Source organism: Gorilla gorilla, chromosome 11 (assembly GCF_029281585.2).
Source record: "Gorilla gorilla gorilla isolate KB3781 chromosome 11, NHGRI_mGorGor1-v2.1_pri, whole genome shotgun sequence".
Taxonomy (NCBI): domain Eukaryota; kingdom Metazoa; phylum Chordata; class Mammalia; order Primates; family Hominidae; genus Gorilla; species Gorilla gorilla.
The window spans coordinates 78617241-78687262 of record NC_073235.2 but is presented as its reverse complement, the minus strand read 5'-3'; the positions used below and the strand labels follow the sequence as shown (position 1 = coordinate 78687262).

Below are 70022 nucleotides of genomic sequence, written 5' to 3'. Positions count from 1 at the left end.
TTTGATTGGTGTACCTGAAAGTGATGAGGAGAATGGAAACAAGTTGGAAAACACTCTTCAGGATATTATCCAGGAGAACTTCCCCAACCTAGCAAGGTAGGCCAACATTCAAATTCAGGAAATACAGAGAACACCACAAAGATACTCCTCAACAAGAGCAACCCCAACACACATAATTGTCAGATTCACCAAGGTTGAAATGAAGGAAAAGATGTTAAGGGCAGCCAGAGAGAAAGGTCCAGTTACCCATAAAGGGAGGCCCATCAGACTAACAGCAGATCTCTCGGCAGAAACCCTACAAGCCAGAAGAGACTGGGGGCCAATATTCAACATTGTTAAAGAAAAAAATTTTCAACACAGAATTTCATATCCAGCCAAACTAAGCTTCATAAGTGAAGGAGAAATAAAATCCTTTACAGACAAGCAAATGTTGAGAGATTTTTGTCACCACCAGGCCTGCCTTACAAGATCCTGAAGGAAGCACTAAACATGGAAAGAAAACAATCGATACCAGCCACTGCAAAAACATGCCAAATTGTAAGGACCATTGATGTTATGAAGAAACTGCATCAATTAACAGGCAAAATAACCAGCTAATATCATAATGACAGGATCAAATTCACACATAACAATAGTAACCTTTAATGTAAATAGGCTAAATGCCCCAATTAAAAGACACAGACTGGCAAATTGGATAAAGAGTCAAGACCCATCAGTGTGCTGTATTCAGGAGACCCATCTCACATGCAAAGATGCACATAGGCTCAAAATAAAGGGATGGGGGAAGATCTACCAAGCAAATGGAATGCAAAAAAAAAAAGCAGGGGTTGCAATCCTGGTCTCTGATAAAACAGACTTTAAACCAACAAAGATCAAAAGAGACAAAGAAGGCCATTACATAATGGCAAAGGGATCAATTCAACAAGAAGAGCTAATGATCCTAAATATATATGCACCCAATACAGGAGCACCCAGAATCTTAAAGCAAGTCCTTAGAGACCTACAAAGAGATTTAGACTCCCACACAATAATAATGGGAGACTCTAACACCCCACTGTGAACATTAGACAGATCAACAAGACAGAAGATTAACAAGGATATTGAACTCAGCTCAGCACCAAGCAGACTTAATAGACATCTACAGAACTCTCCACTCCAAATCAACAGAATATACATTCTTCTCAGCACCACCTCGCACTGTCTATTAAGCTCTGCACCAAGCAGACTTAATAGACATCTATAGAACTGTGCACCCCAAGTCAACAGAATATATATTCTTCTCAGCACCACCTCGTACTTATTCTAAAATTGACCACATAATTGGAAGTAAAGCATTCCTCATCAAATGTAAAGGAACTGAAATCACAACAAACTGTCTCTCAGACCACAGTGCAATCAAATTAGAACTCAGGATTAAGAAACTCACTCAGAACTGCTCAGCTACACGGAAACTGAACAACTTGCTCCTGGATGACTACTGGGTAAATAATGAAATGAATGCAAAAATAAAGGTGTTCTTTGAAACCAATGAGAACAATAACACAACGTACCAGAATCTCTGGGACACATATAGAGCAGTGTGTAGAGGGAAATTTATAGCACTAAATGCCCACAAGAGAAAGCAGGAAATATCTAAAATCCACACCCTAACATCACAATTAAAAGAACTAGAGAAGCAGGAGCAAACACATTCAAAAGCTAGCAGAAGGCAAGAAATAACTAAGATCAGAGCAGAACTGAAGGAGATAGAGACACAAAAACCCTTCAAAAATCAATGAATCCAGGAGCTGGTTTTTTGAAAAGAGCAACAAAATTGATAGACCACTAGCAAGACTAATAAAGAAGAAAAGAGAGAAGAATCAAATAGATGCAATAAAAAGTGATAAAGGGGATATTACCACTGATCCCACAGAAATACAAACTACCATCAGAGAATACTATAAACACTGCTACGCAAATAAACTAGAAAATCTAGAAGAAATGGATAAATTCCTGGACACATACACCCTCCCAAGACTAAACCAGGAAGAAGTTGAATCTCTGAATAGACCAATAACAGGCTCTGAAATTGGGGCAATAATTAATAGCCTACCAACCAAAAAAGTCCAGGACCAGACGGATTCACAGCCGAATTCTACCAGAGGTACAAAGAGGAGCTGGTACCATTGCTTCTGAAATTATTCCAATCAATAGAAAAAGAGGGAATCCTCCCTAACTCATTTTATGGGGCCAGCATCATCCTGATACCAAAGCCTGGCAGAGACACAACAAAAAAAGAGAATTTTAGACCAATATGCCTGATAAACATTAATGCAAAAATCCTCAATAAAATACTGGTAAACCGAATCCAGCAGCACATCAAAAAGCTTATCCACCACGATCAAGTCGGCTTCATCCTTGGGATGCAAGGCTGGTTCAACACACGCAAATCAATAAACGTAATCCATCACATAAACAGAACCAATGACAAAAACCACATGATTATCTCAATAGATGCAGAAAAGGCCTTCAACGAAATTCAACAGTCCTTCATGCTAAAAAAAAAAACCTCAATAAACTAAGTATCGATGGAACGTATCTCCAAATAATAAGAGCTATTTATGACAAACCCACAGCCAATATCATACTGATTGGGCAAAAACTGGAAGCATTCCCTTTGAAAACCAGCACAAGACAAAGATGCCCTCTCTCACCACTCCTATTCAACAGAGTGTTGGAAGTTCTGGCCAGGGCAATCAGGCAGGAGAAATAAATAGAGGGTATTCAATTAGGAAAAGAGTAAGTCAAATTGACCCTGTTCGTAGATGACATGATTGTATATTTAGAAAACCACATTGTCTCAGCCCCAAATCTCCTTAAGCTGATAAGCAACTTCCACAAAGTCTCAGGATACAAAATCAATGTGCAAAAATCACAAGCATTCCTATACACCAATAACAGACAAACAGAGAGCCAAATCAAGAGTGAACTCCCATTGCTACAAAAAGAATAAATACCTAGGAATTCAACTTACAAGGGATGTGAAGGACCTCTTCAAGGAGAACTACAAACCACTGCTCAATGAAATAAAAGAGGACACAAACAAATGGAAGAACATTCCATGCTCATGGATAGGAAGAATCAATATCATGAAAATGGCCATAGTGCCCAAGGTAATTTATAGATTCAATGCTATCCCCATCAAGCTACCTGTATTCTGTAAAGAAAGTTTCTTCTTCACAGAATTGGAAAAAACTACTTTAAACTTCATATGGAACCAAAAAAGAGCCCACATTGCCAAGACAATCCTAAGCAAAAAGAACAAAGCTGGAGGCATCACGCTACCTGACTTCAAACTGTACTACAAGGCTACAGTAACAAAAACAGCATGGTACTGGTACCAAAATAGATATATAGACCAATGGAATAGAACAGAGGTCTCAGAAATAACACCACACATCTACAACCATCTGATCTTTGACAAAACTGACAAAAACAAGAAATGGGGAAAGGATTCCCTATTTAATAAATGGTGCTGGGAAAACTGGCTAGCCATATGTAGAAAATTGAAACTGGATTCCTTCCTTACACCTTATACAAAAATTAATTCAAGATGGATTAAAGACTGAAATGTTAGAACTAAAACCATAAAAAACCTGGAAGAAAACCTAGGCAATACCATTCAGGACGTAGGCATGGACAAGGACTTCATGACTAAAACACCAAAAGCATTGGCAACAAAAGCCAAAATAGACAAATGGGGTCTAATTAAACTAAAGAGCTTCTGCACACAAAAGAAACTATCATCAGAGTGAACAGGCAACCTACAGAATGGGAGAAAATTTTTGCAATCTACCCATCTGACAAAGAGCTAATATCCAGAATCTACAAAGAACTCAGACAAATTTACAAGAAAAAAACAAACAATCCCATCAAAAAGTGAGCAAAGGATATGAACAGACACTTCTCAAAAGAAGACATCTATGCAGCCAATAGACACGTGAAAAAATGCTCATGATCCCTGGTCATCAGAGAATTGCAAATCAAAACTGCAATGAGATATCTCACACCAGTTAGAATGGCAATCATTAAAAATTCAGGAAACAACAGATGCTGGAGAGGATGTGGAGAAATAGGAATGGTTTTACACTGTTGGTGGGAGTGTAAATTAGTTCAACCATTATGGAAGACAGTGTGGCAATCCCTCAAGGATCTAGAACTAGAAATACCATTTAACCCAGCAATCCCATTACTGGATATATACCCAAAGGATTATAAATCATGCTGCTATAAAGACACATGCACACATATGTTTATTGTGGCACTATTCACAATATCAAAGACTTGGAACCAACCCAAATGTCCATCAGTGATAGACTGGATTAAGAAAATGTGGCAAATATACACCATGGAATACTATGCAGCCATAAAAAAGGATGAGTTTGTGTCATTTGCAGGGACATAGATGAAGCTGGAAACCACCATTCTCAGCAAACTATCACAAGGACAGAAAACCAAACACCGCATGTTCTCACTCATAGGTGGGAATTGAACAATGAGCTCACTTGGACACAGGGCAGGGAACCATCACACACTGGGGCCTGTCAGGGCATGGGGGGCTGGGAGAGGGATAGCATCAGGAGAAATACCTAATGTAAATGACGAGTTGATGGATGCAGCAAACCAGCATGGCCTATGCATACCTATGTATCAAAACTGCATGTTGTGCACACGTACCCTAGAACTTAAAGTATAATAAAAATAAAATAAAATGAAATAAAAATAAATTTAAATAAATAAATAAAAATACAGAAATTGCTGGGCACAGTGGCTCAGGCCTGTAATCCCAGCACTTTGGGAGGCCAAGGTGGGCAAAGCACAGGATCAGGAGTTCAAGACCAGCCTGGCCAACATGGTGAAACCCCGTGTTGTCGCTACTAAAAATACAGAAATTAGCCGGGTGTGGTCGCACGTGCCTATAGTCCCAGCTACTTGGGAGGCTGAGGCAGGAGAATTGCTTGAACCCGGGAGGCGGAGGTTGCAGTGAGCCAGGATCGCACCACTGCACCCCAGCCTGGGTGACAGAGTGAGACTCCATCTCAAAAAACAAATAAATAAAATGAAATTCAAAAAATACAAATACAAATACAAAAATTAGCCAGGTGTGGTGGCGTGCACCTGTAGTCCCAGCTACTCGGGAGGCTGAGACAGAAGAATTGCTTGAACCCGGGAGGCAGAGGTTGCAGTGAGCCAAGATCGCGCCACTGCACTGCAGCCTGGGCGACAGAGCAAGACTTAATAAAAAAAAAAAAAAAAAAAAAGTGGAAGCAGAAGGTGGAAGATGAGTGTCTGAGTGATTTGATGTGAGAAGGACTTGCCCAGCTGTTGCTAGCTTTGAAGATGAAAGGGGACCATAAGCCAAGGAGTATGGTGCTTCTGGAAGTTGGGAAGAAAAGGAAAAAGATTCTTCCTAGAGCCTCTAGAAAGAAACATAGCCCTGCCAACACATTGATTTTAGCCCAGTGAGACCCAAATCAGACTTCTGACTTCCAGAATTATAAGGTAATAAATTTGGGTTGTTTTGAACTACTGAGTTTATGGTAATTTGCTAAGACAATCATAGAGAACTAATAGCAGCCACAAGCCAAATAAATTGCTAAAGTACAGCTTATTCAGTCTCAGATTGAATGGTTGTTGCATTGGGAAAAGTTGCACAGAAATGGATAAGGATTGGTTTCGGCCTGGTTTACAGGAATATTGTTTAAGCAGTCTAAGCTGCCATGGTGATCATTAGAAGTGGTCATAGAAACAGCAGTCTTAAATTTCTCATTGACTTTTCACACTGAATTGTGATAATAACTTTCATGCACTGTAGAAATTGATTTCAGTTAGTGGAGAAATTGGAAAATATAGACTTGCTTATTTCCTTGAAAAATGAATGGAAAAACAAAGACATTTAACTTTTACTAAAACTCTGAGAGCACAAAGCCTGCCCTCAGCTTTCTTTAAGTCCTGCAATTTAGAGACATTCTGGATTAGGCCAAAAAAAAAAAAAAAAAAAGAAGTGCTTTAATGCCCATGTATATCAGAGAGGCCTCTCTTTTTAAAATTTGTCCTTCATAAAATAAGTTAGATGAAATTCCATTATTTAGAAAGATAAAGAGCAAAATCCATTCTCCAGGGATGAGAACCTGTGATTCCAAACAGTTTAGCCATTTTAAAGCTAAAGCTATGGTGTGGTGAACTGGTAAGTATAAAGGACTTCTCTTGCTTAAAAAGCTTTGAAAATGCTATGAGATTTTCTTTCCTTTTCCACCGACCTTTAAGAGTCTGTAAAATGGAAGACTGACAGATGACTGTGGCTGTTAAGAGGTATACTCTTCCAGTGATGCATTTATGCAGCTTCCATTAACACTTAGGGGAATTACGTGCAACTATCAGTGGGAGAATATATCCCTAATACTCTATTTTAATTTTTTTTTTCAATTAACAGTTATGTTTAGTCAATCCCCAGCAGGGTTTGTTAGTGAGATTGCTGGATTCCTAATGCAAGTTTCTTTTTAGTTAGCCAAGCTAATGCTGATGACCTGTTATTACTTGATGATGCATTGTTAGATATATCCAATATCTACCTAAATGGATTTGTGAATTAAATCTTGTCTGGGAAGGTTTGCCCATTCAACCTAGGGATTAGAAATTATATTGACCCAAGAAGCAAGACTTGCTATATTTAGTCTGGATCAGTGCCAAAAATTCACAGCCAGCCCAAGGATTTAGCAGGCCCTGACATCACTTTTACTCCAGCATCTTATAAAACATAAAGATTAACAATTATGCTACATCATTTGAAAGATACAATTCTTAGGTTTCAATTATTTTAAATTTTGTTTGGAGCCTTATTTTCAAATCAATGCTATTCAGTGCTCAAAGGGAAAAGAAGAAACCAGAAGGGGAAACAATCAGCCTTTACCAAGGACCAACTGATATTTTTATTCCCATTCTGCGATGAGGAAACTAATACACAAACAAGCTAATTATGTAAATTAAAGAAAGGTACAATTGAGTTGGTAGCAGGATCAACATTCTGCCCATACCTATCTGAATCCAGGTCCCACATACTTGTCTTTTGATTATTAATCCTATCTTGATATGAGAGAAAAGGGCTATGTTTCACTTCAGTTGGAAAAGTAAAGAAGTGAGACAATTATAATAATGGAATAGGTTCAGAACCTCCCAAGGAAAGCCAAATAGCTTTTGACTCATGCTTCCATCCCTTTTTTAGACATTTTCGTCCTCTCCTCTCTTGCCTTTCCTTCCTAATAAAAGCGCTGTTGAAATTAAACATTAAAACTCCAGGAAGAAAAAATCTCCAGGAGGGCACAGATTGCCATTTATCTTTGTATCTCCAGTGCCTCGTACAATACCTGGCCCAGAATAGGTGCTTGTCACTGGCTCATCATAGGAAAGAAAGAATTAATAAACCAGTGAATCAATGAAGATTGTTCTATTTATAATGCTCTTTGGAACTGCTGTTTCACTTTCAAATATAAGAAAGTATTATGTTATTATTTTAAACCAGCTTCGAATATGTTAAATGTTTCAAATTTCTGACTTCTGTTAAGAAAGACATGAACATGGAATTATTTTTCTCTCTCACTATGCACAGATATAACCATACATATATATTTAGTCATATATTTTTATTACACCTCCAAAAATGATTTGAAACAGTTTAAATTCAGTAACATTCTCAGAAAGAGCCTTTAATAATTCCATTTATTTATTTATTTATTATTTTTTATTTTTTTGAGATGGAGTCTTGGTCTGTCACCCAGGCCGGAGTGCAATGGCATGATCTCAGCTCACTGCAACCTCAGCCTCCTGGCTTCAAGCAATTCTCCTGCCTCAGCCTCCCAAGCAGCTGGGAATACAAGTGCGTGACACCCTGCCCAGCTAATTTTGTACTTTTAGTACAGTTGGAGTTTCACCATGTCGGTCAGGCTGGTCTCAAACTCCTGACCTCAGGTGATCCACCCACTTCGGCCTCCCAAAGTGCTGGGATTACAGGCGTCAGCCACCATGCCTGTCCAAAATTCCACTAATTTAAAATAAGGAAGGCCAGACGTGGTGGCTTACGCCTGTAATCCCAGCACTTTAGAAGGCCAAGGTGGCCGGATCACACGAAGTCAGGAGTTAAAGACCATCGTGACCAACATGGCAAAACCCCATCCCTACTAAAAATACAAAAAAATTAGCCAGGTGTGGTGGTGGGCGCCTGTAAGCCTAGCTACTCAGGAGGCTGAGGCAGGAGAATTGCTTGAGACCGGGAGGCAGAGTTTGCAGTGAGCCGAGATCAGCCACTGCACTCCAGCCTGGGTAACAGAGCGAGACTCTGTCTCAAAAAATAAATAAAATAAAGACACCTTTAAAATGATAGTATTCATAGACCTCTCTAAAATGTAGGTGCCTCTCAGACAGGATTTATAAATTGCCCAACTGTAATAGAGAATAATTTCAAAACTTGGGTAAATGCGGATGATGTTACCATTAACAAGAATTTTTTTCTGTAGTTCATATTTTAAATCGGGCTGCATTTGAAGTAGTGGTTTTATCTGTATCCACACAACCCCAAAGAGCAGTCAAAAATTTCCAAAAGTAATACAGAGTGATGCTCTGAGAGTTCTTCTCAAAATGTACACCCAATATTTCCCATATTAGGCTTTTCTCTAGAAGAAAGTATGGTATCTTAAGTGTCTTTCTAGCAAAAAGAAGACAAATTTCAAATTTCTTCTTATATAACATTCCATGAAATGCCTTGTTTCCAGGTTAAAAAAAAGAATTCTAAGGAATTGTAATAAAATTTGTTTTGTTTCAGTAAAAAGACCATTCCTAGAACTTTATTTTTTATCAAGTATGTGACATTTTCTGTGAAAGACTTCAGTTCATATTCTTGAGAAACAGAGAATTTTTAAAAATAATACCACCTTTGTAGAATGTATTGGTATAATGAAAATGTCAATACACATAGGTCATACATGAGGTGTGCTTGGATTGATTATGTGTTCTAATAGCCTGAAATCTAAATGAAGAGGTTTTTTTAATAAGAAGCTAATAGGACTATAGAGATCTTTGTATGACATAAAATATACAGAGAGGTGTGTTGTAATGTGAATAAGACTAATTGATCATCTTATTGGAGAAACACTTATCTTGAGATGAAAAATGGCCACACTGTTGTTTGACATTTGGATTGTCGATGGCTTGACCACAAGAATTCTTGGTCAAACACTCCAGAGACAAGAATAGTTCAAGAGATCAGTTGCTTGCCAAAGGTCACTGATGGAATAATAGTTTTTTTCTTCACAGTCTTAAGAAAGTCATCTGACTCTACTTATATCCTAGTGAAGAGGAAATAAAATGATAGCCAAAAGTCATCCTTTTATTAAAAATAACATCATTCAATGTTACAACCCATATGACAGGACAAACCAAAATTTCCTCATAATAAAGTCCGTAAACAGCATACTTAGGCCTATAACCTATACATTGCTCATGTGATATATAGCAAAAGTAAAATATTGCATCATTTTTTAGCAAACATAAGCTAAGAAAACACCCAAGTTGAATCAGTATTTATCTAGCTTGAAAATGATCCAAATGAGTAGAATTCTCAAAATATGTTTAGAATCCATATTTGTTTTTAAATTTTCATAGAAAAAGAGAGCTTAGGTAGGCTTAAAAGGATTTTTAAAAAGAAACAAAGAAAGAGACTCAATCCTCTCCTCTCTACCACGGAGTTAAGGTTTTCGGATAGGAGAGTTGGTGAATGCTCTTAGTCATTTCACGCACCTTTACTAATTTTATAATTTTCTGTCCCCCTGAAGCGGCTCACATTAAGAACTGTAAATTAAAATAAAGAAGTGTCTAATTTAAAATAAACGAATATATAAAATGGTGATATTAATAAGTCTCTCTAAAATATAGGTTGTCTTGAACAGGACTTATAGATTGTCCAACTGTAATGAAACATAAATTCAAAAACTTCGGAAGATATAGATGATGTTACCATTAGGAAGAAATTCATTTTGAAAAACAGTAGTTCATATATAATTTTTAAACAATTGTTCATTTTTTAAAAATTGTCTGGGATTTTAATGCCACATTACCAAATACCTCACAACTGAATTATTTAACAAGGTGTTAGTAACAGTGCTAAGATGTGCTGGTGGACACGAGGCACTCCCAAACCTTGGACTTCTCACTTTGTGCCAAGGAAAGGTTTTCACAAAACCACCCATTCTAATTAGTGCATTGCCTCTCCAAAGTGTGCAACAACATCTAGGATCATCTCTGGGAAAGTTAAGATTTCTCTATTACCTCCCCACCCAGTAGGGAGACTTGAGAGCAAAAAGAAGTCAAAACAATGCAACAGGAAGCCTGCATTGTGTGCAGGGAAAGGGAGAGAGGCAGCTCCATTTCCCTTTACCTTGGTAAGAGTTGGCTGTACATGAGCTTCAGTGCCACCTTCTTAACTCAACCCTCCTCTCACACAACAGATATCCACTCCTTCCTTGGCCATCTTGGTCACTCTAGCAACAAAGGGCTCTCTAAGAACTATATCCCCAATTCACTCTACCCCCAGGGATTGTTCTGAGGATTATCTGCTGGTGTTTGGTGAGTAACAAAATTGACCACCAAACTTTTTTCTGCCCACAGCAATGTGAAATAAATTTTGGGTCTCTTAGGCGTGCACAACCTTATCTCCTTGATTAATGACTTATTTGTCAGTAAGCTCTGAAAAATACAGTACAGTTTGGATAAAGAAAGGTTGACCTAATAACTGAATTACTGTGAGATCCAGATTCTCACTAGTACTTTATCCGTGGTGTCTAGGCCATCTCTTACAACTTGGATTGCATGGAAGAACCTCAACAATATTTCACCTGTTCTTTTCAATCAGGAATCTGTATTTTTAAATCCCAGAGGAAAATGCATGGATCTCTAAAATACTCTTTTCCAAGTGGTTAGCAGTGCTATCAATTCAGTAAAATTAGCTTATTAATAAGATTATTTTACAGATCAAAGTGTTATTTGCAGCCAAATATTACCAAAATCCCATAGATTCTTATGATCCATACATAAAACATAGCTATTCCATTCCAGAAATACGCCCAAGCTGGACAAGCAATTACCTTTGGAGCTGAAAGATTACTTGAGACCAAAGTCTCATGAAGTACCAAGCTGAACTGCTGGTCTACAGTAAGATGGTAGCATCTAATCTTCTGTCTGAATTTGTTGATAGGTTATATCTTAACCAAATCACTCAAAGGTTTGAACAGTTTTATCATTATCACCTCTGAATCATAAACTTTAAGCTAAAATGGTGAACCAGAGCTCCCAGAAGGCACCCTGTTCACCAAGTGTTTCTGACTAATCTTAGAAAGAAGTCCATGTCAATAATTCTAAAACTCTTTCTCTATCTCCTTCTCTTGTCCTCTACTTTTTGGGGTTTATAATAGTCACACTACTTAATAATTAAGTTATCAACAATGGACATTTCACTAGGAATGAAGATGTGTTTAAATTTGTTTCATATCAGATTGTCGGGCAGCAGAATCAGCTGAACATTTTGAACCTATCATTTCCTAGTTATGTGATCCTGGGAAAATTATTTAACTTCTTTGTTGTTGTTGTTTGTTTGTTTTTTGTTTTTTTTCATTAATGCAATGTAACTAATAATCCCTGCCTCACCAGGTAGACTGTAAGGATTAAGTGACATATAAAGTAACTAGAATGTTATAGGCACATAAGAGATCTTAAATATTTTAAACAAATTTTGAGTTTATTTATTTAAAAAACTAGTTATGGATGTGTTTTTCTTTTGACAGAAATACATTTACTGTTAAATTATCTTTATGCACCATTTTAAAAGCAGAATAATCAAGCTTGTTTAAGATTTCCATTACTTAAAGTATCTATACAAATACAGTATTACCTTGTTTCTACTTTTGAGTTAACTTACTTTTTTTAATTTATATAATCACATAGTCTTTATCATATTCATTTTGTGCATTCAAAATTTTCATAGAGTGATGTATGATAATTATCTCTTTCCATTATTGGATATGTAATTTGTTTCCAATTCTTCAACACTATCATCAATAATATTGGATGGGAGGAGAAACTTTGTGCACAGGAGCTTTTTTTAACTTGTCAATTGTTAATTTCTTAGGATACAGTTCCAGAATTGAAATTACTAGATCAAAGGATGTGAAGACATTTTTATGGTTCTGATCTGTTTTGTTGACTTGAAGTGCATGGAAAGAAGAAACTACTGTAAGAAAGGATAGTCAGAGGTCTCAATTTGTGGACTTGGAAGGTTGGGAAAAGAATATTTCAAAAAGAAAAAAAAATCCTTAAAAAAATCAGAATCAGGCCGGGCACGGTGGCTCACGCCTGTAATCCCAGCATTTTGGGAGGCCGAGGTGGGTGAATCACGAGGTGAGGAATTCAAGACCAGCCTGGCCAAGACAGTGAAACCCTGTCTCTACTAAAAATACAAAAATTAGCCAGGCGTGGTGGCGCATGCCTTTAATCCCAGCTACTCGGGAGGCTGAGGCAGAAGAATCGCTTGAACTCGGGAGGTGGAGATTGCAGTGAGCTGAGATCCTGCCACTGCACTCCAGCCTGGGTGACAGAGCAAGACCCCACCTCAAAAAAAAAAACTAGAATCAAGTAAGAGTTCAATATGAATAAAAGGCAATGGAAAATTCACCTGGCTAAAGCTGGGTGCAGTGGCTCACACCTGAAATTCAGCAACATGGGAGGCCGAGGCAGCTTGAGCCCAGGAGTTTGAGACCAGCCTGGGCAACATAGCAAGACACCATCTCGACAAAGTGCTTTAAAAATTAGCCAATGTGGTGGCATGTGACTATAGTCCCAGCTACGAGGGAGGATCCCTGGAGCCCAGGAGTTGGAGGCTGTAGTGAGCTATGACCATGACTCTGCACTACAACCTGGGTGACACAGTGAGATTCCATCTTAAAAAATAACTTCACTTTGAAGTAAAAGATTTATTTTGGCAGTAGTGAGAAATCTGGCTAGACAGATTGAGAAGATTCTTACAAGAAGGGGCCCTTGAGAGTGAAATAAAATAAATTAAGCTTGCTATAGTATGCCTAGAGTCCAGGACAGTAGCAAAATTGGAGAAGAAGATGGCTTATGATGAATCACTGGCAGTGGGATTGAGGCTGAATTGGATGAGGACATGAAGTTGTGGAAAATAGCTATAATTAAAACTTCACATGTGATGTTAAAGAAGCGGAAAATGGAGGCCGGGCGTGGTGGCTCATGCCTGTAGTCCCAGCACTTTGGGAGGCCAAGGTGGGCGGATCACTTAAGGAAAGGAGTTTGAGACCAGCCTGGCCAACATAGTGAAACCCCATCTCTACTAAAAATCAAAAAATTAGCCGGGCATGGGCGTGCATGCCTGTAATCCCGGCTCTTCAGAAGGCTGAGGCAAGAGAATCCCTCGAACCTGGGAGGCGGAGGTTGCAGTGAGCCAAGATTGTGCCGTTGCAGTCCAGCCGTGTGACAGAGTGAGACTCCATCTCAAAAAACAAACAAAAAAGAAAATGAAGAGGAAAATGAAAAGCAAAAACAGACTGTTGAGAGAAAAATAAAAGAACTTAAAAAGAAGCAGTGTAAGAGAGTGAAGAAAAGTATAGTACCCCACAGTTCACACCTGAGTGACTAGAAGTGAGGAGAAATAGTTGTCACTCAAGTGACAGCAGTCGGGCAATTTTGGGAAGGGCACCAAGTTTATTGGAGGGGTGAAATGGGCAGGAGATACTGATTTTGAGTTGAGAGTAGGATATTCAGGTGAAAAGGCCAAATATAGCCTGTTGGAAGGCTTTACATTCTTCAGGACTTTAGTGGTTTAAGTTGGATACATGCAAAACAAGTTTATATTGCAGAACAGGGCATTTTTACTAGAAAATGGGGAAGATACAGTGGAGTTTCTGAGAAGACCTCATTAGCCAAGGCCTTGGACCAAAGTAGCAAGTGATCCTGGCTTATCAGCCATGGCCTCCCAGGATTGAGCTAGTGTCAGAATTTCATCAGAAATCATATCCCATTGCTATGATCTCAATGTTTGTGCCCCTGTCCTCCCCGCCACCAAATTCCTATGTTGAAACCTCATCTCCAATGTAAAAGTATTAAAAGGTAGGGCCACTGGGAGGCAATTAAACCGTGAGGGCAAGGCCCATGTGAATGGGATTAATCCCTTTTAAAAGAGGCCTGAGGAAACTTCTTTGCCACTTCCACCATGTGACGACATAGCTGGAAGGAAGGCACCACCTATGAGGAAGAGGACTCTTACCAGTCACCAGTCTGCCAGTTCCTTGATCTTGAACTTCCCAGGCTCCAGGACTGTGAGCAATAAGTTTCTGTTGTTTATAAGCCACCCAGTTTATGGCACTTTTGGTCTAGCAGCTGGAATGGACTAAGATACCCATTTGTAGTTCTACCATCATATATGGTCAAATATAATTTTGGTGGCCGCTCACACCTGTAATCCCAGCACTTTGGGAGGCTGAGGCGGGCGGATCACAAGGTCAGGAAATCGAGACCATCCTGGCTAACATGGTGAAACCCTGTCTGTATTAAAAATACAAAAATTAGCTGGGCATGGTGGCGGGCGCCTGTAATACCAGCTACTCGGGAGGCTGAGGCAGAAGAATCACTTGAATCTGGGAGGCGGAGGTTGCAGTGAGCCAAGATTGCACCACTGCACTCCAGCCTGGGCGACAGAGCAAGACTCTGTTTAAAAAAAAAAAAAAAAAAAAAAAGCATGAGGACAAGAAGAAATGAAATTTAGAATTATTTAAGGTAGATGCAAAACTAGCAATACTATTATAAGCTCAACTCATTTTATTTGGGGGCCAATGACATATAATTCATAAATAATTAATTTTTTTACTTTAGAAGGTACCTGTGTCGAAAGACTCCTCTAGGCCAGGCACAGTAGCTCACATCAGTAGTCCCAGCATTTTGGGAGGCCAAGGCAGGAGGATTGCTTGAGCCAAGGAGTTCAAGACCAGTCTAGACAACATAGTGAGACATCATCTCTATTAACTCGGGAGGCTGAGGCAAGAGAATTGCTTAAGCCTGGGAAGCAAAGGTTGCAGTGAACCAAGACTGCACCACTGCACTCCATCCTGGGTGACAGAGCGAGATTCCGTCTCCAAAAAAAAAAAAAAAAATTTAAAATTAGCCGTGCATGGTGGTGCAAACCTGTGGTCCCAGGTACTCAGGAGGCTGAGGTGGTAGGATCACATGAGCTCAGGAGTTTGAGACTTCAGTGAGTTATGAACACATCACTGCACTCCAACCTGGGTGACAGAGCAAGACCTTGTCTCTAAAAAATAAAAAATAAATAAAATATTTTAAAGACTCCTCTAAAATATATCTGAGAAACTCTGAAACTTGAAAAATCTTCTCCTTAAGAGGAGGATGAATAGATTTTAAGACACCACCCAATAATGAAAATTTGGCAGGCCTCCCACCTGCAAAAACTTACAGATAGACTCGTGTCCACACCAGACAGTCAGAATTCTGGATTCATCTTTTAACTATAGAAAATTCCACAAGAAGAATATAATAATCTCCTGGGTCACCTCAAACCACTGAACACATACCCAGTATTCTAAATATAATCCTTTGCATTTTTCCTTAGAGGAATACTAATGACATGTGTGGACCATATGTTGCAGTCTAATATCTCTGCAATCAGCAAGGAATTTCCTTGGATTTTTTATAGGATCCCTGAGGAACCAGAAGTAGACAGCAGGAAAATTCAGTTTGAAGTAACCCTCTTAGATTGAATTAAATATAGTTGTATCTGTAATGGTATCAGGATCTGCTAGAAATTTTGGAGTGTACAAAGTATTCCTGAATTTGTATGATTTATCTATTTTTAATTATTACTTGTAAATTCCTGGGAAAATATTTTATTAAAATAAGACAATTTACAAATCATAAATAAGACCATTGGTTTGAGTAAGGCCATAGTTAGTCACCTCAAAAAAGGCTCACACCACCTTAGAAATGAATAGAGAACACAACAGAATAACTCATAGACAGTGCAACTGCTCATGGCCCAAGGATCCCCTGGCACAATTAAGCGGCTAAGCATTCTCAGTTTGCAGAAGGCTCTAGAAATTGCTATTGGTGAGTCACTCTAAAGCCCTGTATCAAAATCAAGCTAGGAGAGTGTTAGATACATCCATCTCCCAGGAGTTTTCAACCACAGGTCTCCAGGGCCTTCTGAGTACAAAAGATGCTCTGGCCCAGGGTCTCCTGCTTTCTTAAAATCCACAAAGCTAGAGTGAGGAGAGAAGGAAGGAAGAGATGGAGAGGGAGAGCATGGAGAATCACTCTCTTGCTCATTACCAGAGGTTATTTTGATTCTTCTATTAAATTGATAGAAGAACTGAATTACATATTTTTCCTTTTCTGTAATTTCAGTGAATATGTTCACTGCAATTAAATAAGATTGTGCAGTCTATTACCTTGTAATGGATGTAGCCTTTGGGTATTTTTGAAAACTAAAATTAAAAGAAAAATGAGCAAGTGAACGTGTTGATTAATGCATCTATGAGGATCTTACACCAGCTTTTAAACATACTAATAAACATTTTAAAGCAAAATAGAACATGGAAATAAGTATACTGTATGTTTGTTTTTATTCTATTTTCTTTTCTTTCTTTCTTTATTTAGACACGGTCTCCCTCTATTGCCCATACTGGAGTGCTGTGTGGCAATCGCAGTGCACTGCAGCCTCAGCCTCCTGGGCTCAAGGGATCCTCCTGCCACTGCCTCCTGAGTAGGAATTACAGGCACACACCACCACACCTGGCTAATTTTCTAATATTTTGTAGAGACAGGGTCTCACTTTGTTGACCAGGCTGGTTTTGAACTCCTGGGCTCAAGCCATCCTCCTGCTTCAGCCTCCCAGAGTGCTGGGATTACATAATAGGCATGAGCCATCACACCCAACCTATATCATATTTGTAATGACAAACCTGTTTTTCAAAACAACCACCAATGAATTAATATTGTTCAATACATTCTGAAGACAGAGACAGTAAGTCACGAGGAGACCACATTGCTATTGCACACTGTAACTTGGTAGAGGCAGCAGCCACTAAAACTGCTGCCCAGTCAGATAACAGCGATTATCATGAAATTTGTCAAGAGTTTCAAAGCTGTACCCAATTTCCTTAAAAGAAGAATCATATTATCTATACTTTTTAGGCAAGGGTGTGTTCTGAGGTCTGTAACTTCCTTCAAAGGCTGTTTCTTCCTGATTCAAGCTGCCTTTAGGGCAAGGAAAGGCTGATAAAGCTTGCTTTTGGGTCTTTCTATCACTCCCATTGGGGCCACTTTAAAGTCTCCCTCCATACCTCAGTCCACCCCCATGTTTCTCCTGTTTCTGAGCTAACCTGAAATTAAAACTGGAGCTAAAGGTGGGTGTGGTCGCCAGCCTCCCAGATGGCCCCTAGTGATCCTCAATCCTAGATCTTCAGGTCCTTGTCCAGACGCTTCCACACTAAATCAGAGCTGACCTGTGTGACTGCTAGAACATTCCAAAGTGATAGCATACAAGTTCAGAGGCTAGGTCATAAAGGCATTGCAACATCTACCTTGGGTTTTTAGATTGCTTGTTTTGAAGGAAGCCAGTAGCCATGTTGCAAGGGTACTCAAGCAGCCCCACAGAGAGACTCAAATGGAGAAAACTGACCTGCCAGCCATATAAGTGAACCACGTTGGAAGTGAATCCTTTAGACCCAGTCAAATTGCAGCCCAGCTGACATTTGGCTGTAACCTTCTGAAAGATCCTAAGCCAGAATTACCCAGCGAAGCCACTCCAGAATTCTTGACCCACAGAACCTGTGAAGTTTAACAAATGCTTCATGTTGGTTTAAGCCACTAAGTTTGGGCATAATTTGTACATGGAAATGGAAAACTAATATAGTAGGTTAATATATAACCCCTTTTGAGGAGTATTTATACTTTAACCAGAGTCTTTACTAAAACAAAACCAAAAAATGGTGAAATGACTGGTAGAGTGTGGGTGAGTGGGAAAGGGCCCCACTGGCAGTCTGTCCCTCCATCACCAGGCAGCCCTTCCCTTCTTTCTACTGTGGGGACATAAACTGCAGTGCTTTTGGTGTCAGGTGACATTTTATCACTCAGACCTCAACAGAGAGATTATTATTATTATTATTATTCTTGAGAAGGAATTTCGTTCTTGTTGCCCAGGCTGGAGTGCAATGGCCTGATCTCGGCTCACGGCAACCTCCACCTTCTGGGTTCAAAGGATTTTTCTGCCTCAGCCTCCCAAGTAGCTGGGATTACAGGCGCCCTCCACCATGCCCACCTAATTTTGTATTTTTAGTAGAGACAGGGTTTCACCATGTTGTTCAGGCTGGTCTCAAACACCTGACCTCAGGTGATCCACCTGCCTCAGCCTCCCAAAGTGCTGGGATTACAGGCGTGAGCCATTGTGCCCAGCCGAGAGATTCTTAATTATAACCTGATGTTCTCCCCTCCTCCTGGCTTCAAGAAACCCAGAGAGCTATTAGGAACACAAAAGTTCTGATGACTGTAGCTTCAATCCTGGCTGTACATTCAGCCATCAGGCCACATCTCTGTGCCTCATTTTTCTCATTTAGGAGATGACATATTTTTAAATGTACATTATTTCACTTCTTTTGATTGTAAAATGTAACATACATGCAGAAGAGTACACTAAACTTTGTATACAGTTTTAAAAGCAGCTAGGTTAAGATAGAACACTGCTAATTAGAACCTAGAGCTGCCTTAATCTACTACTGACTGGACAGTATTGGTAGGCCTGTACAGAGAGGCTGTTAGTGGCTGGAAGAGTCTCAGAAAAAGAAGAGACAGAGACAGACTTTCTTGCTTCATCATTGTAACCCAAGCATGGGATGGAGTACCTCCTAGCAGGACCAAAATGGGCAAACAGACAAGTCTTTTTTAAAAATCTCTTCAGTAATTACAATATGCAAAATGAGCATAATACCCAACACAGCAAAAGTGAATATGGTAGAGAAGCTAGAGCTAGAAAGATGAATATGTTATAGCTCCTGCCCTGGAGGAGACAGACATGGATACAGATAATTGCAATAAACAGCAATTGTTCTATAATAAAGATGTATGCAAAATGCAGTGTGGAGCACAGAAGGGTTTGGAAACAGAAGGAATTAAAATTAATCCAACCATGAAACTAAGCCAGAAGCAATTAGTATTGGGATCTTTGTCACCACTCAGTCCGAAATTCCCACTTTGAGCTGAGAAGGAAAGTTCTTAGGAAGCAAAAGAGATGGAGGGGGAAAAAAATGACTTCACTTCTCCATTGCCAGAGTCTCTGAAGCAACTAGCAGCCAATTACCAGTGGAAGTTGTGGAGTTCCCTTCTCCAGAAATCTTATGATCGACATTGTAGCCCTACGTTTTCAATGCATTGCCAAATTTGTTAAAGCAACTGGATGCTTGCCAGCCTGCCGCTTCATTTTGTGCTGTGTGGACACAGTCCTACGCATGTGAAGTGCCAATAAAGCACTTAATATTATTTTTGGACTTATCCAATCTTCCTTTCTACTGAGTTTGTAAGTTCCTTGAGGGCAGTGCATCACACTGTGTTCTGAGTGGCAAACATTGGACCCACTAAAGGTAGCTTAAAAAGGAAAAATGATTAACTTTAGTTATCTCTAGGAGGGCTAGGAAACTAGGTTCGGAGGGTACTCCACATGCAGGAGGCAACAGCAACACCTGGAATGTAATTCTGGCACAGGCGCCAGGGCAGGTATCACCATCATGGACACAGGAATCAGCTGTTCCTTTTCCCACAGAAAAAGTGTCAGGTTGTTAGAGGGACAGAAAATGAATACTGCGTAAGCCAAAACAATGGCAGCTATGTAATAGATCCTCCAAAGGATTTAAATAATTTCAGCCAAATGAAGATACCTAATACCATTAGAAAAAGAATATATCTGACAGTCAGGTGCAGTGGCTTACACCTGTAATTCTAGCATTTGGGGAGTCTGAAGCAGGCGTATTGCTTGATTCCAAGAGTTGGAGACCAGCCTGGGCAACATGGCAAAACCCCATCTCCACAAAAAATTAGCTGGGTGTGGTGGTGCGCACCTATAGTCCCAGCTACTCAGGAAGGAGGCTGAGATGAGAGGGTCACCTGCACCCTGGGAGGTTAAGACTGCAGTGAGCCAAGATCATGCCACTCCACTCCAGCCTGGGCGACAGAGTGAGACCCTATCTGGAAAAAAAAATCTGTTTTAAGTCCTCTCAGGCATACCCCGAGTGATCACGTTGCTAGTGAAATAAGCCAACTTCTAAATAAAACTAATGGAAGGACTAGCATTTTCTTAGTATGGTTACCTAACCCTTACTAACCTTCTTAAGGCTTAATTAGACTTGTGTTTGTATGTATGTTACACAGACCACTATCAAATTTTATAAATCTTGCTACAACAAAAATTAAAGAATATTTTAGTGTTGCTCCCTAGAAAACTGCAAAGCTTACTAAAAATATGCATCCTTTAAAAAGTGTGCCTATATCTTTATAAACTTGCTTTTAACATTTCTTTAATTTTGTATTATAAGTACAGAAAAATGATAGAATAGTTTTCCACATTTCTTGGATTCTCCATTTTACTTAAGCTAAAGGTATACTTTCCTTATTACTTTGCTAATCGTGAATTCCACTTTTATCAACACAATTCAGAACTTGTTTCCAACTGGTAGGATGAAAATTGAACATATGTGACACTCAAATGCTCAATTCCCTGTTGAAGAAATGAATGATAGACCTTATCTATCATTTATTTGACTCATGTGTACACCCATGTATATCACAGACATTTTTATTTAATTATTCAAGAATTGGCACATGAGAAGCATTATCTAATTCCTCTGGGACCTTCCACTGGCAAAAATAAATGCAATGACTGTGGCTACCAGATGAATTTTGCCCTTTTTCTTATATTTGAAAGTAATGACTTTATTATTTCTGCATTTAATTATTTAAATTTTAAGCAAAACAGAAAATCACTACAAAGAAAAAAATGTCAACAAAATCTTACTTAGTAGAAGAAACCGACCCCTTTCCTCAGCTGCCGCCAAGGTGTTCGGTGCTTCCGAGGAAGCTAAGGCCGCGTTGGGGTGAGGCCCTCACTTCATCCTGCGACTAGCACCGCGTCCGGCAGCGCCGGCCCTACACTCGCCCGCGCCATGGCCTCCGTCTCCAAGCTCGCCTGCATCTACTCGGCCCTCATTCTGCACGACGATGAGGTGACAGTCACGGAGGATAAGATCAATGCCCTCATTAAAGCAGCCGGTGTAAATGTTGAACCTTTTTGGCCTGGCTTGTTTGCAAAGGCCCTGGCCAACGTCAACACTGGGAGCCTCATCTGCAATGTAGGGGCTGGTGGACCTGCTCCAGCAGCTAGTGCTGCACCAGCAGGACGTCCTGCCCCCTCCAGTGCTGCTGCTCCAGCTGAGGAGAAGAAAGTGGAAGCAAAGAAAGAAGAATCCGAGGAGTCTGATGATGACATGGGCCTTGGTCTTTTTGACTAAACCTCTTTTATAACGTGTTCAATAAAAAGCTGAACTTAAAAAAAAAGTAACCATCATTAATATTAGGTGAACATCTTTCTTGACAGCTCTATGTAGACACTCAGATATTAGGAGTGATAGGTGCATAAATAACTTGGTACATAGAAATAATTTAATAAAACTGGATACATATCATGCATGCTATTTTTAAATAAAAATATTAAATTTTTATTTAAAATTTTTATTACTTAGACGTAATGAGCCAGTAAACTAGAAGCAGTGGGTAATGGCCTGACACCTCTTCCATCCTTTATTTCTCCCGGGCTTCTTCTAAGGTCTTGGAGCTTAGTTTAGTGAGTGCCCAGCCATTGCAGTCATCAAGCATTCATTAACTGCCATTTTCCTTTCCTCTGTTATTATGTACCACCAGTATTTTGCTAAATGTATTGAATAACCCTAGACTTTACTTATTCTCTCCAGCCATATTCACTGCAATGATTCTTCCCTTCCCAGTATCTCTTTAATCCTAATTGGTAATAGTCTGTGCATGGCACCTGGAAACTCAGTACATATTTGTCATATATGTAAGTATTTCTCTCCCTCAGTCCCTGTCTTTCCATCCAAATGCCTATCACAATGCTCATTACCCATTCTGTCTTAATAATTAGCAAAGGTTACACTAGACATTGTTCTAAATGATCCACATGTATTATCTCTGTTCTTCCTCACAAGTCAGTGAAGTAGAGACATTAATATTCCCATTTTTAAGGGAGGAATGTAAAGCTGAATGACACTGAGTCACCTGTCCCGGGATTTGTGCCCAAGCCTGTCTGCTTCCAAGGTTCACTGTGGTAACTACTACATTTAATTGTCTCTAGAAACCCTCTGCTAGACCTCATTTGGTTTCGTCAATCTTTCTCCAGGAGTTCTGTTGCCATAAGGTACTCCAACAACTATAATAAGTAACAAATACAATATATTAAAAAGCCTCAAACAACAACCAAAATGCATTATAAATTACATTCTGTAAGAATAAAAGGGATTGGCTGGGCATAGTGGCTCATGCCTGTAATCCCAGCACTTTGGGAGGCCGAGGCAGGTGGATCACCTGAGGTCAGGAGTTCGAGACCAGCCTGACCAACATGGCGAAACCCCCTCTCTACTAAAAATACAAAAATCAGCTGGGCATGGTGGTGGCCACCTGTAATCCCAGCTACTCGGGAGGCTGAGACAGGAGAATTTCTTGAACCAGGGAGGCGGAGATTGCAGTAAGCCAAGATCGCACCACTGCATTCCAGCCTGGGCAACAGAGCAAGACTCCATTTCAAAAAAAAAAAAAAAAAAGAAAGAAAGAATAAAAATAATAAAAGGGATTGTTTTAGATAACATTCACACTTTATTGGTATACAAGGCATTTAATCAAAAGAATGTACCAGATGCATAAGGAGGAAAGTCTATAAGCTCTCCCTCCTTCAGCTTTCTAGCCTCCTATTTGTATTTTACTGTGTAGTCAAAAATCACTTGTGTTCTATTATAAGTGATGAAATGTAGAGAATATTTAGCAAATAAGTCATCAGAGTGTTCCTCACCTGGTAGAAAGCACTTGATGAGTAGCACTGTAAGCTTTGATCCACATTCAACATTCAGCAAATGGTATAGGACCACTATTATGTATAAAATACTCAATGATAGATGAAATATACATATGCCCATGGAAGGGGAACTAATGATAGGGTAAGAAAGGCGGAAAGAGAAAAAGACCTCTCATAATATGGCAGGAGATTCTAAGTGCTTAAGCAGGTAATACAAACAATAAATACTACAGCAGCTCAGAGGAGTTAGCTTTAAATTTAGATGATGTAAAAAAAAGGTTTTATAGAGGTGGTGAGGTTTGAGCTGTGCCACAAAGGATGACTTTGGATAGGCAGAGAGAAAGTAGACGTATGAGACAGGAATGATGTGAGAAAAGGTTCAGAGGCAGGAAAGCGTAAGTTTCTTGCAGGGAGTATAAACAGTCCACACTAACTGGGGTTAAAGTTTGTGTGTCAGGCAATGGTGGGAAATTATCAGGGAAAAGATGGCTGGATACAGGTGCTGAGGGCCTTGAATCCCAAGCTAAAAACATCTGAGTTTCTTCTACTTGCTACCAGCAGCTACTGAGAGTTCAAAGTGGAACAATACAATGAAAGCAGGGCTTTCAAATGGATTGACTGGGAAGAAGACTGGACACAAGGAGACCAATAAGGCATCAGTTGCATTGCTGAGTGAGAAATGATAAAGACTAAGCCAATGGAGAAGGAGAAATAGAGTTTGCTGACTAATGGAAAGGAGGAGAGATTTGTTTATCCATATTTCTTTTCTTCAACAGAACGGAGCATTCACTTCAGAATCCCATTTATCTGAAAGGAAGAGAAAAGACTCAATATGACTTCTCTATTCTGAAAGTTGTCAACTTTGAAGTATGGAATTAAGGACAAGGAGATTGAGAATCCAAATAGAAAGTGCTGACACCATTTGAAAAATCTCTTGTTAAGATCTAGTTTACCTATTCAAAGGAAAGTGGTCTTTTTGGAGGCTCTCACCATCGTTAGCTTTTAGTTCATCAGGTAGACAAATGAGGAACATTACCTAGTTCACATATACATATGCACATACACCCAGATTCTAAAGCCAGATAATTTTTTTTTTTTTTTTTTTTTTTTGAGACGAGTCTCGCTCTGTCGCCCAGGCTGGAGTGCAGTGGCGCGATCTCGGCTCACCAAAAGCTCCTCCTTCTGGGTTCATGCCATTCTCCTGCCTCAGCCTCCCAAGTAGCTGGGACTACAGGTGACCGCCACCACTCCCGGCTAATTTGTTTTTATATTTTTAGTAGAGACGGGGTTTCACCGTGTTAGCTAGGATGGTCTCGATTTCCTGACCTCGTGATCCGCCCACCTCGGCCTCCCAAAGTGCTGGGATTACAGGCGTGAGCCACCGGGCCCGGCCCAAGCCAGATAATTTTTAAAGGTCTCAGAAATTACTTCAATCCCAGCCTCTCATTGACATTAATCTTACAGAGCTACAGTACTACTAAATACTCGTCAGTAATAACCAGCACAGTAAAGGATTGTGAAGACATGCTAAGGTGATAAGCGAATGTAATGATCATCCAGACCAACCCACTTTGTTTTATAGGAGAATCTAAGACCAGGCAAGCTATTTTTCCTTTTAATCAGAAAATACAACTGGTACTGAAATCCAGGTCTCCTCCCTTAAGAATAATGTTCTTGGCCGGGGGCGGTGGCTCACACCTATAATCCCAGCACTTTGGGAGGCCGAGGTGGGCAGATCACGAGGTCAGGAGATCGAGACCATCCTGGCTAACAAGGTAGAAACTCTGTCTCTACTAAAAATACAAAAAATTAGCCAGGCATGGTGGCGGGTGCCTGTAGTCCCAGCTACTCAGGAGGCTGAGGCAGGAGAATGGCGTGAACCAGGGAGGCAGAGCTTGCAGTGAGCTGAGATTGCGCCAGTACACTCCAGCCTAGGCGGCAGAACGAGACTCCATCTCAAAAAAAAGCAAAAGAATAATGTTCTTACTGGGTGTGACAGTGCATGCCTATATTCCCAGCTACTTGGGAGGCTAAGGCAGGAGGGTCACTTAAGCCCAAGAGTTCAAGACCAGCCTGGGCAACAAAACAAGTTCCCATTTCTAAGAAAAGAAAAATAATAATGTTATTTGTTCAGGGTCCTTTACTTCAGCCCCAGTGGTTCCATCCTAGGAAATGTTTAGACGCTAACAATGTGGCTGCATTGTCTCCAGCTATATCTTTCTCTTCTGTTTATATCTTTGAGAAGAAAACACAACAGAAGGGGACCTCTAGGATGAGATAGGGTTCCCATTCTAAGGCAGTAGAGTGGGAAAAGCCACTGGCTAAAGTCAGCCACCCAGTAGCCCAGAAGAGCGCAGTGAGATTGAGATGCTAAGAGAGTAGAACAGAGTGCCAACCTGCCCTTGTCCCCATTATCCACTATTTGATGCATTTGAAGAGAAAGAGTGACTCTGGCTCTAAGATGTTAGAGAAAAGCAATCATTGCTATTATCTCATAGGCAATGATGGCAGTGGAGAAAAAGCGATGATTTCAAGGAAGGGGCAGATATGGATTTACTATGAGCCCAGTGAAATGTAAACTTCACTAACTTGAACCATTCCACATCCTGGGAATTTTGTATTAACAATTTTGTATTTTTTTCCTTAAAGAGGTTTCCCCAAATTGTATAAGCTTAGGCTCTACAAAATCCCTAAGAATTCAGTGTGCTAAAGAGTCCAGTACCTTCTAGAAATGCCTCAAAAGTGTCAGTTTTAATAAACTTGTAATAGTTTATTAGCTATGACAAGTCCAAATGACTACTCTTTGGCCCTTCTTTCCAAAACACATCAGTAAGATTTCTAGAAGGAGAAGAGATTATGTTGAAATCTTTACAAGCTAAGTAATAGACCTTCCTTTCACACCAATATTTAGGATTTTCATCCTCTTGGTTCATTATTGAATCTAGTTAAACAGTTTCTATAGAAATTTTATTTCTGAATAACAAGTACAACATAATAAGCAATTACAAATGAGATGTTGAAATAGAGTTATTTTGCAGATTTGTTGCATGTTCATGACTTGAAAACATTAGATAGAGGTAAAAACCATGAACATCTTTGTTTCTATTTAGACGGATATTTATCTTTGTGAGATATGTCCGCTATGGTTTTACTTTAAAACCACAAATAAAGTTTTAACAATGGGCATTTTTCTTGTTGAGAGGTCTGTGGTCAGACTAAACATCTCTCGGAAACTGATTAGATCCTGAGGTTTTCAAATTCAATATTCAGCAAATATAGATCATTTCTTTGGCCATAAGGAATAATTAAGAACTTCAGAGCTAATGCAACTCTCCTGAGCCTGCTTCTGGTTTTTTTGGATGACATGATAATCAGACAGCCTTTTCTGGTGTTGATCCTCACCATATTTGAGATTGAGGCAGCATAAATCACACACAATTAATCTTTTGAAACTCTAGGTGACATTGCTTTAGGTTTTTATATCAGCAAAGCCTTCATTTGCTAGTACTCAACTTATGGGAATTTTATATATTATTAAATGCTTTCCTTTTCCTCACTCCCAATTATCCTGATCCAGAAAAGTAGACACATGGTCATTATGTGAAGACAAAGGAACATTGAATAGTTAATTATACAACAGCCAGAACTGTCCACTGTGTATTCATCCTTGTAACAGATCGCTGGAGGGTAAATTAGCATATTTAGTTTGAAATCTTGTAAAATAGAAATGGGATTGTTTGAGTAGTTGCAGTTTACATAGTAACCTCATACTTCATGGAGATCTGACTCAAAATAACACAAGGCTCAAAATAATAGGAAAAGGAATGCTCTGTAAATGATCCACATTGCCTAGGTACCTCCACGGACAACATGTATTTGATAGTGCCTAAAATCCTCTTTTCCTGTACAAACACAGTATCACTGTAATCCTAGACAGCACATTTGCTTTCTCTTAGAGCCTAACTCCCTTCAAATGATAGGTCTAAAATAAAATATGCAGAAGTCATTAAATTGTAGCATTTTCATTGTTGGGAGGGACCTCCAGAGGTCACCTAGTTCATCCCGATCTCCAGCCAGGACTCTTCCTAATACTGAATATAGCTGTACAGTGATCTGCATTAAGAAAGCTTTTAAAGATCCCTGGGGTTGGGCAAAAAATAGCTAATATTGGCCTGATTCATAGAACAGCATTATACGAATGTCATAATAGCCACCTTCATCAAGGAAGACATCCATCAGGGCTAAGTGCTAGTACTAGCTTCAGAAGGAAAAGCTTTATTTTCTCAGAGAAAAGGGTGGTAGATTAAGGAAATGACCCAGCATGTTGGTATTTTGTTGTTGTTGTTGTTTAGGTGTACATTTAAATGCTTATCAAAAAGGAAACATTGTCATGTCAAAGACCACTGCAGGGGAAGCCCAGAGGTGGCTGTAAGCAAGCAGATCACAAGTCCTTTAACAAGTTCTTTCAAATAGCAGTAGAGCTCAGAGGGGGGCTGTTGTTTCAAACAAGATTCAATTAGCATCAAGTTATTAAAGGGCAGCCGGGGAAACAAGAATAATATTGACAGACCTGCTTTTTAAGCAGTATCTTTTCCCTCTAATCAGCTGAGTTTGTTAGAGCTAATCATTTTATTTCTTCAACTCCATTCAACTATAGGTGCAAAGAATGAGAACTTCAGTGTAACTCCAATTTTCTAAGAGAACTAATCACATTGCTGTTTTATAAAAAAAGGTAATCTTTCACAGTTGCTTAGATTTATGAATACTTAGATTTAAAGCATTATACTGGAATCTACAAATCTAGCTAAAAGAGCTGAGGTTCTTATCTGAATTATTTGGGCCGTTAGCCCTTCTGTTGAACTATAGAAAGAACTTAAAGATATGGTTGTAAAATAAGGACGTACTCCCCAAAACTGTCCCAAGTATCCACTTGATTCTGTATCTTTATATTGCATCTTTTTCTCATATTTCTGCAAGGTTACATAAACTCTGGTCAACTATGAATGCCTCCAGGGATGAGAAATGGGAGTTTGGGTGAAATAGATTAGAGAATAGGTTTTGGGGTTTTTTTAAACCACATACTCTCTTGTCAACTTTCAAGTTTTGTGCTTGTACCTCTTCCAAAGTATTCATTTGAAAATATTTCATTTTTGAAATCAGAAAGGCACTGTCTGTGCTCTCTCTCCGCCAGATACTCAGTCTAGGTTACAGGAAGTAGAAATTTGTGACTACTAGCCTTTCCCAGCCTCCTTTGTAACTCTTGACTTTGGAAATGGGAATTCAGCCACTGAGAACTTTTTGATGTGCAGCTGCCTTTCTCAGGGAACACTAACCAAGAAACAAAGTCTTCAGGTCACCTTTCCTCTTCCTTTTGTGAGGACAGGAGACAAAAGAACAAGATCTCCCTGAAGTGTCTCCTTGGCTTTACAACATTCCACAGTAGGCACCTAACACTTGAGTTAATGTGCAGACTACACACCTACCATAAAATTAGGGCACTCAAGGTAAGGAAAGTATTTCCATAGTTACTTGGACATTTGGCAGAGTAGTTTTCTCTCTTAAACTACTAATTGTCCATAACTTGCTGGGTGTGTACACAACCTGTAGGAAGTATTATTTTTAAAAGTTATCGGCTGGGCGTGGTGGCTCACGTTTGTAATTCTAGCACTTTGTGAGGCCGAGGTGGGCGGATCACCTGAGGTCAGGAGTTCGAGTCCAGCCTGGCCAACATGGTGAAACGCCGTCTCTACTAAAAAAAATACAAAAAATTAGCTGGGCATGGTGGCTTATGCCTGTAATCCCAGCTACTGGGGATGCTGAGGCAGGAGAATCACTTGAACCTGGGAGGCAGAGGTTGTGGTGAGCCAGAATTGTGCCATGCACTCCAGCCTGGGCGACAGAGCAAGACTCCGTGTCAAAAAAAAAAAAAAAAAGTTATCAACATAAACAAATTCTCATAGCAGAATCAAGAAAATTCAAATACAGGAAACTGAATCAACTTTAAAGAAAGAGAATCATTATTAAAGAGTGTAAGAAAAGCATAGAGCAGCAGATTCTATAATTTTTATTACAAAAAAAAACCCTTTACATGCTATGACATTAAATGTCACTTATAAGGTCATTGCAAGCAAATCTTTTTTAAAAATATACATACTGTATATATTTACATTCAAGTTTGAATAATATTTGTCAAGATATAGTTCAGATTCTATTCTTACCCATTCTGTGGATTTGTTCATCTAGTAACTAAACAGCGATTGTATCATCACTCAGGCACATAGAGAGGTAGAAACCGCTTTTTTAAAGAAAAAAAAAACTGGAGTGCAAATGTGAAGATCACTGAAGCAGCTTAGCTATATCAGGGAGACCCTAACTAGCTTTGGTCATCTCAAAAAGCTGAATATATGTAGCCTTGTCCTTCAAATTAAAACCAGAAAAACTTTGGGCAGGTGCTCTTCTGAGCACATCAGAGTGCTGACAGAACTCAGCAACTAATGGTCTGCCACTCTGCAACGCCAATTGCACATGACTAAGTGAGGCAAAGATAGCAGCGGAGCTGGGCTGGCAGCTGGGCACCTTTTCCCTGATAAGACACAAATCATAACCAAACAAGTGGCTTACAAGACAGTCAATTAATATCTGGACATATAGTCTGGAACTCGGAAGCCAACTAAAGTACTTCATTTCCCAAGTGAAATCCCTATTCATTTTTGTTCTCCCAAACTGAGCTCCTAAGTCTAGATAGGGGTGGGGGTCGCCTGGGACTTCTGCAGGCCACAGTTTTTCGGCCCCAAGTCCCGGCCTCACGAAGGCTCTTGGGACTGAGAAGGGCTGCCGGGGTTCTTGATAAACTTAGTGGGGGTTGCTCCAGAGAGGGGAAGTTGGAGGGGAGCCACAGGAATGGCCGTGGCCAGAAGCCCTTCTCGTTCCCTTTTCTTCTGTTTCATCCTGCGGTTCTGGAACCAGATTTTGACTTGCGTGTCATTCAGGTGCAAGCAGTTGGCTATCTCGATGCGCCGGGCTCGAGTTAAGTACTTATTGAAATGAAACTCTTTTTCCAGTTCTGTCAGTTGCTTGGTGCTGAAATTCGTGCGGATCGCGCTGGAGGGGCTAGCGGCCCCATACTCGGCGAGTTTGCCTGCAACGTAAAGACAGGGCGTCAGCCAGGCCAGAGGCCGGGGACAGAACGTGGGTGAGCAGTGGAGCTAGTTAGAATCAAAGTCCCAGCGCAGCCCTCCTGGGTCCCTAGGAACAGAATTTGTGCCAGGAGAAGTTCCACGGAGAGCTCCTTCCTGAAATTTTCTCAATGCCTGGCACATTTTCCGAATCTGTACTCGAGGCAGACTCCGTGGAATTCGCCCGGGAACGCGTCTCCTCCACAAACCCAAACCGCTGTCTGGAGAGGCAGCGGCACCACGCTCCCAGCGCATTTCCGCGGGGGAGGCTCCGTCCCCAACCCCAGGTGGCCCCATCCAAGGCCCGCGGACTTACCTTTCTTAGAGGCATTCCTCTTCACTTTCATCCACTCGAACGTGCTGAAGGCGGCAGGGAGGCCGGAGGCGGGAGAGACGGACTTGGGGTAGGTGCCTGGGGCCGGGGATGCGGTCTGTAAAGCACCAGGGTGGCCGTCGGCTGACGCTTTGAGACAAGCCGGAAAGGGGCCGGGCTCGCCGAAGGCCGCGTAATCCACCTGGCCGCTGAGGAGGAAAGAGCCGCCGCCCGAGAAGACCGCCGAGGTGGCGTAGTGGACGTGAGACCCGCCGTCGTCGGCCGCACGCCCCAGCACGCCCGGGAAGTCGTACGCCGGCCCGGACCCCAGGAAGCCGCAGTCCGCGCCCCCAGCTGCCGCGGCAGGTGCGGTACCAGGTTCGTAGGCCCCCTCCAGGGTGCACTGCGCGTACTGGGGCGCGGCCGGAGGCGGTACGGGCGGCCGCGCGGGGGCGGCCGGGGGCGAAGGCGAGGGTCGGGCGGCGGCCAGGGGCAGACAGCTGACGAAGGCGCCGTCGCCGTTGCCCAGAGGGAAGGCGGGCTGCAGAGCCACGGGCCGGGCGTCGGAGCGGCAGAACTTGGGTGCCAAGCTGAGCACGTCGCCGCCGACCCCGCCGCTGCTACTGCACGACACGTACTCCAGGTAGGAGCTCATGGTTCCGGCCCCACCTTTCTGAGGGCGCAGACCGGGGCCGGAGTACGGAGCCGGGCAGAGGCTGAGCAGGACTGCCGCCGTCTGCGCCGCTCCGCCAGCCGTCTCTACCCGACCTGCCCTCTCCAACCCATGGCGAGTGAGCCGGAGGTAAATAGTGGCCTAATATACCGGCGGGGGCGGCCACGTGGCGCTGGCCGGCCAATGGGCGGCCTCTCCGCACGGCCCGGGTCGCGACTGGCGCGCCGCTCCTCGCGCCTGCCCGGCAGCCAAGTTAGCCAAAGCAGCCCAGGGCCGCCGCCCAGCTCCCCTGAGCCCCAAGGAGAGCCGTCGCGACCGGGGGCTGCCTGGGCAAGGGCAGGGCGAGAGGGCAGAACGCCTGCTCTCGGACAGGTATTGGGCGAGGTGGGGGGAGAAAGGCAGGAGAAAGGCTTGGGTGAGGGCCAGTGGATGCAGGGGGGCGAGCCGCTTCTGCTCTGGATCGTGGAGGGGCTAGTCCCTCGAGGGCGGAGTGTGGGCGTCGCGGCATGGAAAAGGTTAAATGGGAGCGTGACGCGCGGCCGGTGGAGACTGCTCTTCGCCCACCTCCAGGATAGATAAAGTTATTCCTCTTCCCCTCTTCTGAGTCCTCTGCGCTTTCGGTTTGCTTGGCGCTGATGTTATCCCTCTTCTAAACCTAGAGCAGATGTTTGGTTTTTTCTTTTCTTCCCCCTTTCCTAAGACTCATGGAACTACGTTTTATGCTGTGAGTGCTGTGTGCCTAGGGCGGGACAAAATTTTCACTTTTTGACTAGGCTTCCTTTTAACGTGACTTTGCAGCTTTCTTCTATCCCTCGCAATTTGTGGCGGCGTGATGAGGGCCAGTGTTGTAGTGCCAGATTTTGATAAAGTTTCTGCCTTGTGGGGTGGTTTAGCAGATTTTCCCCTCCGGCTGGGTTGTTGGAATAAAGAATCCAGAGTGGTGGTGGAACACTCTTTATGCTCCTTTCTGGGAGACTGGCACAGGCACCGGTGCGGCGCTTGCTTTCACTGAGGAGCTTGTCTGGAGGGCGCAAGGGCTTACCGGGGACGGGTGAGATCTCAGAGGTTTGGATGGACTTGTACCTCGAAGCAATTAGAGCTTCTGCTCCATCAGATAAGTGCTGCACCGTCTCTTGTGAGTGAAATCTGAGGGCTCACAATGTTAATGGGCTCACGTCTTTCCCTTGATAATATGGTTTTGTTTACTGAGTGTAGAGAGACGGGAAATAAAAGTGCAATTGGCACAGGAAATGAAGAGTAGAAAGGTTACAAAGACCAGCTTTACATTGACAAACTTTCCAACTTCCTTTAGTATTTCTTTTAATGTTCCCTTTTGGGGGGACTGTAGGAAAATTACAAATTAGATAAATAGAGGTTATTTACACACAGTAGTTATGAAAGAGGGTGGTTTCCTAAAACCCTGTGTGAATAAAGACTCTAAAGAGTCTACTCAGAGCTTATATCAAGTGCCCTTGAAAAGTTAATCTATTACAGCCTCTAAGTTATGGTAACCGAGGTTTTATCATTGTTTTACTGATTGACTTGTCATAAAAGAGCGATTGAGCTGTTGTTGCCTAAAATTCCACTCTGAGGAAGTCTTTAGAATAGGCGCCATCACAGCCCAGGGAGCCAGTTCCTTCCAGGGATGTGGACTTGTGAATAAACAAAGCCCTACCAAAATGTGGACTACTGATGGACCTGAAGTTGCTGCAGCATGGGGGAGGGGTGTCCCCAGGTTGAGGGGAGCCAGTAGAGGGTGGATGCCTAGGAATCAGCACAAAGTTAAAGAGGTCTGTGGTTCCTGCACTGCTGGAGTTCTTGAGTTTGATTGGAAATGGAATACCTGTGCTGAAAAGAGCCCTTCAATCTTGATTTTGCTATTTCAGTTTTGTGCTATAGCCAGTCAGATGACAAAGGTCCTAAATAATTTTTATTTATTTATTTATTTAATTTTTTTTTTTTTTAAGTGCAGTGGCGCGATCTCGGCTCACTGCAAGCTCAGCCTCCCCGATTCACGCCATTCTTCTGCCTCGGCCTCCCGAGTAGCTGAGACTACAGGCACCCACCACTATGACCGGCTAATTTTTTGTATTTTTAGTAGAGATGGGGTTTCACCGTGTTAGCCAGGATGGTTTCGATCTCCTGACCTCGTGATCCGCCCACCTCGGCCTCCCAAAGTGCTGGGATTACAGGCGTGAGCCACCGCGCCCGGCCCTAAATAATTTTTAAGAAGAGAAAAATAAAAGTTCTTCCCTAGCACCCCAGTTAGGAAATGATAGAGCTCTTCAGAGCTAGCTCAGCCTTAAAATGTAGACACGTTTCTTCACTGCTCTCCTGTGCCATTTATGCAAAAGTAACAGCAAATAAGATGCTACTGAGTTCACAATGCCCCCTCCTCCACCTCTGGCTAGATTTTAATAGCCAGTTTTTATCTGCAAGATGTCCCAGCTCTCACAGTGTTCCCTCAAATGATACTTATCCTATCACAACTCCAAAGCCTAGAGGCCCCATGGGTCAAGAAGGAAGGATGGCTTTGTAAACCTCTTTGGGGAAGACATCCAGCTGGCTGCAACCCAGGGTTTAGGGCAGAAGAGTCAGCCTTACTGTCCGGCAAGTCTGACCAAAACCCCTCAAATTAAGGGCCTTTTCTCTAAGGTTTCAGAAAAAATCAGGCTGCCTAGGTGTCCTGGCAGCTTTCATGGCAACAAAGACTAAGTTTTTCCTCCTGGGCATTTGGGGCAAAGGCTAGGTCCTTCATGATATAATTAGGCCTTGACTTTAATGCACCCATGAGCTATCCACACTAGCTCCATCAAGTAAAATTTTGGAGATTTAGCCTTTCTGAGGGAAGAAAGTGTCCTAAAAAAGAATGAAGTTTTTAAAAATCCTGTTTTGTTTTCACAACTGTGGGTGAGAGCGAGGGAGAGGTGTTCAATATTTGTTCAGACCCAATAGCATTTCTTTGATAATCGCATACAGAAAACTACATTCTGGCTGGGCACGGTTGCTCACACCTGTAATCCCAGCACATTGGGAGGCTGAGGTGGGTGGATCACGAGGTCAGGAGATCAAGACCAGCCCGGCTAACACGGTGAAACCCCATCTCTACTAAAAAAAATAAAAATAAAAAAGAAATTAGTGGCACATGCCTGTAGTCCCAGCTACTTGGGAGGCTGAAGCAGGAGAATCGCTTGAACCCAGGAGGTGGAGGTTGCAGTGAGCCGAGATCATGCCACTGCACTCCAGCCTGGGTGACAGAGCGAGACTCTATCTCAAAGAAAAAGAAAGCTACATTCTGTTCACCCTTCTCTCCACTCCCTTAATCCCCAAATCCTTGGCATATCCCACACCTTGGGGCTCAGAGTTAGCATCTCCATTCTTGGACTGGTTCTTGACTTGCTCAGGTTGGAAGTCACGACTCTGGTCATCTCATACTCAAATTCAACAGATGTTTGCCAAGGATTTACTATGTAATGACATTTTGTTAGGAGAAAGTTGGGCTAGGGAAAAGACAGTCTTAAACCAAAGGAGCTAGAGATTTATTTCTGACACAGGTTTTAGCTATACTATAAATCTACTCTAGAGGAATCTTAATGTATAATTATCTAAGGAGAAATTGGAAGATATTATTGGGGAAATATAGAAAGATGTGAATATAGCATATTTTGAGTAACATTAAAGTTTGTCTCTTAGATGTTCACAAAGTATGAGAGAAATGTCTTACTAATTTTATTACTTGTCAAGCCATGAATTCCCCAGGGTCACTTGCTCTGCTGGGTCCTGGTGCTGAGTTCTCCACGGGAGGTGACAGCAGAGGGGCCCAATTGCCAGCTTGTGTTTGATGTAGGAATGCTTTGAAATCTCTCCCATCCTGCTCACCACAGCAGCCACCCCCTACCCACTCCCTATCCCTTTCATGACTACCTTTCTCTCCCTTTCTAATAACTAGCCTCTTTTCTGCAGACAGAAGTGATAAAGGGTGGCAGTCTGGTTTTCTGTGTGTTTATTTTATTTTATTTTATTTTTGAGATGGAGTCTTGGTTTGTCACCCAGGCTGGAATGCAGTGGCACGATATTGGCTCACTGCAACCTCCACTTCCCGGGTTCAAGCGATTCTCATGCCTCGGCCTCCCAAGTAGCTGGGACTACAGGCACATGCCACCACACCCAGCTAATTTTTATATTCTTAGTAGAGACAGGGTTTTGCCATGTTGGCCAGGCTGGTCTCAAACTCCTGACCTCAAGTGATCCACCTACCTCACCCTCCCAAAGTGCAGGGATTGCTTCTGTGTGTTTTAAGTTGTTTTCAAGAAGCTCCGGGTAAGCCCTCTAGACAAGTCCCACTGTGTTACCGTTTGGAGGCACTTGAGCACATTGAAACGCTTGGCTTCCTAACCCCAAGTCACAGAAAATCTTGTTTGTTGGGGTAAAAAAGGGTGGGTGTCTTTTTTTTCTTAATCCACATTAAGAGAAAGTGCAGATTAAGATGCAGTTCTCTGTAGCATCCCTCAGTCATCCTAGGATGGAGGTAGGGATGCAAAGGAGTCCTAAGGACAAGAATTCTAAACCTGTTGGAAATCTGACAATATGACATTCCCTGAGGAAAACCATTTAAAGTGCTGTGCCTTTCCCTGAGAATTTTGTGAATGAAAGGCTCACTGGTCAAGCCAGTGATTGACACATGGAGGCATTCAAAAGTGTTTGTTGGACGTAAGCAGAGTGGACAGAATGGTGTGTCTTTACCGTGACTAATATTGGCTGAAGGATATCTTTAGATTGTTGCCTCCCAAAACCACATCAGGTGGGTAGAAATCACCATAGAATCTTGTTTAAAAGTTCAGGTTTCTTGAGTCACCCCCAGAGATTTTTACTTAATAGTCTGACTCAGGAATTTTTTTTTAATTTTTGATTTTTTCATAGACACGAGGTCTTGCCATGTTGGCCAGGCTGGTCTTGAACTCTTGGGCTCAAGTGATTCACCCACCTCAGCCTCCCAAAGTGATAGGATTGCAGGTATGAGCCACTGTGCCTGGCCTAGGAATCCTTTTTCTTTTTTTAACAAGACTTTTGGGTGATCCTAAAGCAAGATTGTTTGGGACCACACTTTGAAAAATTCTGCTGTAGGAGTTGGGGTGGGAGGGGGCAGTGTGGGAAGAAAGGAGATGTTCCTATGGGAGGGACCATGAATGATGAGAGGTCATGGCTAGCTGGCACATGAGTATACCTAAAAAGTGTCCAGAGGTTTGTTGGGTTGCAGAGAGGTCAGTGTCAAGGTAAAACTTAAGTCTACTTCGGCTGAAGTTCTAGAGCATATCCTTAAGAAGTGGTCAGTTGGAAGTTTCCCAAGTTTTGCTGACCAATTGGTGCTTTGCAGAGACTGGGCTCACTTCTGCTTCTTGCCACTTCCCTACCTTGGCTTTGATGATGCCAGTGGGGTGGGAAGAGAAAGAGATTTGTCTCTCCCAGTCTCTTCAGAGAAAATTTAGAGTGGTTCTGAGGCAATGGGAAGAAGGAAGGAGTGAGAATGGGCATCTGAAGAGAGAGGACTCAGCCTTTTTTTTCTTCCATCTCTCAAATTGGAATATGCCTTTGAGCCCCAGAGATCCAGAGGGGGCCAAATGTCCCTTAGCCTAAGCAGTAACTCTTTCTCTGGCTAAAGGCTGACCTTTCACAGCCTAAGATGTCAAAGCTAGAAAACACCTTCCAGATAAGCTACATCAAACCCCTAATTTTAGAGAGGAAGTCACTTTACTCAGAGGTTAAAAGGCAAAGCCATCCTGCAAAAAATGGAACCACCTTGGGTCTCGTGACTTTCCACAGTCCATTGCCTTTTCACAGTCTGCAAAGAGGAAGAAATATAGTAGCTACTCCTTGGCATTGTCGCAGGCCTCGATCCCAAGCAAGCACAGCAGTGTTCAAGAAGGCACACTCATTTCCGGGAGGCCACACAGTCAGTGGTTCTGACTGAGAGGCCTGCTGCTCTGCCAGACTTCTGTAGCCTCATCTTGAGTCCTCCTAGAAGAGAGGGTAGAGACAGACCTGTGACCCCAGCACCAAGCAACAGTGAAGAATCCCCTCATTATCGTTGAGGTTGATCAGCATCAGGGCCCTGGGGGAACAAAACAAGAGGTATCCCAAGATTAATTTTGCTGGATAGAGCAAGTACAAATAAGGACACATATGAACACACACAAGCACACCCAGGTCACTTGTACTAAACAATTTTTTGTTGTTGTTCCTTTATCATTTTACTCAGGGTGAGTAATGGCATTGTTTTGTTTTGTAACTTTTAAGTTCAGGGATACATGTGCAGGTTTGTTAAATAGATAAACGTGTATCATGAGAGTTTGTTGTACAGATTATTTCATCACCCAGGTATTAAGCCTAGTACCCATTAGTTATTTTTCCTGATCTTCTCCCTCCCCGCACCCTCTGCTCTGTTCCTTTTTTTTTTTTTTTTAATTTTTTTATGAGACAGAATCTTGCTCTGTTGCCCAGGCTGGAGGGCAGTGGTGTGATCTTGGCTCACTGCAACCCCCACCCCCTTGGTTCAAGTGATTCTCCTGCCTCAGCTTCTGTGTAGCTGGGACTACAGACTTGTGCCACCATGCCCAGCTGATTTTTGTATTTTTAGTAGAGATGGGGTTTTACCATGTTGGCCAGGCTGGTCTCGAACTCCTGACCTCAGGGGACCCACCTGCCTCAGCCTCCCAAAGTGCTGAGGTTATAGGTGAGAGCCACTGTGCCCGACTTCTTTTATTTTTTCAAAAGAGTAATAAATTTAAATGTGCCTGCTTCAAGATTCAAAGGGTACAAAGGGGTATACAGTGAAAAGTCTTCCTCCCACTCTTGTTCCCAGCTACCTAGTTCCCCTTCACATAAGCAACCAACTTGTATATCTTTACAGAGACACTTTTTACTAGCATAATTTATATATATGTGTGTGTGTGTGTACTCCACAGGTTTTTACACAAATGGTAGCATGCTAGGCAGACTTTTTCACACCATGCTTTTCCCCCTATTGTATCTTTCAGACCGTTCCATATATATCCACACATAACTTCCTGGATTTGTTGTTGTTTGAGACAGGGTCTGACTGTGTCGCTGAGGCTGGAGTGCAGTGGTGCAATCATGGCTCCCTGCAGCCTCAACCTTCTCCGGGTTCAGGTGATCCTCCCACCTCACCCTTCTGAGTAGCTGAGATTACAGGCATGCACAAGCACATCCAGCTAATTTTTGTATTTTTTATAGAGATAAGGTTTCATCTCTACAAAACCAGGCTGGTCTTGAACACCTGGGCTTGAGTGATCTGCCAGCCTTGGCTTCCCGAAGTGCTGGGATTACAGATGTGAGCCACGGCGTCTGGCCCTGGTTTACTTTTATAACTTCATACTGTTCTACTGTATACACCTGCCACAATTCATTTAGCCATTCCCTATTGGTGGGCATATAGCTTGTTTTCAACCTTTTGCTATTACAAACACATGGTCAAGCTTTTACCTATTAGAAAAATTTGTAGAAGTGAAGTGATTTAGTCAAAAGGTATGTGCACTGTCAGTTTTAATACATTTCACCACAGAAATAAATTAATTTATACCTCTATCAGCAATATATGAGAGTTCCTGTCTCCTCACACCTTTGCCAAGTCAATGGGATGTTGAAGTTTTTATGTTTGCCAATCTGATGAGTGAAAAATAATACCTTTTATTTACTCTTATAACATCTCCCAAAATCTCTCTCTTCCTTATCTTGAGCCTTTCATAATTCTGTATTACAAATGATAATACTAACACAGAAAAGATAACCAACTTGCTGTAATCACACCCGGTGTAAATGGCCAAAGTCAGATGTTCAGCACTCTTCTCTATACTACACCATTCCACACAGGGCTCAAGGAGGTTCAAAAGAGTAGGTGGCTTCAAGCATTCCCTGAAAGACACATGATATTTAAAAACAAAACAAAAAAAAGCATTGAAGCTTTCTGACATCTGCTAAAAGACCTCTTTAGTGGTTTGATACCAAGAACACATTTCTGCATGAATCCTCCAGCAAGTACCGCTCTTGAAGGAGAGGGCTCTGAATAGCAATTTGATCTGACCTAGTCCTAAACATTAGCTTGGATTCCATATCTAGGAAGCAGTAGGATGTTGTTGTTTTTAATTTCTCTAAGACATTTCTCACTGGACACCCAGGATCTAAGTATTCATCAGCATGGTGTGAGTGCGGGTGTGTTTTTCCTAGGTTTTAGCTTTATATAGAACACTCACTTGGACCTGGTGAAGATACCAATACCTAACACACATTCCCATACAACTCTAATGATAAGCCTATGAGGTAGATATCTTTATTGACTCTTTCACTGATGAAACTGAAGTCCAGAAAGATTAAGTGGGTTGCTTAGGGCCACACAGTGTATCAGTAGCAATGCAGAAAATACAATGTAGACTGCCACCGAACTCATTAGATTCCTTGCAAAGCCTTCTCTTCTCCCTCCTCTATTCATTTTAGTGAATGACGTGACTCAGTCCCTCAAATCTAGAGATTAACATCCACAACTCCTCTTTTACTCATCCAATTGATCACTAAGTCCTGTGAATTCTACCTCTAAATGTCTTTTCTGTTCACTCTTGTTACATTAGTTCCTCTCTCTGCTGTGTTGTTGCGGTCGCCTCCTATTTTGTTCTTCTTGCCTCCTGTCTCTCCTTTCTCTAATCAGACACAGCATCCCTGAGTTAGCTTCAAAATACATAACTTCACATCCCAGCTTAAAACCTGCAGTGGCTCCCCAGTCTCTAGAGAGTAGGTCCAGACTCCTTCACGTGAACCCTGTGCAACCTCTCTTTTCAGCCAGGATAACCACACTCCAAAGTACTCTCCTTGTTTCAAGCCCAGACTTTGCTTTTTCCTCCCTCTTTGCTTTTGCATGAGTTGTCCTCTCTACCTGGTATGGCCTTCCCTTCTTGGCCTGAAAAACGCTTATGTTTCAGGAACCCGAATTCACCTCCTCTGAAACTATTTTTTTGACATTATAGTACTACTAGTGGCTCCTTTTTTATTAGAGGAACATTTTGACCACACCTGTTATAGCACCTGTCATATTGTTTTAAGATTATTTCTCTTCCCCACTAGATTGAAGAGCATACACCATCAGTGACTTGTCTTTGTATCCCAGAGCCCAGCACAGTGTGTATAGGAGCTGTTCACTAGAAACTGGTGAAAGGCAAGGAGGAGGAACAGACTGAACCAAGGACAGCAGGACCAGTAGTTTCATTGCTCAGTGAGTTCAGGACACTGTGTGAGGCTTAATGCTTCAGCTTATATCTATCTGAAGCAAGATGGTAGAACATTTTTCCAAAGCAAGTTAATTTTCCACCCAAGAGGATGAAGGGAGAGAAGGCTGAAGGAAGAGGGGGCAAAGCTGAGGCTTTCTTTCCTTCAGGGACTATTTTCTGTGGCCTGAGGCAACACATTTACTAACTTCAGAAACATCTCAGCTGAAGTCCCGCAGCAAAAAAGGGTAAAAGGGGAACTAGGCTGGAACTTTGTTAGGATTTACAAAGAGAACAGCATGACCACTCCAGAAGGGTTATAAAAATGCTTCACCACTAACTCCACCAAACCCTCCTGCTGTAAACAGCTCTAATGCTAGTGACTACCCTCAGACACTTACTGTCTATCCCTTTAGGGTGTTCTTAAAATACACCGGAAAGAACGGAGGTAAAAATACTGGAGTGTTTCCTCCACACTGGAAAGAGGTGAGTCATATCATTGTGATTGGTGTTTTAAGTATATTTTTATTGTTATTTTAAATGGCATTCAAGTTTAGCTTCAAGTTCAACAGCAGTCTTAGCCTACTTCCTCCCACACAAATACTCCTGCCAGTAAATAGGCACTCTTAAATAAAACAGTGCCTGCAAGAACCTTCTGACCCATTGAAATTAGTCTTGCCCTGTCTTCAGAGGTGTATTCGTCCCTCTCTGGGTGTAGAGCGGTATTTAAGGGTGACACTCGGGCACGCAGGAGGTGTGGCAGGGGGCGGGGAATGCAAGGTCACTGTGGCTCAGGGGCGGGTGTGGGTGCAGGCGCGTTGGGAGGACCCTGGGCGCCCTGGGAAGTCCGAGGGCAGGCGGCAGGGCTGGCGGGCAGCAGTGCTGGCTCCCGACGTGAGGTGGTGACGGCGGGCCCTGCGCCCAGGCCCTGTGCTGCCGACCGCTGTCCTGGCTGCGCAGCTCCCCAGCAGGCGCCAGGCTCAGGTCGCGCCTTCAGTTAGCGCTCAGCCTGCGCTCCTGCGTCTCCTCCGCTTGCGGTTTCTGGTCGGATCCCAGCTGGCCCAGACTTGCTCTGAAGTAGGAGGAACCGCTGTCGAGCGAAAAGTGCACACCGGGTGATTGATGAACTCTTAATAGAACTAACCTCTCCCGGCCCCAACCCTAGACACACACAGAGAAATCCTCCACCCCAGCCCCTTCTCCAGTCCTCCTCGCGGGCGAGAGGGGACGCGGCCGCCAGCCGGTAGGGTGATTAACTCACCGTCTGTCTTTGCAAAAGTGTTCCAGGTGGATCAGGAGCACCCGCCCACCCCGCCCGCAGCCTGGCCGCTCGCTGAGGCGCGGAGAGCGCGGAACGAGCGCGCGCATCACGTGGCGGCGCGGACGTTTGTGCCGCGCGCCCGCCAGACCGCCCAGGAGGCGGTGGCTATTGTTCCCCGCAGGGGCCCGGGGCGCCCTGAAACGGGGTCCACGTCAGCCCGCTCCCGAGCGTGTCCTCAGGTCTAAGGACGGGGGGGGCTTCCTTTGTGTGTTCTCTGGAAGGGGCTGGGATGGCGTCGTTGCTGCCCCAAGGGGTAACCGAGGGGGATTGAGGGAAGATGGTACCAGCTCCCTAGAGCTCAGCTCACCTGACCTACTCTTCCGCTCGACCCTTGCAGAGGAGGTGGGGAGGGATATGGTATTTGTAGGGCAGCGCTGTGAACAATGGAGCCATCAAAAAGGCCTTCTCCCAGCCTCCTCATCAACCACGGACATTCCTGGCCCAACAAGCCCTCCTGGCCAGATTTTGAGCCCTGCTTCCCGGGTAAAAACACTCCCTGTACCACAGCTCTCCATGAATTTTGGTTTAAATTAGGATTTAAATTCTTCTGGCCCTTACTAATGTTAAAACCCAGCTTTTATGATTTCTCCAGGCAGTATTCTTTCCTTAAAATAATCCAGACTAGCTATAGGAACCAATCAGGACATTTTGCCCAAGATCTAGGACAGAAAGACTCATGCAGTAACTCCTGCCTTACAGATCTGGGGACCCTTCACCTGCCTCTACTACTGCAAATGATTGGATATTCGTCTGCCTTGGCTCTTCCCTAATGTGTGGAACTAATTTTGTTCACTCTGTTTCATGCTGGACCTGGCCTGAAAATGGGCCCTTATATTGTCTTTGCACTTTCCAACTTGCCAAGGTAGGTGTGAAACCTGAGGGAAGTTTTTAGGAATAGGCTTTAGGCCAGGTACTTAAATCCATTTGTTCCCAACCTTGGACACCAAAGATAAGGGCATTTGTAGCTGGAGTAGAAAACAAGGGAACAATGAGAACTAAGATTTCATCCTCTGTGATGATCCTTATCATTCACCATCCTTCCTCTCCAGCATCACCAGTGCAGAAAGTGCAGAGGACTTATGTACCCAATCTTTTTTTTTTTTTTTTTTTTTTTGAGATAGAGTTTCACTCTTGTTGCCCAGGCTGGAGTGCAATGGTGTGATCTCAGCTCACTGCAACCTCGCCTCCCAGGTACAAACGATTCTCCTGTCTCAGCCTCCCAATATACCCAATCTTTCTCCTTTCTATCCAGGCCTTCTGCAAGAGAGACCTAAGAACCAGCTCTCAAAGATGGTAAGGGCTTGGCTAGTGACAGCCCAGTCTCAGCTCCCTGTGCCCAAAGTGTCAGAACAGGGCCACTCAACCCAAGCCCTACATATATACTCTGTCTGGGAAGTTGCAGTGCCTCGAAGTGATCAGGCCATAGTCCTGTGAAGACTGGGGTCATCCATGTCCCTTCCTGCCTACTCACAAACTTCTGTTCTTCCTATTCTTTTCTTTCAGTTTCTGAAAGAAGGACCAAAGTAATGCCAAGAACTCCCAGATGAAGAGGACCTTCCTTAGACCTATAACAGACTCACTACTTGACTTCAGAGGGAAGTTTCAGCTAATTCTCAGGAAAAGGTCAAAACAGGCCTGTGACTGCCCCTTGAATACTGAAGGTATAAACAAGCTTCTGGCTCCTCCAGGTCAAGCAGAGGAACACTTTTATTAGAATGAAGGGTTACTTCTTTGTTATTCAAACACACACCCACACACATCCTCTGTAGTCTCCCTAATGAAAAACCTCAACAGATGGAGAGCCTGAGCTCCCAAGTCTGCAGGCTGAGAAGATGCACTTCACTCAAGGGCCAGTGGGCTGGTACAGACTAGGGAAGAGAAAAGGGACAAAGGCTGCTAATATAGGTAATCACTATCTTTTAATACTCCTAACACATAGAAATTCGAAAAATCTTGTTCAGCAATGTTAGCAGCCTCTGAGCCTCAGAAACTAATTTGGCTGATGTGTCTCTGATAGGGAGCTTGGGGCTGCACCAAGGGGAAACATTCTCCTCCTGTATTCTCTCCTCTCTCTCGTTTGAAAGCCTGTACAAAGAAATGGTACAAATGGATGGTTAACTTAATGATTCCATCAGAGGCAGATTTTTCTCTGTCAGGTCCCTGGATAAGGTGGAGGTCTGAAAGCCAGGAGATAGAATATGTACTTAATCGCCCTTTCTGACCTGCTTACCAGTGACCAGGACTACTCTCCAGGCCTTTCTTCTGCCACTTCCCCATTCTTCCTGGCTAGTTCAGTTGGGTCTCAGCACTTCAACTCCTGGCTGGATCCTGAGTTTTTCTTGGTTGCAGGGAAAGCTCTCACTGTCTGCATCTCCTTCCCAACCCCCACCTCCTGTTTTGCAGCTGGCCATTCTGGCTGCCTCACAGCTATCCTGCCTTAATTCATATTTGATTGCCTGGACAGAACCACCAAGAATGTCCAGACGACTGCCACCCCTCAGCCATGGGCCTGAGATCCTGCCTTGACCCCTTTCTTCAGACCCCAGGAGGACCCACAATCTCCCTGATCCCCACCTTCCCCAAAGTGGTCTCTATAGGAAAAAAGCAGAGCTGGCTAAGGCCTGAGACAGAGCCATTTCTTCCCCTTGGGCAAACGAGGTAGACCCTCCCAGAGACCAATGCCGGAGAGGCCCGGATCCGAGCTCCCTTTATATGGCCTCCCCCATCACGGATCCCGTGGGAAAACCTGACACACAATGGCGCGGCTGCTCCGGGCACCCTCAACCCAGCGCCCTGCGGCAAGGCCTGGAGCAGCCTCGTGGTCTTGGTGCGCTCCCTTTGCCCTCCCCGCAACCCTCTGCGAGCACTCGTCCCGGGAGAGAGACCCTGGCTAGGGTGGAGGTTGCCTCCCGCAAAGGGCGCTGTTGCTGGGGCCTCCCCTCCCCCATTCTCTTGTTTTTCTGCTTCTGAGACTCGGGAGGGAGGCGGCAGGCGCCTCCGCAGCCGATAGAGCAGCTATTGTGACCTTCCCTTGCAGAGCGGGAACCCAGCCGAGTGTGTACCGCCGGCGGTGGCGGGGGAGGAGGCGACTGTGTGTGCAAACCTCAGTCGGAGAGGGGGTGGCGCTGGGAAATAAAGGTTTGCAACCTCAGGCAGTTGGGCCCTTCAGAGGGCGTTTGGTTGTGTTTAGACTCGGGTGCTTTCTAACACTAATTGCAGGCTCAAAAGGAGCGGAATTTATTGCGAAGGCCAAGGCGGCTTGTTTATAATTTATGAAGTTTTAAATGGCTGTGCCGCGGGCCCCAACTTTCTCCTGGGCTGGCAGCCGCGCGGAAACGCGCCCTCCCACGGCTCGCTGCCCACCCCCACCCACGCCCCTCAGATGAGTCTCACGCCAATGGCAGGAACAGATCCGAACTATTAGAAGTCTCGGGAACCTCCAGAGATGACAGAAGGTGGAAGATTTGGTCCAAGCCCTCACCCCACTCGAGAGGAGGGCGTCGGGGAAAGCTGCGGCTGCCTGGAGAGGGAGCCCCTGCTCCCACACTTCCTTGGAGCCTGAGTGTGAGAGGAAGCTAATGTCAGCCGGGCTAGACACCGTTTAAAGTCTAATCCATGAAACCCTAAGCCGCAAATGACACTTGGGGCTTTGCAGACACCCGCAGACTCAGCAGATACTCCTGCGGTAACACACTGTGCTGGAAAACGCCTGGAGCCATGACACATTATGTATTTTTATTATTATTTATGGTAGGAAGAGGAGATGAGGGAAAATCGGGCTGAATCTAAGCAGCCTGACAATTCAGCTAGTTAATATTTAGCCAGTTAAGAAAGGTGGTTGTAATCCCTGCAAGGCAGTGAGCTCTCCTTTGATTTCTCTAATAGCTTAAAAAATACTTTCTTACAAGACAATTAGAAATTCTGCCTATGGATGCAAATTTCATAGAAAACAATGTTAAGCCTTGAAAGTGGGTAAAATGTGCCTTCGATTGAAGTCATTTATTCTGTTGATACACTTCTACAACATATATATTTTAAACCTGTTCAGATAAAGTGAAATTTAGCAAAAGGATATCCCCTCCCACCCCCAAATCTAACATGCCATTTTAAAAACAGCACAAAGGAACAAGGAAACTAAATATTATTTTGAGCCATCATTACTTAGTGAAATACAAACATCCAAATAGAAACGATTGTTGTTCCACCAGAAGATTAGAAGTTAAATTATTTCCACACAATAGGAATTTCACTTCGTGTCATCGGGGATGTAGTAGGAGTTGCATTATTTGTCAAACCAAATAGAGATGCGTGGGCTGACTTTGCTGAAATACAAAAGAATTGAACCTTATCTGAAGGCGTTTTCTAAGTGGCCCCTCCCATAGAAGCCGGGAAGTTGTCCACCCCTAGCAGAAGCCACATTAATATTTACAAAATGGTTATAAATTCTTGAAGACATTTTTGCCCATTTTGTATAAGAAACAGGAGTAAACAAGGTGTTTATACTTGTTATGTTTCATTAATGAAACTTTTATTACTTTACATCTTGGGGAATGTTTGTTTTCTTTAGAAATGAACTAATGATCACTACAAAGGAAGAATTCATGACAGCATTTCCTAGAGAAAAAGCTTAGGTGCGCGTCTCCAAATGATGGTTTCTTTTTCTACACCTTAGCTTTTTCATAGCTCAATTCTTCTTACAACTTCTCTTGTGTTTTTTCTTTGATTGTCAGTTTTCTTTCAAAGTTTATTTTTTGTTACTTAATGCAGAAAAGTGAGCTCTGGTCTCCCCAGTGTAAAAGTCGATTGTGTCTAGAAAGAAGGTAGTAAAAACAGCAAAGCAGGCGCTGCTTTCAAAAAGCCCTGCCCAAATCATCCTGCCCAGAACCTTTTTAGGTTTGCATCCTCATTTCCCCCTCCCCTAATTTCAATAGCTGGAAAGTAATCAAGTATCCCCAGAACCAATTTATGCACTAGACTCCAAATAAATAAAATATTTTTTTCAAAGTGTCAGTCTGTTTCGGGGATTGTGCGAGATAAAGGCATAGTGATCTGCTTGCAAGTGTGCATGATTAACACAGATACACTTCCGACTGGGAAATTTTTTTATTCTAAATATTTGTTCCAATAGTACCAGACAATTTGAAATCAATAAACTGTGGTGAGGACTGTGGTTTTTGAGAAATGACCAAAGTGTGTTGTGCCACGCCACCGGGCTTCCTGACTCTACCCATGAAGGACAATTTGCGGTCTTAATCCTTTATGTCAACTACAAACACCAGCCACGGTTACGACTGTTCAAAACTACTCTCTCAACTAGTTCAGACCAGGGGGACTAAGGAAGTGAAATGTGGCCCCCACGGCCTGGAAGCGAATTCCTAAGCTCGGCTGGATAAATCTACAAATATACACATAAATACATTCAGACAAGGATAAATAATCAGGGAAACGAAATGACTCGCTTCAAATAATAAATACAGATAGTTTAGTCCGATGCAATCCTTACGGCACAGGAAGGAGAATATAAATTAAGGTCTCTGAAACTAAGCTAGACGCGGGCCAGGCCCAAGACTCTCCAAGCTCTGGTCCCTCTGCAGGGCGCGCCGCCGATGGGTCTCAGACTTACCTTAGGGACACCATTACCAGACTGGAGTCCCTTGGTCCGCAGTATGTGGCACTGTCAAAATTACAGGAAAGGATCCTTGCGGCTGATTTATGGCGAGTCACCCAAAGGAAGACGCCCATGGAGGGGAGGCCCGGTCGCCTGCGCCTCCGCCGCTGGAGGCCTGAGACCCGGGAGGCGGCGGCAGGGCAAGAGCGGGGAAGGGGGTTCCCGAACTGCCCCGCGGGCCCCACCCGCTACCCCACCACTACAGCAAGAGAGGTAATTTTGCCGCGAGTTCGGGCTGGCGGCGGCCGCTACAGATGCGTCAGTTTGGGAGCCTCCGGCAGTCGTCCCTGAGACGAGTGGTGGGCCGAGAGATCTGTGTAGGTGGGATGAGGGTCGCAAGGTCCATGGTGGTGGTTGCCTGGAATCTGCGCGGCGCAACTGTAGTCCACGCTGGCCGACGACGGGTGCGAGAGGTGGCCCAGGTTGAAGACAGGCCCGGACGCGGGCGCCATGGACTCGACGAAGTTGCCGCCCACGTACACCGGGCTGCCCTGCAGGTTGGCGCTGGCGAAGCCGCCGCCGTTGCTCGCCATGGGATGGGGCTCGAACTCCGGAGCTGCGTAGCGCTTCTGTTGTGGCAGGCAGCTGCTGAGTGGCGCCGTGTAGGCGGCCAGGCCGTACATATTGGGCTGTGATTTGGCGAAAGCAGGCGGCGAGGGCGCGTCGTAGGCCAGGCCCGGCACTGGCGGCAGCTGGCCGGAGTAGGCCACGTGGCCAGCGGCGCCGCCGAGCGGTGGGCTGCGCTCAGGTGACTGGCCAGCCGGCGAGTGCAGGATGCCCTTGGCCTTCTGGTCCTTCTTGTACTTCATGCGCCGGTTCTGGAACCAGATCTTGATCTGGCGTTCCGTGAGATTCAGCAGGTTGGCCATCTCCACGCGGCGCGGCCGGCACAAGTAGCGGTTGAAGTGGAATTCCTTTTCCAATTCCACCAGCTGCGCGCTCGTGTATGCCGTGCGTACCCGCTTGGATGCTGGGCCTGGCGGGCTCTTGTCCTCGCAGCTCTCTCCTGGGCAGGGAGGGAGAGAGGGAGGGCGCTGAGCGAGTGGGTGGGGACCCTCAGGACTGGAGAGGGGTGCTTCCCTGGTTCTCTTTCCCTCCTCCCTCCCCCCACCTCCAATCCTGGCTGGGGAGGGGAAGGGCCGTTTGAGAGGTATGATTCCAAGGGGGAATTCACCTACCTACCAACCCCCTACTAGGCCTACCTATCAGTCGCACCTGAAACCTCCATCAGCCTTCTGAGATCTAGTTCACTCTGCCCACCCTCTCCCCCGCAGCCTAGTCCATCATCCCATACCCACCCAAAGGCCATGAAAGAGTTTAATGAGAGACCAGGAGCAGCTGGTAAGGCCTCCCTCTGTCAAAGAAGGGCCAGACTCCTTTGAACACTCCTCCCAGCCTCTGCTGCCAGGGGTGGGGTATGGGGAAGGAAAGGAGGAGGAAATAGCTCCAGCCTGCCTTGCTTAGGAGCTGGCCCCTGGGCAAAGCCCCCCACCAACCCCCAGCAAAGTATGGGAATGGAGATCTTGGCGCCCCACTGCAGCCCAACTGCACTCAAAGCCAGGGAGGTGACAAACCAAAAAATAAAAAATAAAAAAAAACAAACCAAACAAACAAAAAAAACACTGCCTGGGTATTTTAGGGAGTCCAAGGCCAGGCTGGAAGCATTTTGAGTATTCACAGTGCTAGGAGCAGCAGCCTCAACACTGGCTTTTACTACCCTGCCACCTCTCAGCTGCTTGTCCACTCCCTCCCAGGGAAGACAAATGGATTTCTCCTGGGAGGGAGGGCCTGAGCCTGCAGCTGAGGAAGGAGGGGCAGGAAAAAGAGGTTGCAGGCAGGATAATACCTTCCCCCTAGGAGCAGCAGCCCCAGAAAGCATCTGGCAAACCAGATCCCTGATAGCAAGCCACACCCCAGGCCCCAAACTTGCCCTGGACCTGGAAGTAAGTTCATCTACCTGAAGATAAACCACATCAGATACCACAAGGTCAGAAAATTTCAGGAACCAAGCAGTCTAAGCAGAGAAGGAACAGCCCTCAGAGTTCCTGGCCATGCCTATCTTCTACATGCCCTGGGTGGACCTAGAGAAGGCCCCAACTGGAGGGGCTCCCCTTCCAGTTAGAGAAATCCAAGGCTGTTACTGTCTCCCAGAATATCCTCTCCTACTAGGACAGGCACCTCCCCATTATGGATTTGCTGGAGTGGGAGAATTGGGCTGAGGTGGGCCAAATAGAGACTCATGGTTATGCTTAGCAGCCCCTAAAGCCAGACTGACTGGATTCAAATCCACCACTTTGCAGTTTCATGATCTTGGGCAAGTTGCCTATCCTAACAGTTTTCTTATCTGTAAAATGGGGACGTTATCATATACCTACCTCAAAAGGTTCTTTGAAAAATTAAATTAGATAATGCTTAGAAAGTACTTAGTATGGTACTTTCTAAGACTTTAGTTTTTATGAGTTTAAGGGAATGAGATTCGTGTGATATGGGCTATATAACCACCTAGGCTTGGGGATTGTAATACCTATCTTCAAATCTTGAAGAGCTGTTGGGTGGAAGAGGGAACGGAGTTATAATTAGCAGCCCAGGAAAACAGATATGCCCATATAAGGAAGCACTCTCTATTAATAGCTATAAGACCTGTCCAGCAACAGCACCAGCAGCCTGGAATGGAAGGGAGCACCCTGTCACTGCAAGGTCATGACCCCAATCAGGAACACTAAAAAAAAGAACATTTTGACGTGAGTAGGAGTTTAGACATATGACCTCCAAGGTTGCATTTCCAGCCCTGACTAGGCTTCCTTGGGTCAATCTGGAGGGGGCTTGGTCTGGCAGTAGGCCACCTCAGGGAGCTACCTGCAGTGGCACAGCTGTTCTTCTGCTTGGAGTTCTGTCGAGACTCTTTCATCCAGGGGAAGATCTGCTTGCTGATGGTGGCTGAGGAGCTAGAAGCATTGGGCCCACCTTTGGGCTTCTTGGCAGGCACTCCACCTCCAGGATTGGTGGGTGAAGATGGGGGCAGGGTCGGTGGTGGAGGAGGGGGTTGTGGTGGCTGCTGCTCTGAGTTCAGACCAGGAGGCTGGCTGCCACCACCCCCACCCTGGCTGTTCCCAGTGCCAGGCCGCATGCAGCTGCCATTGAGTTCAGCTCCTTTGTGGGCTGGGGCTCTCAGAGGGGCAGAGCTCTGGATGGAGCAGGCAGAACCTGGATAGTCAGTGTCCAGGGAGCTGGCAGCAGCAGGGGGTGGGTAGGGCTGGTGGGGGGTGCTGTAGCCGTAAGTGTCAGTAGTTTTGCTGTAGCCATAGCCTCCAAAGAGTCCTGGGTTTTCATAGTAAGCAGCCTTCTGCATTGTGCACTCAGGAAGCTCCAGGGCCTGCTGACCCTGCTCAAATAACATTGACTACCACTGTATCCTTCACTGCCACCTCCAATGTCTGCTGAATCCTGAGAGAGCTGGGCCAGCCCCCAGGCTCCAGGTGACCTGTCAGAAGAAAAGCAAGAGGCCCCAGAGGGAGTGTCATTGGCAAGACCAGTCAATATAGAAGGACTAGCCCATGCTCTCTGCTTCCTACCCACTTCATGGTGGGGAGATGGGCAAGGTGCTGGATCTGAGTTTATTTACTTATCTATTTATTTATTAATACAGTGTCTTGCTTGTTGCCCAGGCTGGAGTGCAGTGGCATGAACATGGCTCACTGCAGCCTCAATTTACTGGGCTCAAGCGATCCTCCCACTTTAGCCTGGTATTAATAGCTATTTCAGAGTATTTCAAAGTCCCAGCTATTCTGCAGTATTAATAGCTATTTCAGAGTATTTCAGAGTCCCAGCTACTCTGCAGTAGCTACAGGTGCCCACCATGCCTGGCTACATGTCTTAGTGTTTTGTTTTGTTTTGTTTTGTTTTAGATGGAATTTCGCTCCTGTTGCCAAGGCTGGAGTGCAGTGTCATGATCTCAGCTTACTGCAACCTACGCCTCTGGGTTCAAGCAATTCTCCTGCCTTAGCCTCCTGAGTAGCTGGGATTACAGGCACCTGCCACCACACCTGGCTAATTTTTTATATTTTTAGTAGAGACAGGGTTTCACCATGTTGGTCAGGTTGGTCTTGAACTCCTGACCTCAGGTGATCAACCCGCCTGGGCCTCCCTAAGTGCTGGGATTACAGGTGTGAGCCACTGCGCCAGCTCTTAGTTTTTTTTTTGTTTTTTTTTTTTAGTTTTTTTTGTTTTTGTTTTTGTTTTTTTTTTTGTAGAGACAGGGTCTTACAATGTTGCCCAGGCTGGTCTTGAGTTCCTGGGCCTTGTGATCCTCCTGTCTTGGCCTCCCAAAGTGCTGGAATTACAGGCATGAGCCACTGCGCCTGGCAGATTTTATGAAGTTCAACTTATTTGAACCTCTGGAAGAATCAGAAGGAATTTTTCCTAAATGTAAGAAGAGTTTCCTTCTTTTTAGCTCAACTGTAGCTCTACCTCCAGATACAATTTACTTTCTTCAAGATTGTCCATTTAGCCTTTCTTCTGTGTGGAAAAGTACTTATAGCCTCAGACATTTTGTTGGCTGATTCGCCCACTAAACTGTAAGCTCCTTGCAGGCAGGGGCTGTGTCATTTGTCTACTGTTCCTAACATCCAGCACAGTGCCCTGCATGTAGTTAGTGCAATAAATGCTTGTTGAATAGGTGAATTAATAAGTGGATCAATCAGTCAATCATTGGGTCAGCACAAGGTTTTGATGGGAAATGAAAGTCCTATAACATGCTCAGAACAGCCAGAACTTAAAAAAAAAAAAAAAGGGTCTCCCCCCACCTGGTTTCAAAATTACAGCATCTTGCATGAAAGTCCAGATAGTCCACTTAGCGATGACAGGGTGAAAATCAGCTGAGTAAGCTCTATGAATCAGCAGTGTAAAATCTACAATGTAGAAAACTAGGGGATAAACGCCAACAGGAGGACTTGCAGACTTCCAGACTCATTTTGAGGCTAGAAAATGTTTCTTCTCTTTCATTTACATTTTTCTAGACCTTTTACTTTTGACCTCCCCTACGTTTAAACAGATACCACTGGAAATGGGCAAAGAGATCTAGAATTTGAAATGCATGGAACATGGGTGAATGGAGAATGCTTTATAACTTTATTATTTTTGCCTTGGATCTATTGTATAAATAGATATTATTGACATCTGCTCTGGATAATCTATTCTACCCTACCTCCCACCCAAACCACAACCAGTGAGAGAACCTTTCATGACATGATGAATGGACCCAGAATTAGAAGAAGAAAAAAATGCTAAGAAAAATCCTACCCCTTTTGTATTCCCTTCTTTATGGGGGTTTCCCTTCTCTCCCTGCCTCCCTACTTCTTCTGAAAGGCTCCTAAAGAGTTAAAGTATAACTAATACCATTCAATCACTTTGTCTGTTTGATAAAGAAAACTCATAGGTCAGCACCCTGGTCTCAATTCTTGATCTGTCTTTCAGGCAACTTTCCTTCCTAGTAACTCTCCCTGGCTTCCATCCTGGTCATCGTGATGTACCACATCATCTAGACAGCTTATGTGGCCTAATGGATTTGACCACAGGTACCAAAATGATTCACTAGTTTTCCCTCCACCTGCACCAAACAACCTAACCCAAATTTTAAAATTCTTCTAATTAGTCTTTGGTAGGTAGTGTTGTTGCCCTTTTTGTTTTGTTTTGTTTTAGAATATGAGTGAGTATGCCATTTGTCTTGATGAGGAACAGGCCCTTAATACCAAGATACTATGTTGTAGAAATTGTTTCCATTATTGTTCTTAAATGTATGTAGGTAGGATATCTACTTAACAAAGCTGGACTTAATTTTTCTTTTGATTAATTTTATATATCATTCTCTTTTAAAAGTTACTGGATATCAAATGGACAGCTAAGTCTTCATTCTGTGACTAATACTTACATATGTTTGCCCCCTGCTGAAGAAAGAGGCACTCTGGATTTGGTTATGTTTTAGGCTTTTCTGGTATCCTGCTTTCAGTCTTAACCCTCTGGAGGCCTAATGGTCACATCGGACACTCAGACTACCAGAACTTGCTGCTGCTCTGTCATTCCATTTACAACTGTGGAAGCAAAACATCCACCCTCCTGCCTCCCAAGTTGACAAAGTTGATCTAGATAGGTGAACCAGTCACGTTAAAATAGCTTACTTAGGAACTGACCAGTTCTTCTGGGACAGATGGCTTTATATATATATTTGCTCCTATGGCATATTCCTAGAAAAAGTTCTGTGTACAGACCTCAAAAGTACAAATATTGGGCATCTTCCTGAAAAACCAGAGTCTGTTTTCCTAACTGTTTACATTGTCTCAAGAAATTTCCCACTCACTGACAATCCACTACCTTAATGTCCATTTCCCCAAAGCAAGAGCCAGTGATGGTGCTGTCCTTACTGGAAATGGCTTTGCAGTCCCCCAAAAATGCAGCTTCCCAAAAGTGATCCCTCTTAAAACAAAACCTGAGAATATAGTTACAAAACTGGTAAAAAGGCTTATTTCTTTTCAGAAATCCCTACTCCTTGTGAACTCTGCTTGAACCTAAAAAGCAGGAACGGGTCATAAATCACTTGGACAATGGTCAACTGTTCAGTGGCTCATCTTTTCGATCACCCCCTCACCCTTTTTTTAAAGCCTTTCTTTTCTCGCCCTTTGGTACCTTTGCTCATTTGGGCTCCAAGACCCAAATGTCTTGGGGTGAAGATGAGCCAGTGTTGGGGGAGGGGTGGTCAAGCAGGGCTTCTCATTTCTTCCAAGTCCTCAGCTGCCCTTTCCTCTCCCTCCTCCTCTCCTCCACCCTCTAGCCCGGGGAACTGGCCAGGGCAGCCTCCCCAAACACCGCCGGCGCCATCCCCTGCTCCTCCTGGGAAAGGGGTGCCAAATAGGTCTGGCTCGCCCTTTCTTGCGGTGCTGGGATGTTGCCCAACTCAGCTTGGAGGCTCAACCGCAGGCCCGGAATACAGGGCCAAACGGTCTCCTGCCGGAAGGAAGGTATTCTCTGAGCGTCCACCGCCCGCTTCCCCGGGCCTGCCGGCCCGCCGCAACCGCTGCGCCTCCAAAGCAGCCGAACCCTGATACTTGCTCACCGCACTTAATTCTACTAGAGATCAATACCTAATATGATACCAAATAAATAAAAGGCGCTCACAGCGACCAGGGTACGGGGTTATTAAGCAGCTGGAGCTCTCACGGTGCATATCAATGCACCTGTCATTGTGGTTTGTAGCAAAATTTATGACTGCGACCACGGCGGCAGTAAACGCTTCGGTAAGGAATGAAAAGAAAAACACTTCCCAAGGCCCGGCACTTTTCAGAAGTGGAAAGCAGGCTCGGCGTAGGAGGCAGCGCAGCAAAAGAATTCCCTACTCCGCACTTTTCCCGCTCTTGCACCCTGCGAGCAGCAGGATTATATAAAGTGACCGGCGCCTGCTTCTGCTAGCAGCTCTGCTCGGCGGTCGGAGGCGGGACGAACGCGCGCAGCCTCGCTGGGGACCAAAAATCTGCTGCCCGTGGTGGCCTCGGACGCCGGGAGGCTAGTCCGACTCGCGGAGGCCGGCTCGGCACTTGCTTGTACGCCGGTGGCAGTGGAAAAGCCGAGGGGGCTTGGGAAGGGAGGGGGCACCAGGCGCCAGGCTGTGACTAGCGCTGCAATCGTCGTAAATCACCGACGGGTAGAGTCAGCCCATCCAAGTTGAAAGAGAGGGGGAAGGCGATGGAGGTTGCGGTCAGTTTCTCTCAAAATCCGCTAGTGCTCGAGCTGGTCTCGGCGCCTCCCCCTGTTTTGCCTAAACCAGGGTCAGAAGCCCACGGATCTCTTTCTGGCGGCCAAGACTTTTGCTGAGCATCCCCACGAATTCACTGGAACCGAGCAACGATTCTCCCTTTCCTGTTGGCTTTGCTACTTCGGGATTCGAAACCACTGGTTTTCGGGTTTGCTCGAAAGGGGACTTCTTTACGTTCCGCCCAAGTTCTCCCGATCTCTAAGCTTGAGCCTCTTTTGCTCTATAAGAAGCCCTGGACGCGCCTTCTAAATCACTCTTATTTAGCCCAGATAACTCAATACTGTAATGCACCCTGTATTTAAGGCACTGGGCTTGCCCCATTAAAGCGCCATAAATTTGAAGGCCAATGATCGGTTTTCATGTAACGGGTGGTAGTTCATACTGAAGTGACCCACTTCAAAGCTGCCCTTTGTTCTATGTCTTGATGTATGAATTTTGAGATGGCCACCTTGAGTTGCAGATGGAAATGTACTGGAAATTATTATTTAAATGATGCCCACTCACCACAATTATGTATGTGTGTGTTTTCTTGAATTTTGTCTTTATCTCTTTTTTTGTAGGCTCTTCAGGTTTCTTTTGGTATCTGTGGAGGCGAATCTGGAACAAAATGGAAAACTCTCAGTAGCAGCCGGTTCTTGCTTACAAACACTTACATGTTGAAGGGCTTTTCCCACTTGAAGGATGTCATAGTCAATGTGACTATTGTATATGGTACCCGTGACCATCCAGACGCCTTCTCCCCAGCAAAACATAGACTCAGTTGGCTCCTGGGGAGCGAGGGCCCCTTTAACGCCAAAATCCATGGCTGGATGGGGGAGGGGAGAGCCCGGACGTGAGGGAAGCGCCCGACCCTCTAGCCAGGTGGGTCAGAGGTGCAGGGAAGCCAATCTGCTCTCCTCCTGCCCCCACCAAATTCTAAATGCTCCTCCAGGTCCCAATCCCGGAAGCCAAACACTCTCCTAGGGGCAGAAGAAAGAGACCGTGCAGAATTAAGGTGGGGGTTTGGCAGGGGAGGCTGCAGAAAAGGGCACCAGGAAAGGAAGGTAAATAGGCTTGGGTGGATCTTGGTCAGGGGCTGCTCTACAGAGCCTCAGTGAAGAGGACCTGGGCGCTAGTTCCTGATTTATACATTAAATATCTCAGATGCTTTCCCTGAGTTTATTCATTCCGGTAAGTATCCACCACACTCTTGGCCCTGGGCTGCCCACTTCTGGGTCAGGATCAGACTGCAAATCGCCTAAGAAACAAACATCCTTTCCACCCCCACCCAAAGCCACAGACCAAGCTCCCCCACCACTGTCACCGCTCAGCGGGTGACCACCCCCCGTCAGGTGAAAGGAGAGAGACAGAGTCCCCCTCTTGCATCTGCCCTGTGCAATTTGTCGACTCAGTAGTTTGCGAGCACTAAACTACACCCGGGAAAGCCTCACACAAAGCGTTCCCGGCGCTTCTAAAGACTAGAGCGCGCAGCCATAAGCCTTTGAAGTGACCTTTGGCTCGCACCGCAATAACTCACCCCTTAATGAACACCCAACAGAAGCGCCTCGAAGAGATCCCAGCCCGGTAGGGCTCCTAACTTCGCGCTGCGGCTTCAGCTTCCCAGCCGGCCTGGACCCAGGGGGAAATGCCACTTGCCCGTCCCCCTCCCCCAAGCGCTCTTGGCTGGGCCGGGACCTGAGGGTGGTGCGGTGGAGGCCCGAGGTACCAGGGCTCTCAAGCCAGCTGGTCCTGTAGCTGCTTTACATAATACATTCACGTGGGTGGACGTCAACTTTCGCCGCTTGATTATTTTTTATTTATTTATTTTTAAAAAAGAGTTCTTTAGAAGTAGGAGCATCCCTTCAAAAGAAGAGCTAAGTTGGGAGGTCACCCGGGGCCGCCACCCCCTTATGCCTCTAGCTAGATTTTTCTTTTTCCAGCCGCGGAGGAACAGGGTAAGTTTGCGCCTGGGGGTTCCGGGGTGCGCGGTGCGCTTTGAGCTCTTGGCGTAAGAGGCTTGGGAAGAAGAAAGAGGACCCCAAGCTGACCAAAGTCGGACCACTAGAAAAGCCTTCAGCACCTTCTCCCACGCTCCCTACCCTGCCCACCCACCATCCCACGCGGGTCCAACTTTGGCTCCTTGTTTGCCCAGATTCTCAGCCTTAACCGGGCTGGCTTTGGACCACCAGCACTGGTGCTCTTTCTGGAGCCAAAAACGGGAAGAGCAGGAAGGAGCTGCGTCCGTGAGCTGTCAAGGAAGAGCTGAGTCCAGGCAGCCCCAACCCTACACCTCATCCTTCAGCAGCACCCTAGGAAAACTCTTTAGGATAGGGCCAGCGTGGAGCCTTGGTAGGGATTATTGAAATTTTCGGGGGAAGTTGTAAGTGAATGCTCCATGGGGCCAAATGAAATGCTACTCGCGGTAATTGGATTCAGCTGACTAAGCTGGCAGGCGCGCAGCTTCAAGGCAGCTAGCAAAGAAAAATGTCCAGCGACTTTAAGTTCTGATGAAGCCAAGCGCAGGAGATTGACAAAAGAACTTCACTGCTCTCTTGTGATGGCGAAGCCCCTGGAAGTCGGTTCCTCTCCTGCTAGGGCCTGTCCCAACCTAAGCTAAGGGAATGCTCCTTGCTTTTGAGGTTCCTTCCCCATAGAGGTCCGGTTGGGTCTGGCCCAGTGGCATTACCACGAGCATGGAACCACTCACTGGAGCTCATGGAGCTGCTCACTCCATCCCTGGCACGGAAAGACCCGGGATGGGTTGTCTTCTCCTCTCCCAGCCAGTAGCCACAGGGAGCAAGTAAACAAAAGGAGAGATGGGATTCGTGAACCAATATATGATTTAGCTTTCATTCAGGGTTCTTTGGGGAGAGGGACCTAGAAACACGAAACCTTTTCTCTGCCACTACGGCAATCAAAAGCCTGGATTGGTAAAGGGAAATGTGGAGGAACCTCCCAAACTCTTCTGGGTAGTTTGGCGGTTCTCTCAAATTTTGGGAGGAAAAGCTCAGTAGCATTTTAATCTCCCAAGAAAAAATTAAGCCAACAGAAAGAGGTAAAGGCTGTGTGTGGAGCTCGCTACCGGAACAACGCAGGGAGCTGACTGCCCACCGAGTTTATTTTAAATACATATAAATCAACCCGCCTGCACCCAGCCCGGCAGCTCAAGACACAATTAATATGACGCTCCATCTTACTTTGGCAGTAAAGTGTAAAAAAGTTTTAATTTCTTTTTCAGCCCATTCTCCTAAGTGCACATTTAGCCCCCAAATATTTCCTCCAGCACTCAATCCCCTCACCAGATCCCCTCCTTAAACTGCTACTACCACCCCCAATGCTGCCGGCCACCCTCCAAGCCTGGCAAGGTAGTGTCCTCCTAACCCTTTGGTAGGCGGGGAACGTCCCCACAAAGCGCGCCTTGTTACGATTAATCACCGTCCTCGATGTATATGTAGCAGTGTATCTAGGTCTACGCGGGCTGCCTCACCAATTGGCAATAATCAAGATCACAGATTACACAAAATAAATCATATTTAATATCCCGCTCAGGGCGGCAAGCAGCCCCGTGCCCAAAGATTTCCATTTTGTCATGCAATTGCTTACCTGGATCCCAATTTATCATAAACCTGGTGTCCTCGGCCTCAGAGTGGGCGCCAGTGGGGGGCAGAGCTAGCCTTCCCCCTTTGTCTGCAGACAACACTGTCCCAACCCTGGTCTTGCGCGCTCGCAGACACGGCCATATACTCGAGCACACGGAATTCCCGGTAGAACGGAACCAGGCTGAGGTTCAACTACCAATAAACGCAGGATGAACGAGTTCGTAGTCCCCGAGCTGGCTTCGCCTGCGCTGCGCGCCCATCGGTCCACCCGCCCGCCCGTCCGCTCTCGGGCCCAGAGCAGCAGCCACCCGCGCCCCCACCCACTCCTGGGTTTCTGCCCAGCCCTCCCAGGCCCCCCAGAGCTTGGGATTTGTTTTGCTTGCGGAACGTGGTCGTTTCTGGATTTGGAGAGAGCCCCGGAAACCCCTCATAGTCGGGAAATACAGACGCTGCCTTCAAATGCAAGCATATTTGTTCACGTGACCCCGAGGGAAGCTTGTACTGATTGAGGCTGAAACTTTCACGCCACCCAGTCCCGGAGCGCAGCCAAGCCTGGGGGCTGGAAGGAAGGGCGCAGGAGGCTTGGGACCTGGGCCCCATTCCTGGGGCAGACGCGGATGGGTGTGGGGCGGAAGGAAAGAACACATTTTCGCAGCTCCGGGCCGACTCAGTCTTGGCCTGGCCGCCGTCAGTGGGTTGGGGGCGTTGAGAGTCTCTCCCCACAACGACCTCTGACCCTGGCTGGGCCTTCCGCCAGACTGGTCCGGGAGCTGGAAATTTTAGAAGCTGCCTCTCTTAGAAGCGTCTCTGGAGACTGCCGTGGAGCAGCAGAGGCTGAGGGTACCCCTAGCTTCCCGGGCCCGCGGAGTACTCCGCAGCCGCATGCACCTCGGCAAGGCGGCCTCCCCGCCGCGGAGGCCGACGCTCAGCTCTCCTCCTCCCAGGGCGAGGACCCGCTCCGGCCCTAAGGTGGAAGCCGCGGCTCTCAGCTCTGGCCAGTCACCTCAGAAAACCCCGCCACCACCACCATTTCGTGGCTCGTTCCGCGGACTCAGCAGCCGAGTCACCGCCACTTCTGAGACAGAAAAGGCGCGTAGCAGGCGACCCGGACCCAGAGCGACCTCCCCTCTCTGATCCCTGAGCACCCCAACCTGGTCCTTCGAGGCCTGGAGCCGCCTAGGCGCTGAGCCACTGCCCGCCGTGATCTGTGCGACTCCAGGTCTGGGCAGGACCCGCAGATCCCATAGGCCCAGCAACCGCCAAGCCGCGACCTCCCGCTTCCTGCAGCGCCTCCAGGAAGGCGAGGAAGACTGCGGAATGAGTCCTGGCTGGGCTAACCTGGGGGACAATGAAACTTATATTTTAGAAATATTAAACCAAGGCAGATTCCCACCACTCTCCGAGTGGCTGGTGGGAATGATTCTGCAATGTGGGAAAAAAGAATTAAGCGTGCCAGGGCCAGCAGCGGACCTCCTGGCCTGTAATGAGCGCCCAAGACCCTCCCCCAGCCGGGGCCGCACTCGGGAATCCCGCACCACGGGGAACTCTCCACCCTATCCCCGAAGTTTTGGTTTCGTTGCCAGCTCTGCTCAGCGGCATCAGGCACAGTGAAATGCTCTGTTGCTGATTGCAGGGTCTGAGACCGGTGAAAGTGCCCAGCAGCCATAGAAGAGCCCCAGAGGAGTGGGTAAGGTCCACCGCATCCCCACTCCAGAGGCGCAGGAATGTCCTGGAGGCCCGAGCCCCCAGAACCTTCTACGAGCCCATCCTTTTGTTCACCTGCCCGGGCCTGGCCAGAGGCCCACTCAGGGCGTCTCTCGAAGCCGGATCGTGGGTGACCCCAGCCCACCCCCACCCGGAGGACCCCGCCCCCTAGCCTCTTGCCAGAGGCCGAGCCGACGGCCAGCAGCAAGTGTTAATCCCCAGCCAAGGAGGGGGGCTGCTTTGCGGGAATTTGTCTCCAGGAAAGGATCTAAGCCTTCTTCAATCGGAGCATATGTTCATAGAGCAATAAACCGGAAAGATTTACAGTCCTCGCCCGGCCCCCAACAGTCTCGCACCCTTTCAGGAATTACTTACGATGATTTATCACACCAACCCGGGCAATTGTCACACTGATAAAATAGCCCGGGCCGGTGCCCGCCAAGCCGGGGCCTTGGGAGGCTGTTGGCTGCCGGGCTGCCAGCAGGGCTGGGGAAGCTTTTTGTGGGTTCCTCTCTGGGCCTACAAGGGGATATCTAGGTGGGTTGGAGTGGGTTGGAGTGGGTGGGGGTGGGAGGGGAGACGATTCTCATTGAGAAAAATGCAAGCAGCTCAGAGAAAGCGCCCGGAATCTGCGCCCGAGTCACTCGCAAAGCACATAAACATTTGTCATCTTTGAATAATTGAATTAATGTGTTATTGTTTGAATGTATAATTCATAACGGGGGAAACTTTGTTTCTGTCCTGACGGGGAAATATACACACACCAAAAAAGAAATGAAAACACACACACACAAACACACACGCACACATAATCCCAAAACAACCACCACGCGCAGCCAGCCCCTGCTCGCTGAAATCATTCTGAAAGCCAATGGAGGCATCTCACAGCAACAAGAGGGAAGGAGGCGAATGAAGAGGCGCCCGGGTCGGAGCTGCAAGCTGGAAGAAAAGAATGCCCGCTACTGCCCCAGCCCACGACCCTGGCAAGCTGGGGATAGGGTGGAACGGAGCGGAGTGGCTCTTAGGACACCCAATTTTCTTGGAGTGCCGGTGAAAAAAGGCAGAAACGGGAGCGAGCAGACAAACAGCCTTCTGCAGCCCGCACTGGCCTCTCCCCCATCCTCCTTTCCCCAGGCTTCCCGTCGCCCCGGGGTCTCCCACTCGGGCTGCAGGGACTTCTTCTCGCGTTTATTTTAGCTCTTCCAAAATAGAAATAAAAAATACAAACACAAAAATAAAGGGGAAAGAAGAAGAAACTCGCTGGGGTGACAGAGGCAGCAGAACTTGGGTGGGGAGAGAGGAGCGGGGGAGAGGCAACTCGGAAATCATTATCTGTTGGTTAAAACCTGCCTGGGGTAAAATTTCAACTCGATTTTATAGCCTTCTGTTATGACGCAAAGAAAAATTTACGACCCTCGCTTGAAAAGAGGGCCAGGGCCTTTTCTCACCGGTTTAAGAATAGGCGGCAGATGCCGTGACAGCGACCATTGTTCCTGGTAGACACAGGCGACCAGGCAACCTCGGCCCGCGTGCGCCAGGCGCGTCCGCCAGCCGGGCCGGTTTTTTACAACTCCTGTTGTCTTGGAGCAGCCCGCGTGCACCTCGCCCCTCACCCCTCGCCCCCTGGCACCCTAGCGCCTCGCACACACACCCTCTCCCTATCTCTGTCTCTGTCTCTCCCTCTCTCACACACACAAGCGCGCGCGCGGACGCACGCACACTCACACACACACTCGGCCGCTCTCAGTAATTTTTCATAAGTGCAAAGCTTTGCTGAACCAAAGGTCACCATCCAAGCCACTAACAACTTCTCGCCGGCGCGCAGTTCCAAATCAGGAAGCAAAGGGAACTATTTGTCAGCGGCCGTGACAGCTAAGTTCATTAAGGATTTAAATCTGATGAAATAAAAGTTGCCAAAATATTTACCTGCGGCCGCGCTCCCGCGCCCGCCGGGGGCCGGGGGTGGAGGGCCGGGGGCACCGCGCGGCCCCCCTGGGCGGGTGATATTCTTGGGATCCCTGCACTTTCCAAGTCGGAGAGAGCCCTTTGCGTGGCAGATTAATGACGACTCCGTGTTTCTTAAGGGACGTGCTGAATTAATTATTTCGCCAATCACGTGGTCGGGACTTGTAGAAATCTATTCTTATCATCTTCCTCGCACTTAGAAAATTCTCCGGGTTATGAAAGGCCCTCCCCCGGCTGCCAGCGAGCCCCGGCCGCCCAGCCCGGCGCGGGGGGCAGGGAGGGCTCCCCAACATGGCGGGCAGGCGGGCGGGAAGCGCCGTCCGCCGAGGGTCCCGATTTACTGTACTCTATACTCAGCGGGCTCTGCTATGGACTCGCTTCCTCCTCATCCCTGCCCGCGATTCAATACACACAACGGTATTGATGTATTGGTGGGCACGGGAGGAGCCATTAACCAGAAGACGGGCAGAGGACAATCATAAAATGTGTCTGAATATTTAAACTTCTGCCCGCGCACTTATAAATACACATGTCCACGCGTCTGGGGCAAGCCCTTCCACATATTAAGGACAGATGTCTGATTTTATGCATTCTGCTCATTTCCTGTCTGGAACAAGCACCCCCATCTATTTTGGGACTCCTGTCTTGGCCCCTTCTTCAAGGCGAGGCCAAGATGTAAAGAAGCCCTTGCGGTAAATGTAGTGCAGGGCACTTTTTATAGTGGGGAGTGTTTATTGTTGCCTGAGGGGTGGAGGGGGCGCGGAAGAAGGAGGGGCAGGTGCTGGAGTCCCCACAGGAGCTGAGCAGTACTGGAAAAGTAGAAGCCCAAGAGTGGAGGCCCGGGGGTCAGGTCAGAGCAGCCACCCAGGAGCCTCAGCTCGGCCCAGAACCCAGCACGCTCTCCCTGCCTTAGGGGTAGGGGACCAGTAAGGTGTCTCATCCACCACTTCCCAAAGACTTCCTCTGAGGGCTTCCAGACCAAAAAGGTCTGGGGCCTGGCCCGGGCCCAGCAGAATGCCAACTTGGATCCCCCTATTAACCTGGGCAATTACTTTTTCTTCAAAAAATTAACACCCAACACTCTGTACCCTGAATTCAACCCCAGGCTTCCCAATGCTCACAAAATATGGTGGCCAACTGGGAGTGTATGTATATTAAGGAGGGGGTAATAATAGAATTGCTAAGCCTTACATGGTTTAACCTTCACACTTTAGGCACCCCCCCAAAAAATGGTGCCTAATTTATTGCAGAAAATAACTTGTTTATGTTAAATGTTAGCTTTTAGAAGACTTAACAAAGGATGAATGCTTCTGTTAAGGCACCAAACAGGAGGGAGATTTTGCTACACCTTTTATTATTTTAAATATAGATCAATGAATTACATCAAAACTACAAGCAACAATTAGTATAAATAATACTTTAATCAGTGGCAGCAAAACATTGGTCAATTCTATTAAAAAAGCATCTCGTGTGAACAGACATCATGGGCTGACTGACAATGTCATCTCCCAACAAAAGGCTGCGATGGACAAAGTGAGATGGGAGTCAGAGGAGCAACGTCCTCAGCAAACACTTCACTCTCCCCCTCCCCCAGTCAGGACCCCAACACGGTTTTTGTTTTTGTTTTTAAAACACCAACACAAACACTTCTGGCTCATATTTAAAGGAACAAACTGGAAACAAATAATAGCAAATGGGCATTGGAGCTTTTCCACACCTAGCTTTTTCCAAAGCACATTCTCAGATGGAAACCCATTTCCTTCCCTGCCCTAAGTGGTTACGGGGCCCTACCCCTTCCCTGGCCCACTCCTGTGGGCCCAAATGGATGCTGGGGTCCGACTGGGACCTCAGGGTTGGGGGCTGCACTCTGGGCCATCCAGGCTCCATTAACATTTCAAAAGAATCCCTCCAAGCTGAGAAGGAGAGCTGAGACTTATAAACAAAGAAGTTGTTTCTCTGATTAAGTTAAGTTACTTTCCAAAGTAGTGGGGCTATGTTTGAGAAGGAGCTTGGGTTTTCCTCATGAAAACATGTTTCTTGGCTTTCCTCTGGGGCAGGGATGCAGTCAGTTAAGCCTGTGTGGCATTTGGTATGAAGCTGGGGGTGAGTAACCTGAACTTCTGAGGTGGGGGAAAATCTATATAACAAATCTCTATCATATATATGTAATTTGATGTTGTGAAAATATATACCTTTTTCCCCTTCTCAAAGAGAAGGTTCAATGTATAGACAGATTTGTGTTTTAGGAAAGCAGCTTAGCAACTTTCCAACTTGCCTAAGGATAGCGGCTCCTTTCAAATGGTACATCCAAAGACTGCTCTCCATGTTAGAGAGGAAAAAAGAAGAGAAGGGTAGTTAGAGTCCAAAAGGTTAGGGGTTTAGAGGTCAGTCCTCCCGGCTGAAATACAGCTAATCAAATAGAAAATTTGTCCTCTGGATGAACCTGATTCTGTAATTTACCCGAACTTCGGTAAAATACCTTTTCAGCTTCTCAACGTGAGGGCGTCAGAAAAAAGACGTCTTGACTATGTATGAACTCTGTGCTTTTTGTCATAGAAACAATGATGTGAATAATGCACAAATATCCATCTTTAATATCCCGACGTGGTGACATTCAAGTATTGCCATGTGCAAGTCTGAGAGCCAGGCTCACCCCAAGGAGAAACAAAGAGCAGTCCCCAGGGTCTAATACAAAAGACCAAGGCTTGGAAGACACTTTAGAGAAGCGGAATTTCAGCCTAGGGACTGCAGTGAATACCTGCCCTCAGCTCTCAGGAGACACAGCCAAAGAACACGCCTACAGAGAAACTCTTTTTTCCCTCCCACTTAAATATATTTTTTAAATTACCACAGAAACCTTCTAAAGTGTTTTTGAAGTACTGAAAAAAATACCCCCCTTCTGGATCTTAAAATTAAATTTTAAGCTTATCCTTTCTCCCTTTCCCACTTTGGTCACTTTTTGATAGCTACAACCTTTTTTGGAGCCTGAGGCCTTGGGAAGACTGGTTTCATCTGAGTATATGAACTCTGGCCATTAACTTTGACTTTTTCCTCCTTATGCTTGAGGGTCAGCATTTTAGAAAAATGAACTTTGAACCCTTCCCAGGAGAGGCAGAAGAAAAACGACTAGAGGACATCTCCCCTGTTGAGAGTGATTCTTTAAAAAACCACTATTCTCAAGGCAAAGACTAGTGCTTGAAAACTTTTATACTTTTACAAATTCTGCTTCTAATTAATGAGCTGAGGAAAACTTCCTTAGATTTGGTTTTTAAAAAAATTAAAACTTCAGGGGGAAAAAAACTCTAAGGCTAACTTTTTTGGACTTCTAGATTCAATTAGGGTTTTTTTTTTTTTTCCCTTCTTAAAGCAAGAGTTCCTCACCTTCCCACTTTCTCCCCACTGCACAGCCCCTCCCCTACACAGGCCATACACTAATTCCTGTAAAACACTGCTATGTGAGGGTATTTAGGGCATTTGGAATCCAGTTGGAACAGAAAATTCAGTCATTATCTAATGACCCAGTGCATAGAGGTTTTGTTTTCTTTCCCCAGAAGGAAAATGTTGGACCATTTGTTGGTTTTTTTCCCTTTCCTTTAATCACCCAGAACTGGTTGTAAGCACAGTGCTGAAAAAAACACATGTGGAAATACATTTTCAAGAATGCAACTTTGAGTGAATCCTTTGCTTCCTTCTGGAAGGGTTAAGGCCCCCCTATACACATTTCCAGAGAGTAGGGAGGGGTGGAGTTCAGAAGTAAGTGCACATATCTCTGATTCTGCTCCCTGAAGTTCAGCCCCTTTCACCTTTTTAAGATTTTTGGCATGAAGGTGTCAGTTATTTCTGTACCACATTTCCCAACAAATAAATATTTAAGCAAATATCTAAACATAAAATAACCCGTTTTTACTTCCTTCTTAGACCCATTTCTTTGGAGGTGGGGCCACTGGGAGCAAAATATATATTTTTTAATCACACGAAATTCCATAGACAACCCAGAAAGTTCAGAAATCCTGACCCAGCTCTCTGGCTTCCACTGAAAGCACCTAGCACAGGGGTGGCCAACCTTCTGCCTCAACTCCCCCACATTATTAAGCCACAAAGCGCCCTGGAGGGGTGGAGTGGGGGAGAATGTCCAAATTCACCGTGGGATAAAGCATCCAACCTTCATTTGCAAATTCAAAATCCAAGAGCGGTGATTTTCATAAGTTTAATGACTCGCCAAGATTTTATGTTCTCAGTAGCTCCTGCCATATAATATACTTAGAGAGAGAATCCCGCCCCCCCTCCCATCCCCATCCCGCTCTAGGGAGGGGGCTGCCCTCGGGCAGGATGCTAACCTAGTCCGAGGGCGGCCTGCTTGTCCTAGATCCACCCCACAGTACCTTAGAGCCCAGCGAGGTGACAGCAGGCCCGGCCTGCCCCCGCAGCTTCGGCTCAGCCTGGTGCGCAGGGAGAGATGGGCCCAGGGTCCCCACTTCTATAAGGTCGTCAGGTCCGTGTGGTGGTCTTTGGCCATCGGCTGTAAATGCTGGCTGGGGGCGACTGAGGAGGAGCAAGATGAGGAGGAAGATGAGGACGATGACCTGCCTTTAGTGTTGGGCAGCTTATGATCTTTTTTCCACTTCATCCTCCGGTTCTGGAACCAGATCTTGATCTGGCGCTCCGACAGACACAGGGTGTGAGCGATTTCAATCCGACGGCGCCTTGTCAGATACCTGTTAAAATGAAATTCTTTTTCCAGTTCTAGGACTTGCTGCCGGGTGTAGGCCGTTCGGGACCGCTTGGGTTCCCCACCGGTGTAGTTGGGGTTCACTGCGAGACAAAACAGACAGGACAGGCAGGTCAGCGCCCGGCCACTAGTTAGGCCCCTCGCCTCCGCCGCTCACTTCCTGGCGCGCCCCGAGGCCCGCGGCCCTCCCCGCGCGCTCCCAAGCTCGCTTGCTTCCTCCCTCCCGCCCTCTCCCCGGCGCACACGCTCACTCCCACCCACCTCCTCAAACACACCCACATACCCCAGGCTTGCGGGATCCCCAAATGTGCTCCTTCTTCTGGGCCCACCACCAGGTCCGGAACCCTCAAGCATTTTGGAAATCCCCCGCTCCTCCACAGCCTTCCCCCTGCTCTGAAAATGGAGTCCTCCCCCACTCCCCCCATCCCCACCCCCTTTTGCGCCCACAGCCGAGCAGCCAGCCACATGGTCCTGACCTGCTCCCTCAGCTATAAAAATTCATGGGGAGAGTAATTGCGGCGCCCATGGAAGCTCCACACGCCCCCACCTACTCGCACCCCCTTCCAGAGGACCCAGGCTAACGGGCTGGGATGTGGACAGAAAGGTTACTGGACCCTAGCCTTACCCGAATTCACGTGCACCTTCTTCATCCAGGGGTAGACCACGGCCGGTTGCTTGAGTGCCGTCCCGGGGGGCGGCTGCTTGGGGTCGGACTGACTGCAGGCCGGGGCGCCAGGCAGGGGCGCCGGCGGAGGCGCCGGGGGAGCTGGGCAAGGCTCTCCTGGAGCGGCGTAGTGACCGCCGGGGCCGCCTGGCTCTTGTCCGTGACCCCGCGCAGGCAGCGCCGAGCCAGGCCCGGGGCCGCTGCCTCCGAAAGGCTGCTCACCGAAGTCGGGCCGTGGGTAGAGCCCCGGGGGCTGGAAGTCTGCTCCCTGCGCGCCGCCGCCGTAGTAGTCGGCGCCCTGCTCGCCTAGGTAGCCGCCCTGCAAATACTCCTCGCACGGAGGGAACTTGGGGTCCACATACTTGGAGTTCACCATATACGAACTCATGACCATTAATTTCAGAAGGTAGAAAATACTAATTTTTCTCGTGTTGTCTTTTTTTCTCCTTCCATAGGGCCCTCCTACTTGCTGTCAACTGAATAAAGTTGGGCAGCCATGTGACCAGGCCAGCCAATGGCGAGGGAGCAAGTTTATCACCGGGTTAGTGAGCATCTCATAATTTTCACAAATTTAACTAAATAACATACGTGTAATCAAGTAGCTTGCTATGGCACATTTGAGAGCCCCTGCCAGATATTAATGTAGTTCCAGTCCCCAGCACCCCATTCCCCTCAGGTCATCCCAGCTTTTTTCTGCCACTGATTTTGCCAACCTTCCGTGCCCCTTCCACTCACCCACAGCTGAATGCAACCCCCCCCCCCGACACCAAGTAGGCACAGCTCAAGGGAGAATGAATCCTCCTATTGGGGTACAGAGCAATGAAAGGTGGGTGGGTGAACTCGCCTCTGAGTTGGGCAGAGTGCCCCAGGCGAGGAGGGTTCCTGCCTGCCCGCCCTGCCTGCAGCCGGCGGGAGCAGGGATTCTGCCATACAAAGGCCGCCGTCCTGGCTTTGTCTTCATCAGGGTCACCCAAAAGTTACCAGAATCTGGCCAGCTTGAATCAAATTAGGCAATGAGTAACCGCCATGCTTTCTACCAGTGCCCAGGCCCGGGGGTTCCCAGCCAAAGCTGGGCCCTGCCAAAATAGCAGGGGGCCCTCGCTGCCCTTGCCCATGTAGCTGGGGGTGGGCTGGGATGGTGGCAAGGGCACCCCCACCTTGTCAAAATGCACCCTAGAGCTCCCCACTGGGCTTCTTTGAAGATTGCTTTCATCCCACAGGCCCCAAATACAAGCAAGCCCCCATTTGGGTACCTTTGCACCTCATGTTCCTGGAGGGCAGAGCTGGGACTGGGCAAGCTGGCCTTCCTTGCACCTCACTCCCTAGTACCCCAAAACCTAGCCCTTTGGCCCTGCATCCATGCAACCAATTAGGCTTGCATTCTTTCTCTCTCTTTCTTTCTGTCTTTCTTTTCAGCACCCAGAGGATACTCCGTTTAAAGGTGAGGAGCTTCTGGAGAGGAAAAGCTGCTCTATGTCACCAGGCGCAGCTGATCCTCCTGGAGTCCAAGGTAATAAAACAGAAAGAGGCGGCTGACCAGCGCCGGCTGCTTCTAGTCTCCATGTCGCACTTTGGTCTCTGGCTATTCCGAAGAAACGTGAAGTTTTTGCATCGACCATATATTCCCCTAGAATCGAATCTGTGACTATATGGATACCACACAAATTCGGTTCTACAGGGTATATATAGACAACGTTACAATGTCTGGGTCCCACCCAGAGTGAGGTACCTAGGTCGCTGCCGGCCCCAACCTCTTCCTCTGAGCCACCGCCGTTCGACGCAGCCACCCGCACTTTCTGAGACAGTTCAGGTAGCCTAATGGGCTTGGCGACAATTTGAAGCAATGAGTTCCCTCATTCTTCTGCCAGGCTCAGGGTTACCAAGCAGGCGAGCAACCAGAATATTCTTCTTAAGAAAGAAAAAAAGAAAGAA

The 70022-nt window shown here is 45.7% G+C and overlaps 4 protein-coding genes, 2 long non-coding RNA genes and 1 other non-coding gene across 7 annotated transcripts; 2 read left to right on the top strand and 5 right to left on the bottom strand.

Annotated features, from left to right (window-relative positions):
- The first annotated feature begins 21192 nt into the window (after nt 1-21192).
- Nucleotides 21193-21705, top strand: LOC101137667 (large ribosomal subunit protein P1-like). Its single transcript, XM_055380277.2, has one exon. The coding sequence runs from the start codon at nt 21315-21317 to the stop codon at nt 21657-21659; it is 345 nt and encodes a 114-aa protein (XP_055236252.1). The 5' UTR covers nt 21193-21314; the 3' UTR covers nt 21660-21705.
- A 7567-nt stretch (nt 21706-29272) lies between these two features.
- On the bottom strand, nt 29273-31637 carry HOXD1 (homeobox D1). The gene is made up of 2 exons (XM_004032839.5): nt 30722-31637; nt 29273-30368 (listed from the first exon to the last, which is right to left on the bottom strand). The coding sequence occupies exons 1-2, from the start codon at nt 31371-31373 to the stop codon at nt 30034-30036; spliced, it is 987 nt and encodes a 328-aa protein (XP_004032887.4). The 5' UTR covers nt 31374-31637; the 3' UTR covers nt 29273-30033.
- A 9528-nt stretch (nt 31638-41165) lies between these two features.
- On the bottom strand, nt 41166-42061 carry LOC109025984 (uncharacterized). The gene is made up of 2 exons (XR_002004953.2): nt 41922-42061; nt 41166-41750 (listed from the first exon to the last, which is right to left on the bottom strand). It is a non-coding gene; the product is annotated as an uncharacterized lncRNA (long non-coding RNA).
- Nucleotides 42024-45132, top strand: LOC101139876 (uncharacterized). Its single transcript, XR_002004952.4, has 3 exons — nt 42024-42160; nt 42681-42843; nt 43485-45132. It is a non-coding gene; the product is annotated as an uncharacterized lncRNA (long non-coding RNA).
- Nucleotides 45133-47069: 1937 nt separating this feature from the next.
- Nucleotides 47070-51130, bottom strand: HOXD3 (homeobox D3). The gene is made up of 2 exons (XM_019022471.4): nt 50506-51130; nt 47070-48655 (listed from the first exon to the last, which is right to left on the bottom strand). Exons 1-2 carry the CDS (start codon nt 51044-51046, stop codon nt 47898-47900), a joined length of 1299 nt encoding a protein of 432 aa, XP_018878016.1. The 5' UTR covers nt 51047-51130; the 3' UTR covers nt 47070-47897.
- Nucleotides 51131-64034: 12904 nt separating this feature from the next.
- HOXD4 (homeobox D4) lies at nt 64035-69792 on the bottom strand. Its single transcript, XM_004032837.5, has 2 exons — nt 68052-69792; nt 64035-67509 (listed from the first exon to the last, which is right to left on the bottom strand). The coding sequence occupies exons 1-2, from the start codon at nt 68482-68484 to the stop codon at nt 67175-67177; spliced, it is 768 nt and encodes a 255-aa protein (XP_004032885.1). The 5' UTR covers nt 68485-69792; the 3' UTR covers nt 64035-67174.
- Nucleotides 69689-69798, bottom strand: MIR10B (microRNA mir-10b). Its single transcript, NR_106243.1, has one exon. It is a non-coding gene; the product is annotated as a microRNA mir-10b (primary transcript).
- Between the last annotated feature and the right edge of the window lie 224 nt (nt 69799-70022).

What these genes read in the sequence shown, in the direction of transcription:
- LOC101137667 (XM_055380277.2), top strand. Translation starts at nt 21,315, where the DNA reads ATGGCCTCCGTCTCCAAGCTCGCCTGCATCTACTCGGCCCTCATTCTG.
- HOXD1 (XM_004032839.5), bottom strand. Translation starts at nt 31,373, where the DNA reads ATGAGCTCCTACCTGGAGTACGTGTCGTGCAGTAGCAGCGGCGGGGTC. An exon ending in GAGGAATGCCTCTAAGAAAG is followed by an intron (nt 30,369 to 30,721) that starts GTAAGTCCGCGG and finishes TTTACGTTGCAG; the next exon opens with GCAAACTCGCCGAGTATGGG.
- HOXD3 (XM_019022471.4), bottom strand. Translation starts at nt 51,046, where the DNA reads ATGTTATTTGAGCAGGGTCAGCAGGCCCTGGAGCTTCCTGAGTGCACA. An exon ending in GAACAGCTGTGCCACTGCAG is followed by an intron (nt 48,656 to 50,505) that starts GTAGCTCCCTGA and finishes CTCCCTGCCCAG; the next exon opens with GAGAGAGCTGCGAGGACAAG.
- HOXD4 (XM_004032837.5), bottom strand. Translation starts at nt 68,484, where the DNA reads ATGGTCATGAGTTCGTATATGGTGAACTCCAAGTATGTGGACCCCAAG. An exon ending in GAAGGTGCACGTGAATTCGG is followed by an intron (nt 67,510 to 68,051) that starts GTAAGGCTAGGG and finishes TTTGTCTCGCAG; the next exon opens with TGAACCCCAACTACACCGGT.